The sequence below is a fragment of the Dreissena polymorpha genome, chromosome 6, assembly GCF_020536995.1.
Source record: "Dreissena polymorpha isolate Duluth1 chromosome 6, UMN_Dpol_1.0, whole genome shotgun sequence".
NCBI classification, from domain to species: domain Eukaryota; kingdom Metazoa; phylum Mollusca; class Bivalvia; order Myida; family Dreissenidae; genus Dreissena; species Dreissena polymorpha.
The window spans coordinates 22,204,056-22,276,144 of record NC_068360.1 but is presented as its reverse complement, the minus strand read 5'-3'; the positions used below and the strand labels follow the sequence as shown (position 1 = coordinate 22,276,144).

Genomic DNA, 72,089 nt, shown 5'->3' with positions numbered 1-72,089 from the left:
TTTTAATAATTTTGTGTTTTAACATGGATTTATGTTATAACAGTATTGGATAAAGACAATGATTTCTCTCCTTAAAGAGATTCTGAAGTTTCATTGTTTGTTATGTCAAATTCTACCACAGTTGGATTTGTGTTGTGTGAACTCAATAGAACATATCCCAGTACTTATCTTCAATGATGTCATATTTTATTGTTCAGAAGCTGTAAACAGCAGAGCTTTGTTTTTGTAATGTGGATAAAATATGTTAAAGATATTACTTACAGCTGCTTATTTTGAAATTTTCCGATTCATCGCTATATTGATTGTTCAATATATTGTATAGATATACCATTTTTCATTGTATACTAGTATAACAGAGTAACATTATACCATATCCTATAATCATTGTAATAGCTTCCCGATACTTACGACGCTAGTACGCTAAAATTATATGTGTAGTAACTATAGATCCACGCGTCACGCGTCACGTTTTGACATTCATCATTTTCATGTTTTGTCTGCATAATGTACATTTGAATGAGATCGACTAAGACGCGCGTCTTAGTGTGATATTCGGCATTCATTGGAACCAGTAACCCCAATCCCATTCCCTTGTATTTAGTGTTACCATTTTTAATCATTACATATTTATGATTGAGTTTCTGTTGTAAAAGTGGTTGATAAGAACAAGGATTGCTCTCCTAAAAGTGTTTCTGCCGTTTTATATTATGTTATATTTGCGAAATTTTGTTTTCGGGACATACATGTTATATCTAAATGGTCAGTAGAGTAAATAAGGTATGTGTGTGCTTTTTATAAGATATATGCTACATCTTTGACAGGTTTCGTATTGTTGAATAGTATTTCTTTTCTTTTTTGGGGGTGGGGTGTAAAAAAGTGTATGTTTGTATAAATGTACTACCAAAAATAATAATGAATAAAAACACAACAAAACTTAAACATTTTCAAATCAATAGTATTCAATAGATTGCTTTTGAACAAATGACACATGCTAATTCTCTACCATTCTCGTACGGGGGACACTCAAGTCCCGACTGGCAGTGTGCTTCCACAAAGTACATCATGTTATTACCCTCTCGATTTCCGGTACCGACTATACTGTCTGGTCGCCGATCAAGGCAGACATACTCCGATGAATGAGGAACTCCAATATAGCCGGTGACGACGTAGCCGCTGTATTCCTTGGTCCATCCCGCATAGCAGTCCGTTCTACCAGGTATCATGAGAAAGGTTGCCAACGGAAGGTGGCACACAGCACAGGGGGCTTGTATTCCATTTAAATTTTGACCCAGAAATGAGGCTAAATCACTTTCTTGGTGTGGAGAGAATCTATATTCTACACCTGTAATAGCTACATTGTTATCTTCTGTCGTTGTGGAATAGTCCCACTGCGGCGAACTTGATAAACACAGATAGTTACCTCCGGCAGTAGCGTTAAAATTATGATAGTAACTCCCAGCCATGTAACCTACGAAATGACACATCTATAATATAACTACAAGATAAGTATTGATGCAAAGCATCAAAGGGCGTCGGGAATTTCAGTGTAAAAGGCACTCAATGAAGTTACATGGAACGATTTTTTTTACTTTAAATATTAATATATTGGCCGATTAATAGAAAAAGATACTGGTATAACCATAATCTATGATTTTGTGTTATAACCCCCGTCAACTGGCAAACTATTTATGAAGCACAACAGTGCCAATCAAGATCTAGTATGGTTACTAGGTCACACACTATAAGGGCAACAAGCACCGTGCGAAGTCTCATCACCTTCATACTGAAACCTCACTCACTGGCGGTCAAAGTACGCGTTATATTCTATATAATAAGAAAAATTCCGTATGTTCCGTTTGCTCTGATCACACATGACTCCAATGCTATTTGACGCAGATCATGTTCTAGATCTAGTATCACGATCATACCGATTGTCTCTTAAATTGGCTCTTTTTCACTGTTTAGGGCTGTAATATCTTGCAATCTGTTGTTGAAACGCAATATTCACACCAATCAGATAAGACCCTTGTCACACACTTTATAATGGCAGTTGTATCTTCAAACCAATCAATTCATACCAAGAGCTTTTAGAGGCAGCACCTTTCTAAGTACAATGCAGGCATACGTGGTGTTTGTAATCGCGATGGAAATTGCAATGCGCATGTCAGCTAACGACCTTTCCAATGACAACAAACGATTGGTTCTTCACACCGACGTGGACACGGCGGCTGAATTGATACACCTGAAACAGCTTGTTCACGGTAAAAAAGTCCAAATTAAATCCTATCTAATGGCGAAGTCATTTGTGCAGTTAGCATCATTAGTTTAGAAAGGGAAATAAAGCGTTCATGTTATTTCTTTTCAGGTCTGATGAACCGTCCTCAGGCAGGCGGTGGTAAGCCACTGTTATATTATCTATATTCATATTATGTAAATGATTAAACAGCTTGATATCGTTCTTGCGGAGTCGACTGGAATGGACTTGTGACTTCGACATATTCAACTTATCCACACTCTTTAAGGCACTTAGAACGCAGTATATATTTTTTATAACTTCTCGATAATTTATCAACATATTTCGTTAAAATTTCTAATTTTAATAAATAAATAATGTTTGCTATCTGCTAGAAACTTCATTGTCATAAATTAATGATTCGATGTATGATCAATAAACGTGCAACTTTAAACAAAATTGTCCCAAAACGACATAATCTTTAAAAATACTTTCCGTGAATATTGTTAAATCGCTTATCTCCTTGGAAAACGCACGCACCAAGTATTAAATCCGGGTTGATCAATATCATATATGTCAACTGATAGCTTTGAGAATAGTTTATACATTAACTTTATGGCGAAACAATTGTATCAGGTGAATTCCGATGTAATGCTCGTCTATTACCTAATAATGGTCCATTCAGATTCCCGGAGGCTACAAGGGGTTAAAGGTTGTGTCTTTACGATCATGCTTAACTGGTCACAATTTTTTTTTTGTGTGATGGGGTAGTTTATGAATTATCATATTGTCTTATGACAAGAATAATATGTAAACAAAACATATAGTTCGCATACTTCAATTGACGTGTGCAGCACAAAGAAAACAACATCACACGTAGTCTTGAAGGGCCAGAGTGTGATGGGCGAATGATTTAAATGCAACTTTGTTTAACATATTCTCAAACAGCCGTGTGCGAAATTTTAAGTTGATATCTTCAGAACAATTTTGAGAAAAGTAATGCGTTAGAAGACCGTCTGTATGTATGTAAGGCCTCTTTCCGTTTGTTTGACTAGACTTGACATGAATGTGGTCTACACGACTTGAAACTCCTCAAAGTGTCTGAAAATTGTGGATTGGTGATTATTATGTTTATAATCTGTTTTATTATATGAAAGGATCGACCTACATCCGATGGGGACGAACTACGTGCGACGGAACCAATGCTACATTGGTTTATGCAGGTATATCTGATTAAACGAACTTTTTAATATTATGGCGCCAATTTGCAGTAAAAAAACGAAACGATTTTCTTATTAAATAATTAATAGTAAGCTTGAGTGAATAAAGTTAGCAAGAATTTTAACAGGTATGAAACAAAATTGTCTCATAAATGATACTCAAAATTCGTTTGTCTGTGTGTTCCATTGACACTATACATGATACGTTTTAAAGGAAATGCCCTGTTATCATAACTTGATCTAAATGAACTAACCGTTAAACATAGTAGAAGAAATACTTCATAAAAACCTTATAGCGAACCATTCTATAAACAAGCAGGCATCGAACAAACGACTTAGAACTCGAGAACAAAGTAGACAGCACATGGACCAAATCATGTTTGCTAGCTCATTTGGCAAAAAGGAAGACACATCCAGCTCATCTCTCACGTTTCCCTGAACTAATTTAGTTTATAACTGATAAAACAAAAACCGTTTGCAACGATTCAGTTCTATTTAACCGTTCAAAGCTGTACGATGTCCACGAACAAGTCAGCAAAAAACCACTAACAACAAAAGCTGTGAGAGAACACTGTGCTTTAATATATAGGTATTTAAGAAAGCAAATATTTTATAAAAAGGAATGTCTGTACATTTGTTGAAGGACGGAACTGAGTGTTTGGCAACTATTTCATCGGCATCGGTTAAATTCTTGTTTCAAGTGAATACCATAGTCAGTTTAGGGAAAATAAGGTTTTTGGTCCAAAACTTTATATTAACGATCTGTGTACTCTTGCGAAATAATTGCATAATAATGTTTGTCGATTTTTAATAACTTGATCCTGACGTTGATTACACATATTTACTCTAAAGTTAAGTTAATCTTGTTGTTGTTGGTCCGTTTTCGTAGAAATTGTTCTACTTATAATAAATGCGAAAAGATTCATATATATGTGCAACTAAGACAACGGCATACATGTATTTTAGCTTTAAAGTTGAGGAATGTTAAGACATATATTTCTGACAAAAGAAAAGAGAGAAAAAAATTACAAGTGAATAACGAAAGTTATGAATGTACGATTTCATTTGAGTTGCAATTCAACACACGCATATACAATTAACCTGCTACCTTCGGACATAGTGTGTTACAAATGAGCATGATGGTTGTATCTGTTTCTGTATGATAGGTTTATTTGTATTGTTTCCTTTTACAGTTTTTAAATAGTAATATAAATGTTTAAGGAGCACACGTTAAAATAATTCAAGGTCGCCGTGGTGTAATGGATATGGTGTCCGCCTTGCGACCGGGGGGTCACGGGTTCGATCCCCACCGTGGGAGCGTTCTTTAGATCTCCCCCAAAGACATCAAGTACTGGTTCTAGGCCCAGGAAACGGACTCGAGAGCGTTTATATTAGCCTAAGGCTTTCGACGCAATCGAGCTAAAATAAATAGGTTTAAACTAAACTAAAATAATTGAAATGACTAATTCGCATTTTTAAATCCATATTTCCTTGATAATTTAAATACATTTGCAGATATTTTCTAAGGAATCTAAAGTGCAGAGAAATTCTTGTGTCAATAAATAACAATTTGGTAAATGCTATTTTTTTAATTAAAACTAGCTTTTGATGCCTCGGTATATCTACATATGCAGTAAAGTATATATCAAATTTTCATAAAGCACTTTCTATTATAACTAAAATACATTTCGTATAAACAAAATAGTTTGACGTGAAATTAAACTTATTAACTTTGGTTAAAACTGGTGACATTTGAAGTTTATATTTTGCGATAGAATGGGGGTTTAAGTGTTACCACGCTACATTATCCGTCAATGAAGACAACTATTGGCAAGGACAAATTAAGTCAATACCATTTCGAGTTCTTAATTTGGTTGAATGTCCGCTCCGATGCAAAGTGCCAGTAAGCGGTAGATTTAGATATGTACATTTTTCGAAAATAGTCTAATTTTGCATCGTAAACGCGCGACAGTGGTACGGTACTTAGTATGCGTCGAAATTGTACAAGAAATGGTTCACAATAGGACACTTCTGTTACTGTTACTGTACGTACATGTCTGGACATTAAAATCAAAATCGTGATTCTTGTGTCATGACATCAATAGATAAGGCATTCAGTGTAGTTATTTTTAACATATATGACCAGTCAATTTATAAGTATTATTCGGATCTTTACAACTTTTGAAACAACTATCTTTCATGTTTATCGACTTGGGGTCCGTGAACTCTGTCCTAAGCATAACGTTTACAAATAGTTTTGTTCCATACGTTTAGTTGTGTCGTGCACGTTTCGTACGAGTTTTATGAGATCATAACACTATACTTTTAACATTGGTACGTTAAATCGATTAAAATTGCTGTAGAAACATTATTATTCTTTCGAACAGAACTTTAATGTCAGTGTCACGTTAAAAGTGACAGGCTAAAGATACGAATACACAAATTCTGTGAAGTAACAAATATTTGTTCTTCGTGATCTATTTATTTGCTCACATAATTTTTCATTTACTAACAAATAGTAATAGTAAACTAAGTTTGAATAAAATGTTATTATAATCAAATATTTATTTCCTTGTTATGTACGGCTTGTTTGATATTTGTTCAGACGCATTAATGTATGGCGTAAATTATTCCATAATCACTGAACATAATCATCTATGTGATGTTCCACATAATATGTTGGTAGGATACATGGGTGGAAGTGACTATCATGGTGTTAGCAGTAGTGCTGGAGGGAACTACTTGTGTTTATCAAGCTCGCCGCAGTGGGACTACTCCACAACAACAGAGGACAACAAAGTACTTATTACCGGTGTTGAATATAGGTTCAATCCACATCACGACAGTGATCTAGCTACATTTCTTGGTCAAAATCTAAATGGAATTCAAGCCCCCTGCGCTGTGTGTCTCCTTCCGTCGGCAACCTCGCTCATGATACCTGGTAGGACGGACTGCTATCCTGGCTGGAACAAGGAATATAGTGGCTACATTGTGACCGGATTACCTGGAGAGGCCCATGCGACAGAGTATGTCTGTCTTGATCGTCGACCAGAGGCTATTGTCGGTACCGGAAATCGAGAGGCCATTAACATGATGTACTTTGTCGAGGCACACTGTCAGTCGGGACTCGAATGCCCTCCATACGAAAATGGGCGAGAATTGGCATGCGTTGTTTGTTCAATCGCAATCTATTGAATCCTTTTACACATGGTCATTATAATTATAAGGTTGTTTGTTTTTTTATTAATGAGTACCACAATACTTCCAACAATAATCAAGCTAGTGTTTAAAAGGTATACCTGTATGTTACATTTATTGAAACTTGACATACTTGATTTAACATATTCATAAATGTATTGCAAACGTATTTGAAGATAAATATAATCACATTAAATATCATGAGCAATAAAAAAATGTTATCGATAAACACATATTTTAATGTAACCTTACTGTCGAGTATAACAGTAAATATAGAATGCACGTCATGCGACCCGGATAAGGTGCCAGCGAATATCAAAAACCGTGGCGGTTACGGAATGTTGTATAAAACAGTGATAATATGTGTATCCCGGAAAAGCAACCTTTTGGAAAAGCCCACTAATTTGCTGGTACAAATAAAGCTGACCCGTTTATAATCACACGCCGTATCAATCGTTTTGTTTTAATAAAGCTATCATTGGTTGATATAATGGGCCAGCGATGTTTGTTCCTAGGGATAAGTGGGTTTTTCTAACCCTCGTGCGAATTCCGGGATCAGTCTATTTGCATTTATTATCGTCCTCAAACTATGTAGGTGATGTCATTGGAATCATTATACCAGAGACAGATATTTTGACAGGTCATTTTCAGATTTGGTTCTGTTTAAGGTTTGTCTCCTTAAGCATACACTTGAGCTAGCGCAGAGTTAAATATTATATCTCTATTAACGTGCATGTTTAAAATAAAATTCGACACCAAAATAAAAAAAGCCAGCCAGATTGTATAGCTTGTTAGCGGTAAATGCTCAGGCGATGCGATGGTGTATCTATTATTTCGTAAGTCATATACACGGTCAAGAAAAAAGAAGTAAGAATGGTCCGCAATACATGCCTTTTTGACACAGATTTCTATTCTATTAATATAAATTACAATTCTAACTCATAAAAAGAAGCACCTTGTGGTGAACAATTGAAAGGGGTGGGGTGGGGGCTAACTGTGTGTAGCAGTATTCAACACGTCAATTAGCGGTACCGTAGACGCGAAGACAACCAAGTAACATTCAGAAAGCAAATCACACTTACCATATATTAAATATGCAGACTTTAAATTAAACACGATTCAGTACGCTTTAAAGCGATTTTATGTGTTATTCAAATAAAAACAAACGCAGTTTGAGAAGCATACTTTCATCACCATATTTTCTTTCTGTCAACCTTTACGCAACCAAAACATATTAAACAAGAGTGTGTAATAAAACAAATTAAATATTATTTTAATGGAACCTGTTATGGTTTTGCCTCAATTAAATTCATGACAATCAGACACTTTTACTCGTGTTCATTTCAGATTTACATATTGTAAGAATGCACGAAAGAATAGGGATTTCTCAACAGTGTACTGGTCTTTTGTACATAAATTGGTGTTCACATCCCATAAATAAATATTTCCGATTTATAAAATTCTTTATTCTTTAACGATCTGGAACCAATTCTCCTGAAGTTTAAGTATTCTTTTTTAACGTTTTATCTGATATGAAAAAGCATGTATATACCCGCTTATAAATGCAAAACAATGAAAATAATTGGTGTTCCATTATGCGTATGTATAGAAAAAAACGGAGTTAAACGTCATGCTTTATTGTTTCTTTTGCAAGATATTTGGCGAGATCACTATTAAGAGGTAGTATATATTCTTGATTACGCAATTGCTTCTTTTTGCTTCAGGCTACATGTAAGAAAATCGATATACAAGAAAACCATTGATGCGAATCATCAAAGGGACGCAATTTAACAGTTTCTATTGCGACACAATTATACAATATCAGGCGTGTCTAGAGCCTCTCAAAATATCACATTTCGCGTTCCTTATTTTACAAGCATTACTCAATAATTATCTGACTTAAAACCAAGCTAAATCTAGAAATAGTCAATAGCTGTTTTAGTCCCAATCTTACTACTGCAATCTGAAAACAAAACGATTTTTAAAAGTTAAATGTAAGCAGACAAACTAATAAAAACGCAACTTTATTAAAATCTCATAAAACAAAGCCTCTCGCACATGAACCAAACTTGTGTTTGTGTTAACAAATAATTAACCGAGCATGTCGCTTTGTAGAATAATATTACATCTTAATTATGATAAGCATTTTCTTCATAAATCACTGTTTTTTTTTTCTCGACAACAGTCTTTAAACAATATCAGCATTTGAGTTCCTACGTGATTTATTCAGTCGAGGTTCAATTACTCGTTAAAGTTAAAATCTTACAGACTGGCTTTGTTACGCATTTAAAATACCTTACAAAGGAGTGTGATTATGTAATTGCATGCCTCGCGGATATTTCTTGAGAACGAAAGCCGAAATTAAGGCAATGTCGTTGTCATACATTTACATAGAATCTGCGTATCGGTCTGAAAAACATCATGTTTATTTTTCTGATGCTTGATCACAATCAAAGATTAAAGTTGGACTTTCATATATTGGTAACGTATTTTCATCGTGCAATGGTCTTATGGAAACACGTTTTTACCACTTCAGGCCAGCTGAAATTTGAATGTTTTTGCGAAGGTTGTCGGAATTCCAATATAGCACAGGAAATATTAACTTTAAAGTGGGTATGCACGATTTTGATATGTGTTAATTTGTAATATATTGATAAAAATATATTACAATAACACAAAATAGGCAAGAAAAATTATACATTGATTACGAATTTCACAAATGCAGCAAATACAAATTAGCGCCCCGAGCCGATTGTGACGAAGATATTTCGTACATATTTTCCTACAATAACCGAAACATTCGTCTTTTTATTAGGATCGGATTTAGTGTTCGTATGTCGAATGAATAGATATTGTTGCAAGAAATTAAAAAGATGCGTAAAACTAAATATAGATTCGCATCGTACATGCATGATATACATACTGGCGAATTCGACTGTACATACATTTTCGATTTCAGAATCAAATATCTGGCTTATTTCGCATTTTTCGACAAATGTTCTTCTTAACTTTTGTTTTAAATTATTTTGAAATATATGTATAATAAGTTGTTTTTGCACATTTTATATAAATTCATAAATATATGACAAAATCGTGCATACCCACTTTAAGCTATAAGAAGAATGTATATTTACAATTACGAATGCAACATACGAAACTAATCATAAATATTAATTAAAATATTTCAATATGACGTTGCATATATCATTTTGTGAAATTATGTAATGTAATATGTACCAATAACAAGGAGGGGGACCAGAATGAGTTTGCAAATGTACTGTTTTGACTATGTTAATCAACGAGGGAAACTCCTTAATTTGTAATATGAAACCAGTGTTTCGTTCGAATGATTCGTTTGTAGGCAGTATTTTAATCACATGCAAACATAAGAAAAAAAACACCATATAAAATTGTAAGCTCACAAGATAGTTGAGATATAATGGCTGTAAAAACATGACATGTACATATTTGTTGGTACACATTTTTATATCCATTTTAGCCCGTCAAGACCGTTTAAACCGAACTGTTTAGAATAACTACTAAACATATTACTGCATATACTGCTAATTATTATTCCTGCTACTTTTCTTACGTAACTCTACATTACTTAATAATTAGTATTATTCTTTTAAGAAAAAAATATCCTGCAGTCTGTATATAAAACATACACTCAAACAATTACACTTTTTGTGGTTTGTCAGCTCAGGTGATACATTTGTATATCTGCCAAGTGTATGCGCCGTAAAGCATTGTAAGTATCACACTCACACAAAAAGTGTACTTCATCTTCTATACGATCACCGTGGCCAAATCTACAAGTCCTCTATTCTAAAGGTTATCCTACAAATCGCCCAGTTTCAACCCTTAATTGCAGTATTGACACAACATTGATCGTTCATTCTGTTTAGTTTAAGTTCATTGTATTCCTCTGTCTTGAATGTACTTTAAAAAGTCGATAAGTCCTAACTTTATGAACATGCTGGATATCCTAGCTCCATTTATTGGCATACTAAATATGAATCTGATCACTTGCTTGTGAAAGATTAACCACTGTATTTTTTATCGAAATTGTTTGAGAGACCGATCTTACTGAGTACCTATTTCAAATATTTTGCCCAGTTATTATTTTCCGTGTGACTATTATAGTCAGCACTAAACACTTTCTTGGTCATTTTGTGATCGTCCATTTGCACGAGCTTGTTCCAGTATCGTAGTATATAACATTATCATCATTTCAAAGACTGGAGATTAACACCTTTCACTTGCTCTTACCAGAAGTGAATAAGTTGCAAGGCTATTCACAGCAGATTTCATTACTCGCTTTTTTCAGGCATGTAAGCATCACAAAGTATTTCATCGACAATAACTATTGATCTCGGCACGTACAATTTTTTTTTTGGTCAACCGTAAACAGCAACTGTATTTAACTTTATCGTGTTAATTATCCTCTATTCTTCCTTGGCACGCGAAAGCATAACATGAGTTGCTAACGGAAATATTCCGTTGGGTGGAGTTATTGAAGTAAGAAACATTTATTTGCAAATCATGTTAACAGTATACATTATCACTTTTTGAGTTTTAATATTCCCATGTTTATGCTTCTAGGATACTTTCTTGCACTTTTAGCTAGGTACCTATGTGCAGGATCTGACATTTTGAAGCGCAAACAGTTCTAAAATGGATGCACGAGATGCTTTCTAGCGTGATAAGTATTAATATTCTTCGCAGACATGTCACTGATTAAGCGTTATTTTCAAAAATTAATTTTCATAATCTATATCTGACACAAGTGAAATATGGTTAATGGACCAAAACACAAAAAGCTTATACCGTAATTTCTCCATATTCGTGTCTTTTTAATTGCATTTATTCCGTTTTTGTGGTTTTATAACGTTCTTTGCCTTTAAAATAATATCAGTTTGTCATCCTATGAATTATTCCTAATTACGTTACACTAGCTTTCCCAATAATAATCTTGTGAAATTAAATAGCATTTATCTCGATGTAAACAAAAACACAATTAGTACATCTGCCAACGATATGGGCAGGTCAAAGTAAATGCATCGAATAGCTCCTTGCATTTTTAGAAGTTATTTAAATAAGAAATGTTATATTTGATGTACTATTTTTATGTTATTGTCTTCTCGCAACATACTCTGTTCAAGCCATTCAGACGAATGTTTCTGCGAGTAGCAATTTTAGTGCCGTTTCGCTTAGTTTACAACGGCAATGATGTATGAGTATTATTCATAAATTTCGTACAAGTGTCACGTTTGGGCATTATTTTTGAAAACTTCATATATCCTGGTCATAATTGAGTTTTTGTGCAGAAACCAATTACAAGATAATATAAATATAGTGATCGCTCAATCTTCTTGACATCCATATTACAATTTGATCGTCGAACACATGCATCTTGTATACTTTAAAAACCTCGTTTTCTCCTTTATGTAGTTCTTCTTCCACAGTCTGTACGATCTGACAAAACGGTTAATGTTTTTTTTTAAATAACATAAAAATAAATTGTTGAAATCTAATAAGACTCTGTTTGATTAGACCTATTAAAGCAGATCAAATTTATTTTGTTTCTAGCTCCTGGTCATGCTTTGTAGTCATTATTAAAGAAATATATGAAGAAAAACTACTTAAAATTAAAGCGTCGACAAAATGCAAAATGCAAAGAATTTTTCACGACAAATTTTAAGGGATTTGGTCAAAAATCGTTGCCGGATGAACGTACTGCTTTACCATCGACTTAACAAATATATGTAGTATATTTGTATGCATATTATGTCTTGACGTTTCCTGGGTGTTTATAATAGATACTCTTAGAAGAAAATTGTCCCGTTTGTGAGACTTGTACAGAGTGATGATATAGAATGTCACTTACTCTCAGACTGGCCTTGTTCCGCAATTGAAGAAACCTTAACATAAATGTGTTATTGTGTGATTTGATGCCTCGCATACATTTGTTTAGAACGGAGGCTGAGAAATAAGACAAGGCCGTTGTCGTACATCTAGATAGCAGCTGCGTATCGGTTTGCAAAACACAATGTTTCTATGTATGATGCTTGGTCAAAATCGACAAAAGATATTGTGGACGAAATTTCTACTGGACATGGTCTTATGTTAACACTGTTTACCATTTCGATCCAGTTGAAACTTGCATATATTTTGTGACGGTGGTCGGCATTAAACAATATAGCTCCCTGAAATATTACAGTTTAGGTAAAATATGCACCATAAACATGCATCTTTAAAAATCTGAAAGAAAACTCATCAATTACTATTTATGGATATATTTAATGTGTTGTTGTATATCTACGCTGTTGCAATTATGTAATTATAATACGCACAGTATACGACCTGTGGTGGAGCAATATTTGTTTGGAACAGTAGTGTTATAGCGGTGTTTACGAACGAGGGCGTTTTATTTTACTTAACATTTGACCAGTGTGTTAGAGCACAACGATTCATTCGTAAGCAGTTTATATTATCAATTTTAAGAACTAGAAAAAAATAACACCGGCAAGTTTGTAAACTCACTGGATATTATAAATAGAATGATTACTTTGTTGATGCCTTGACCGTTCTATTGACCTAAAAACAGGACCGTGACGGTGTAATTGTTGCTTGTTTGATAATTATTGTGACTATTGGCTTTGCGCATTAACTTAAATTTTATCATATATTACCTTAGACCCATTTAACGTAACACCTCCCTGGAAAGAAACTAACTTCTATAATTTTAGGCGTTTGATCATACAACAATATGCCCATTGTGAAATGTTAAATAAAAGATATTTCTCTAAAGTTTCGTTGTCTGTTTTTGTTATTCGTCACTTGCCTTGGAAAAAACACAAACTTCTTCAATGAATACAGTACTGAATTTCAAAACAGCAGAATTCGAAGTACAAAAGCAAATTCGTTATATTGTTGGATTGTGAATGGTTATAAATTTTGTTATTGACATAACACAAATGCATGACAATTAACATGACATTAGCATATTTGTAGGGACATTTGCTCACATACCGGGGTATTAATGTTAGTACTGAAAGATTGAACAACTTAACAATGATTATAAAGAAAATTGTGCAGCAGTATGCGTTTAAAATTACAATATTGCTGCTTATTTCACATAATTCTGTATATTATGGCTGTGTCTCTCTGTGACTTCTCGTTGATAACGCAACATAACTAAATTATTATAATTACCATAAGGAACAATTCTTTATGGACAGAGCCCTTTTAAAACCGGAATATTACCAATATGACTAATATGTTACCATTAAGCTTAGTAAAGATGTAGTTCAGCGTGTTTGCTATTTGATATTAAGAATGCCCCACCATAAACACAGAGTTATTGATATTTAATTGTTTTGCAAATACTTGAATAACATTGTGTCATAGTCATACTAAATTGTCGATCCTTACACCACTTAATAATGAAAAAGGGCTATATAATTAAGTAACGATCGTTCACAACTACTGAACACTATTCAACCGCTACTCTAAGTGCTGTACATCCCATGTCCGCCGCTATCGCAAGGTATGGGTCTTTTGTATCAATCCAGAGCTAAATACATGATACCAGCAATGAACGTATGCATTCATGAACTGTTTAGAAAGGTCATGGTACTGGCCAGTTGTATGAAACATAAGTCTAATGTTAACTAATGTAATTAAAAATAAGTAATCCGATATCAGGTATCAATAATGTATTTTGTTGACGGACCATCGCAGTTTTCCTTTCTTCTTTTTAGGATTAATTTTATTTCTAGCTTTTTGCCATGTTTTGTAGTCAATTGTAAAAAGTATACAAAAAGAAAACTACTTTATATCAAAAGTCAACAACATGTGCAAAAGTAAATAATTCGTTCACTACATTTTTAGAGGGTATTGGTCAGAAATTTTATCTGATAAACGTACTACTTTACTATCGACTTAACATTTATATGTATTTTATTTGTATACATATTATGTATTGACGTTTAATGAGTGTTTGCGATGGACAAACTAATAAAAAAATGTCCCGTTTGTGAGACTTAAACAATGTCACGATATAGAATGTCACTTAGTCTCAGACTGGCCTTGTTCCGCATTTGAAAACCATTTAAAGAAATGTGCTATTGTGTAATTTCATGACTCGCATATGTTTGTTTAGAACGGAAGCTGAGAATCAAGGCAATGCCGTTGTCATACATCTACGTTAGCCGCTGCAAATCGGTTTGCAACAAAAACAGTCTATGTATGATGCTTGATCACAATCGAAGATATTGTGGACGTAATTTCTACTTGACATGGTCTTATGTTAAAACTGTTTTAACCACTGCGAGCCATTTGAAATTTGAATATACTTTGTGAAGGTGGTCGGCGTTAAAACAAATGGCCGTGGCGGAGTTGATATGGTGTCCGCCTAGCGTCCGGGAGGTCATGGGTTCATTCCCCGCTGTGTGGGCGTACTTTAGATCTCCACCATATACAACAATTACTAATCTTAGACCCAAGAATCAGACACGAGAGCGTTTCAAATAAACCTTAGGCTCTTCTCAAATAAATAGGTTTAAAGGCTCTATAAAGGTGCCGATCTGTAATTACTTACCGATTTTAAAATATTTTTTTCATATTTTCTTTATAAATGTTATAAACAAACAATATATATATGCTATTGAACATTAACATACAAAAATGAGCAATACAACTTGTTTTGAGCTCAAAATACAGTGTCCTCCAGTCAATTGTGTTTACAAACAATCAGTTTATTTACATCGCTGTCTACTTTGGAAAGTGAAAGTGACTCAGGTCACCAAAAATATATCGTTGATTTACAACGGTTTCCGGTATCACTCACAAAGTAGGTCTATATAAAATGGTTAAAACGTTTTTGGTGATCTTATATGTTACTTTCTGCTGATAAAAACTTGTTTAAAATAGAATTAAAATTGAATTTTCTTTCGGCTATTTTTAGCATACGTCACCGCTTTGAGACTACACACCACGTTAGTTGCAAAGTTGTAAACTTTTTTTCCAATTATGAAAAGGGTATATATTCCATAATTCTTGACAACGTTGCACCTAAGCTGTGTTATTAGCATTTTTATGCAAGAGTAACTGAAAACGGATAAAAATTAGACCAGTTTATATGGATAATAATTTGATTTGTCACCTTTATAGGGCCTTTAAACTATAAAAAGACTAAAAATATTGCTCCCTGGAATACTTTTTTTAGATAAAATATGAACCATAAAAAATGTATCGTTAAAACTCTGAAATACAAACCATAATTTACTATCCATTGCTATATTTTAATGTGTAATAATATACTTACGTTTTTTGCAATTATGTAATGATAATACGCAAAAAATACGACCTGTGGTGGAGCAGTATTCGTTTGCAACAGAAGTGTTTTAGCGGTGTTTACGAACGAGGGCATTTTATTTTACTTATTATTTAACCAGTGTGTTAGAGCACAACGCTTCATTCGTCAGAAATTTATATAGCAATTGTAACAACTAGAACAAAATAATACCGCCAAGTTTATAAAATCACATGGCAGTTTAAATATATTGATAACTTTTGTTGACGCCTTGACTTTTCTATTGACCTCGAAAAACGTAACCGTGACGGCGTAATTGTTGTTTGTTTGACAATTATTTTTAATATTTGCTAAGCGCATAATAATAAAAATTATAATGTATTACCACTAAGCTCCATGTTCTAGTCTCTTAAAACTCGATAGATCCGAGTGGCAGAATTTAATTATTATGCTTATGTTTTATTGTATGTTGTGATGGTATAAATGCTGATGAGACTGTAATAAACTATAACGTAACACCGCACTGGACAGATAAAACTTCCATTATTATAGGCGTTTGATCAAACAACAATGTGCCCATTGAGAAGTTTTAAATACAACATGTTTTTCTAAAGTTTTGTTGTCTTGTTCTGTTTTCGTCATTGGTCACTTGCCTTGGAAAAAAAACTTCATACTTTTTGCAAAAATACAGTACTGATTAGTTGTTAGATTGTGATGGGTTTTGAATGACCTGACAATCAACATGACATTTGCATATTTGTTAGTACATATTTTGCTCAAACGCTGGGGTATTAATTTTTGCCTGCTTATTGCATATACTTCTGTAAATTATGGATGTGTTACTACTTTACTCATATATCTTAACAGACCTTAATAATTTTAGTATTTTCTTCAGGTCACATCTATATAAACAGCCCATCATAAACATGAATATTGACAATATGAATGATATGTTACCAGTTAGCTTAGTTAACATGTATTTTAACGTATTTACTATTTGGTATTAAGAATGCTCCACCATTAACACATAGTTATTATTTAATTGTTTGGAAATGCTTGAATAACATTGTGTCATAATCATACTAAATTGTCGCTTCTAACACCTCTTAATAATGAAAAAGATAAATTAAGAAACGATCGTTTACAGCTACTGAAAACTATTCAACCGCTACTATAAGTGCTTTACATCCCATGTCCGCCGCTATCGCAAGGTATGGGTCTTTTGTATCAATCCAGAGCTAAATACATGATACCAGCAATGAACGTATGCATTCATGGTACTGTTAAGAAAGGTCACGGTACAGGCCAGTTTTATGAAACATAATTCTAATATAAACTAATGTAATTGAAAATAAGTAATCGGATATCAGGTATCAATAATGTATTTTGTTGACGAACCATCGCAGTTTGCCTTTCTTCTTTTTTATGAATTGCGTACTGTCGTCAGAGTACCATGAATGGTGCTAATCAGACGTTACTAATCACACTAATTGACATTTTGCAAAGGTACACAACGTCCATTAAAATAATTACATACTATTAGGACGCATTTATTGGAGGAAAAAAACCATATCAGATTATATGCATTCATCCAAAGCGTTGTTTGAATACATTCGAGAAATGCTTTTCACACACGACCACTAATGGATATTTGAACTACATTACTTAGTATTCCTAATTTAGCCTACTACTGCAAGGATTTGCTTGGATTGAAATCAGACCACAGCCATGGGTCCATGATGTAACACAATTAAATCAAAATCAACAATGATATTTCAAAGACAGGACATTAAAACCCTTCGTTTTCTCCCTTCCGATGCAAATCAGCTGTTATGCTTTCACAGCAGATTTCATCATCGGCTTTTTTCATGCATGTTAGTATACCCAAATGTTCCACCGACAATAGTTATTGATCTTGAGAAGAAAAATTAATAATTTGTTTTAACATTTACGTCACATTTATTAAACTTCCTGCTATATTACCGTATTCTTCAATTTTCATTATATATATAATTTTCAATGGCAAGACAAGACATATTTATTCAGACTTGCACAGTGTCCATCGCCTAAACACTATAAATTTCACAATCAAATATGTCACAGAAATAAACATAGTAAAAATGTAAACATAAGCAGCATCGTATCCGGTTATGAAAATTCAAGGTAAAATACTTCTTTTAAATATGGAGGATATTTTTTGAAGTTAGGTAACAATATTAGAAATATTATTTCTAAAAATCATAGCATCTTTTACAAATTATGCAAATTTAATTAGTTCAAATTTATTCGTTGTATTCAACAATTGGTGGAATTTATAAACAGAAGGCTTAACATAGTAACATTTCTTAAGGTAATTTCTTCTAATATCAATGTACAAAGGGCATTTACAAACAAAATGAAACTCATCTTCGACATCTAATTCGTTACAGCAAATGCAATAACGTTCGTTTCGAGGTATATTTTGACCAGCATATCTATCTTCCAGTTTGAATTCTAAGTGGCAGACTCGAAGTTCGAAGCTTTGTGACGGAGTGTCTTAGTGATTTAGGTAGTAAATCTAAATAATTTTCGTGAACAAACATAGGCTTAAATACACGGTACATATCTAAAACAGAGCTATTTTCAACAGATCGAAACCACTCTTGTTTATAGGTATCAATAACAACATTTTTAAAATGTGGTATAAATATTTTAACATCAACAGAGCTTGGATTATTAAACACGTATGACAAACCGTAGATGTCTAACAATTTTTTTTATATTAGATACCCAATTGTAACGACCATTTTGGCAATCATTTAGAGCTTGACTTTAAATTGATTTTAAAATTATGTTATCGGTTTGAATAAGTTTAAACCAGTATTTATCCATCCTAACATATCTATGAATAATTAAAATCATTTACTACTTCTATTTTCTGACCTTCAAACGTCCATGTTTCAGATGGTAATAAATTACTTCGCTTGCGAAACACCATTATTTTCGTTTTGTCAGTGTTAACCTTTAATCCCCAGCATTAATGGCATGTGAAAACATAAAAATGTTATCATGAGTGGCAAAAAACGAAACATTCCGTTAGATAAAATTATTAAAGTCAAAAAATGTTATTTGTAAAACATGTTGCAAGTTTACATTATCACTATCAGTATGGTTTGTGCGCTTTTTTTCTAGTGTTTTTTTAAACGTTTTCTGTTATATTTACTCAGACAAAAAAAACAAGCATAATTTAATAAAACATTTAAGTATTCAAAATTTTATTTTGGCTTTTTAATTAAACACAGTTCTCATATTTATGTATAGAATGAGAAGTATTTAAATTCGTCTCAAAATTATCACTTGACGGACAGCATATTCGAACATTCAAGCCTCTATATAGTTTTGATAATTGATTAACGGTTGAAAAAAGCTATTAATAAAAGCTGCAAACACTGAAATTTATTGCATCTTTATTACGATTGCTCCAATATTGTTTTTCGGTTTTATTGCGGTTCTAGCCTGCAAATTTAAATTTGTATCTTCGGTATATTTTTCCTCTTTTACAAATCTTTCGTGCGATGTATTATCCCTCATTAAATTAAACATTAGCTTTCCCAAAATAATCTGCTAAAAATAAATACAGTTCTGCTCGATTAGATTCTTATTTATTGAACAAAAACACAATTAGTTATTAACCCATTTATGCCTAGTGGAATCTTCCATCCTTTCCAAAGTTAGGGATGTTCAATATACTTATTTCTATGTTTAGAATATTTCTTACATAAATTCCTTTAAGCAAGCAGCGCAGACCCTGATGAGACGCCGTATAATGCGGCGTTTGATCTGGGTCTTCGCTGTTTGCCAAGGCCTTTTTTCTAGACGCTACACTTTCGGCATGTACAAGTGCATGCTGTGTAAAACACCTGGATATTTTAGAAGTTATCTTCATTTAAATATTTAATTTCAGATGTAAAATTTGAATGTTATTTTTTCTTCGCACCATACATTTATTAATATGTACGGACAGGTATTTCTGCGCGTGACACTGTCATTTCGTTTTGCTTTGATCAAGACGTTGACGATGTATGCAATGACGGCAGATTTATTTTGACAAAAAACTGGAACACTTTGGCAATGATTATAGTCCGATTTTCTTTTATCTACCTGTTGGTTCTGTATATTCTTTTGTATTTTTAAATATTTATTGACTTAAGTTTATTATTATTTCATTGATCAACATATTAAATTAGATTACGAATCAAAATGATAATACAAATATTTAACTAGAGACATCTATAAATTATAGACTTTAGCTTCGGTTTGATGTTTAGCTTTCTTAAAATATATATTTTGTATTCTTTAAATTTATTTGTGTATATATGTCCTAGATTTTATAAATATTTTTATGATTGTCCACTTTTTATTGTCTGGGGTATAGTTTACTGATGGTCAATAAAGTTGAAACCTGAACAAGTATTTTATCGCAGTTATTAATAATTTAAATGCTTTAAATATTATTTGTTGTTCAAAATTCTTTTTATGAAAGCGTGTTCTCTGTCTCATTTTTATTGTTGTTGTCTTTTATATGTATACCAAAATTCCTGAACTTCCTGCGTGGACTTAATTCACTTTAGAATAATGTCCGATGTCTGCGACACATTATGTATTAAGCATCCTTGAAATCTTTCATGCTATAATATGACCCTTGCCAATCTTGCACGGGGATTTGATGATATAAATATGTAAAACTGAGTTACAGAATCCAAAATAAATATTCTGTTCAATTGAATAAATCAAATAAGAACAATAATTTTCTATTTTTCTGTTATTGTAATTTGACTAATATACAATGCCAGATTAATAAAAATAGCAGAATGAATTGTTACCTTCACGACACTTAAAATGAGACGAAATCTGATATACCTAACTATCAGCTTGACTGAGTTACACATTTAAATACCTCTAAAGGCAGAATGTAATTATATAAATGTCTAACATATATTCTTCTAAATTGCAAGCTAAGAGTTGACAGAAACACGATAATCAGAACGATATATATATATATATATATATATATATATATATATATATATATATATATATATATATATATATATATATATATATATATTGTTAGATCGACTGCGATGTATTTAATACTTCAAACTTATTTGTTGATAGAGCTGTTATTCTTTACAGTTAAGCACCGTATACTGTAACAAACATACGCATGCATGGCGTGACTTGTGCTTGCTCTTGAATAAGAGGGATTGAATGTGACTACGTAATAAGTTTGATTAAATTACGCAAATTGCTTCAAGTCCAAGACATTTGTTGTAAATTTCCGAATGTCCGGTGCCTGTGGCATTATCTTATAAAAGTGTTCAATAGAATACTTACGAACATATTGCAAGACAAAATATTTACAATATTTATGTACTGCTAATTTAAATGAATATAAAATATAAATAAACGTGCGTCCACTAACAGTGGCAACAGACATCTTAATAAACGCAGCAAAATAGTTGACAATTTTAATGGTACCCGTTGTTTTTACCGAAAAAATACATTTTTTTTACTGTTTGTCGTAATGTTAATCCCACCAGTTGCAACATAAAAAATGTAGTTTAGTGTTTCTTTATTCAATTATTATTTGGAAATTGTCATATTTCTACTTTGTATTAACCTGCTATTTATGGTTTTTTAATGTTGCTGACGATGCTTGCTAGTTATTAAAAATCTTAGTTTTATTTAAATTATTCGGGATATTTCGCATCAATAAAGAATTAAAAGTTTATTTAATGAGCTAATTATTCGAGTCAAGTTTTATTCCAACAGTTTAGTGTGCAGGTCAGTCTATATGGCAACCGGAAAACCTAGAAAAAACGATACTTCGCAAACATAAGTGCCTTTTCGTTTAAGATATTCATATTTTAGATACAGTTTGCGATGCAATTCTTCTTTGTGATCATCAATTGATGGTTGTTGTATAATATTTCCATTTCTTTCATTACAATTTGTTTGTTCAAATAGCCTTTACCATGGATTTTTGAGAATGTTTTCCCATATTAAAAAATATCTCAAAGAGGAAAAATTAAAATGGTACTTAAGTTTGAGACATGTCACTTTTGCAAAGTTTTTCCGTTTGCCGTTTTAAATGAAAAAAGAAAATACACATGAACTTATGACATTGTTAATCAGGTATAATTGTACTTGTTGACAAACTGGCTTAGTATGCATGTTCTGGAACGACTGTTCCATTTATTTCTGTTTTCGATTCATTCCCGAGCCGTGTCTGTTTTTGTATCGATGCTTTAATAATAGTATAATGTAACCTAGTATTGAACCGGAAACGTCTGGTCGGGCATCCCGCACATTTATTTTCTTGTAATTTCATGGCTTTCTTTAGTCCACACAGTGTAAGGATATTGTGTTTATATTGTTAATTTAGTCATATTGGTAATAATGTTCATTTTGCATAAGTTCAGAGTTTCTTCTTGAATATTTCATAGTAAAATTTACCATTTTCAAGATTCGTACTCAAACCTATTCGTACTTGTGTTAGGTTTATATGTTCTTTAAACAACTGGTACACGTTAAAATAGATATTGTATTGTAATATCACTAGTCATAAAAGTATTTTAATAAGTCTACGTCATTCTAAACCTGTTTTCTGTGTATTTTCAGTCTTTTACCAACTTTTTGGTCGTAACGTTTACTACGATTAAAACGGTTAACTGGCAAGGCGTTGTTCTTTGAATTTGTACGATTCCACCAATTCCTGAACTATGGCCCAGCACAGTAAAAGAACTGTATAAGAACTATACAACCGCCATAAAATATGACCACAAGAACTAGTTCACGTATCAAAAAGTTAACACAACCAGCGATGGAAATTTACGAAGAAAATGTTCAAAAGTTCAAAAACACTGTTAATCCACTTTTTGATGAAATTGAATCTATTACTCTAATTGATATACCGAAGGGTGATGTTAAACGTCTTAAAGCAGTGGAACGGGACTTTCTAACTAAGAAGAAAGTATTAGAGGCAAATGCTAGTGATTTTTCAAATTATTTGTCAAGAACATGTACAGTAGAAAGTAACATTGAGAACATTTCACTCAAGAAGAAAATTTCTTCTATAGAATTTAATGTACAAGAATTCTTGTGTAAACTTAATGAATCCATACAAGAAATTGAGGATAATAAAACAGAAGTGTCTTCAGTTGCATCTGGTAGTTCTCGGATATCAGCTCATTCATCCGTAATATCAGTCAAGCTGCAGGCTGAAGCAGAGGCGGCTAAGACGAAAGCGCTATTCGCTGAGAAGGAAGCTCAATTAAAGAGAGAGAAAGCTGAATTTGAAGAAAATGAGGCAATTAGAAGAGCTGTTGCTGAAAGGAGGAAAGCGGATTTGCAAACGGAGCTGCAGCTACTGAACACGAAGGAAGAAGAAGCAATTGCCATAGTAAAGGCAGAAACTTTCGAAGGAAGTGTGCATTCTATTGGTAATAAGTCGGTACTTTCGAAACTTTCCTGTCATTCTCCATCATCTCAGGAAAAGGTTGCAACATTTTTAGAAAATTCTTCTAAAGTGTCAGAACAGCAAAACATTTTAAAGGTGCAAAATGTACAGTCAGAAAAACAAACTTTAATCCATGATGATAGTTCATTTCTTATTCCGCCTGAGTTTGCACCACCACCACCTACAACAGAGCAACCATCACTCTTAGTCGAAAGCATAAATGACTTCAGTAAATACTTGCTTAAAAAGGAACTTCTACTGAACAGGTTATACCGGTATGACGAAAAGTGTGAAAACTATCTGATGTGGAAGACAAGTTTCAGAACTGTAATGAGTGAGCTTGACGTGACAGCATTTGAGGAATTAGACTTGATGATTAAGTGGCTAGGTCCAGAGTCCTCCAGACAGGCATCTAGTATTCGCGCGTCGTGTGCTGGCAGTGCTGAATCTGCAAGATCACGAATTTGGGATCGTCTAGATGAGAGATATGGAGCAGCAGAAAGAGTTGAAATTGCTTTAAGGCAAAGGCTGCAGGCTTTTCCTAGACTTAATCCTAAAGATTCAAAAGCACTTTATGAGTTGTATGATTGTGTGTCAGAAATTAACTTTCTGAAAGATAACCCCAAGTACAAAGACATGTTTTCTTTCTATGACACGTCGTATGGTGTTTCTCCCATCGTGGCCAAGCTTCCCATACATCTACAAGAGCGGTGGACGGTTAAAGCTTCAGAGTACAAAATCAGACACAGTGTGCCGTACCCACCATTTTCATTCTTTGTGGAATTTCTGAACTTGCAATGCAGGATGAAGAATGATCCTAGCTTTGTGTATGAAATGACAACTAGCATAGCCACACCTCAGGCCCAGAAGCGATCCCTGGGTGTCAGAGTGAACAAACTGAATGTGGACACAAACCAAAGTACTTACACACCAAGTAGGCAAGCAAAATTCAAGTGTCCATTGCACAACTCCAACTCTCACATGTTAGCGTCATGTAGGGACTTTAAAAGGAAAAGTTACATTGATCGAAAGAAGTTATTGAAAGACAACTTTCTGTGTTTCAAGTGTCTTGATGATTTCCATGGCTCATGTCATAAAGAATTGAAATGCAGTGAGTGTGGCAACAACCACCACACGGCCATGCACTTTACTCCAGCAGTGTCGTCAAAGTATGGCGGGAAGCCTCAGCAGCGGAATAGAGTACCTGCTCCCCAAGGTGTAACAAATTCTTCATCCGTGAACAGTTCATGCACTCAAGTTTGCGGTACCCCTGGCTTTGTCGGGAAGTCGTGTGCTAAAATAGTTTTGGTGGAAGTTTCTAGCAAACAGACAGGACTGAAAATGCAAACGTACGCATTGATCGATGATCAATCAAATAGATCGTTGGCTTCACCTACACTTTTCGATGAATTGAATGTCAAGGGTGATGTTGTTGAATACTCAGTTAATACGTGTAACGGCATTGAAGTGAAAAATGGCAGAAAAGCCACTGATCTAGTTGTAACAAGTGTTAATGAAAATAGTGTTTCATATGATATGCCATCAATGCTCGAGTGTGAAGTGCCTAACAACAGAGATGAGATTCCTACGCCAGAAGTCGCCCTGGCGTACTCCCACCTGAAGGATCTAGCGCCACACATCCCACCAGTCGATCCCTCATGTAGTGTCAACCTTCTGATTGGAAGAGACCTTATAGAAGCACACCATGTGATGGATCAGAAGATTGGGGCATCAAATATGCCATATGCTCATAAACTTCCATTGGGCTGGGTTATTGTGGGCGAGACTTGTCTCGGTAGTTCGCATATTACAAACAATGTAAATGTAAATAAAACCTACATTGTAGGTGATGGGAGAGCCTCTATCTTGCCACCATGTTCGAGTAAATATGTTGTGTCTGAAAAATGTGAAAATGACAATGTTGATCAAAATAACTGTTCAAGCATGTATATCATTGATAATGGTAGATATTCACTGTTTATGCCATGTAACAATGTTCATGAGTTAGATTGTATGACTTATGATTTTGTGTTCGCATCTTCTGTCCGTGATGAGAAAGCGTCATTGTCCATTGAAGACCGAGAGTTTCTGTCCATTATGGACAGTGAATTCACACTAGGTTCCGACAGTAAATGGTCCGCCCCACTTCCATTTAAGTCACCACGACCCAAGCTTCCCAACAATAAAGCCCAAGCTTTTCAAAGAGCCAAATCCCTCCAAAATAGTCTGAACAAGAACCCTGTTAAGAGACAGCATTTTGTAGACTTTATGGGTAACCTGCTTTCTAGTGGTCATGCAGAACTTGCTTCTAAGCTAGCAGATGATGCTGAGTGTTGGTACCTACCTATCTTTGGAGTCTACCATCCCAAAAAGGTTGATAAAATTCGTGTTGTCTTCGACTCAGCTTGTCAGTATAATGGTGTGTCGCTCAATTCTGTGTTGCTCCAGGGTCCAGACCTAGCAAATAGTCTGCTTGGTGTCTTACTAAGGTTTCGTAGGGAACAGGTAGCAGTTTCAGTTGATGTAGAGCAAATGTTTTACTGCTTCGGTGTCAAAGAGTGTGACAGAGATTACCTTCGGTTTCTATGGTATGAAGATGACCCCTCAAAATCTCTAGTTGAGTATCGCATGTGTAAACACGTGTTTGGGAATAGCCCATCTCCAGCCATAGCAAATTATGGTCTGCAGAAATCAGTTGAGAATTCTGACGAAGATGTCAAAGAGTTTGTTCGGAGAGACTTTTATGTGGATGATGGTCTTACTTCTTGTCCTACGGTTTCAGAAGCCAGGAGTTTGATTGAACGTACCCAAGCTTCACTAGCAGGGAAGGGAATTCGGCTTCATAAGATATCTTCAAACGTCCCAGACGTTATGAAAGGGTTGTCTCGGGAAGATTTGTCAACAGACTTGAGCCGTCTGGACTTTGATCTTGAGAGTTTACCTACTCAGCGTAGTTTAGGACTTCAGTGGGACTTGAATAAGGACTACTTCCTGTTCGATTGTCATATACAAGATAGATCCGTCACGAAGAGAGGCCTTCTTTCAAGCATTCATAGTGTGTTTGATCCTATCGGCTTTTTGTCGCCAATTTTGATCAATGGCAGGCTGATTTTAAGAGATGTAATCGCTAGCGGTATAGAATGGGATTTACCTCTGACCACAGAATTTGAGGCCAAGTGGTACAATTGGCTAGGCAGTTTAGCAGATTTGGAGTGTGTGAAAGTCAGTAGAAATCTGTTCAATGTGTCACTTTCAGAAATGTCCAATCCTGAACTTCATGTATTCTCAGATTCGTCAGAAAAGGCAATAGCAGCAGTAGTGTATGTGGTAGGGTGTTCCAGTGCTGGTGAGAAAAAGGCCAGTTTTGTGATGGGTAAAGCTAAGGTCGCCCCAGCTAAAGGTCATACTATTCCTCGTTTGGAACTTTGCGCTGCTGTTTTGGCCACAGAGCTGTACACTTTAGTTTCTGAGAATCTTGGTGTCAATATCGCCGATACTCTATACAGACAGCAGAGTAGTGCTAGGTTACATAGGAAACCAAACCCGTAGGTTCCATACTTACGTCAGTAATAGAGTTCAAAAGATCAGACGTGTAAGTTCTCCAAAGCAATGGAGATATGTAGCAACAGACAAAAACCCTGCAGACATCGGTACTAGAGGAGCCAGTCCCAAAGAATTGCAGGATGGCTTGTGGTTGTCAGGTCCAACTTTCCTTTGCACTCAGGAAACCCCAATGTCGAATGAGTTCTTTCCACTTCTAAACCCACAATTAGATGTTGAAGTTTGCACAGATGTTGTTACCATGAAAACGTCTGTTGGTAGCAATGCTCGCTTGGAAACAGACCGTTTTGAGCGCTTCTCATCTTGGAGTAGATTACTGCTTGCTCTAAGTGTTCTAGTGCATGTTGTTTCGTCTTTCAAGAAGTGTTGTAGTCAGAGAGGTTGGCATAGATGTTCCATCTCTAGTTCCCCAGAGAGTAAGTCTAGAGCTACTGAGGTTGTGCTCCGAGAAGTTCAGTATGATTGCTTCAAAGCAGAAGTTGATGCTCTTTCCTCACAGAGCCCTGTAGGTAGTAGTAGTACTCTGGTTACATTGGATCCATTTCTGGATGATGTAGGATTGCTGCGAGTTGGTGGACGCCTGCGTCAGGGTGACTTTCCAATAGAAGAGAAACACCCCATAATCTTAGCCGCAAAACACCATGTCACTAAGTTGCTCATACGTCACTACCATGAATCCGTTCAGCACCAAGGGCGCTTATTCACTGAAGGTGCAGTAAGGCAGGCAGGTTATTGGATTGTTGGAGGTAAACGTGCCATTTCCTCTCTCCTTTTCAATTGTGTGACTTGTAAGAAGCTTAGGGGTAGCTTTGAGAAACAAAAGATGTCCGACTTACCCTCAGACAGGTTACAGCAAAACGCACCTTTTTCATATGTAGGTGTAGACTGTTTTGGCCCTTGGCAAGTTGTATCGCGTAAGACTAGAAGCTCACAGGCGAGCGCTAAACGTTGGGCAGTGCTTTTCACTTGTCTCTCTGTACGTGCAGTTCACATAGAGGTAGTCGATGAAATGTCATCATCAGCATTCATAAATGCTCTTAGACGCTTGATCGCCATTCGAGGCCCAGTTAAGATGTATCGTTCAGATCGTGGTACAAACTTTGTAGGTGCTACGGACCACATTGGAGTAGATGTGATTAATGTAGAAGACGGAGACACTAAAGACTTCATTGCAAAAACAAATAGTGTTTGGGTGTTCAATTCCCCCCACAGTTCACATATGGGGGGTATATGGGAAAGAATGATAGGGGTTTCCAGACGCATATTAGAATCCATGCTGTCGAACACTCATACCCTTACCCATGATGTCCTAGCCACACTTATGGCAGAGGTTAGCGCAATAATCAATTCTCGCCCCATAGTACCTGTATCCACTGACCCAGAGTGTCCTGAAGTTTTGAGTCCATCTGCACTTCTCACTATGAAACTTGATCTTGACCAACAACCAGTTGATGAAATGTCCCTTAAGGACCTGTACAAAGACCAATGGAAAAGGGTCCAGTATCTTGCAAACCAATTTTGGTTAAGGTGGAGAAAAGAGTTTCTCCAATCCCTGCAAACAAGGCCTAAATGGCATCATGATCAAAGTCCCTTAAAGGTCAATGACATAGTCCTCCTGAGAGATTACGACGTACCCCGCAATTGTTGGCCCAAGGGACGGGTGAACAAAATCTTTCCAAGCACAGACGGAAAGATTCGCAAAGTTGAATTGTGTATCATAAATGCCGAAGGAAAACAGAGTTTCCTTGTAAGACCCATTGTTGAGATGGTATTGCTTGTGAGATATTAGAAACACAGTAAATGGTGACTTACTAGTGTTTTCATTGAATAACTGTTGAAATCTATATAGGCTGTTATAGATTGATATGGTGTCACAGTCATTGTGTGTACATAGATGTATGTTGAACATTTCCTTGATATTGTGCCATTAAGTTTTGAAATTGATAGCTCATTGTTTTGGGTAAATGAATGTGTGTAATTTTATTCACAATGTTTTAAGACTTAAAAGACATTATCTTTACTTGGCTAAAGATAATTTTGAATGGCATTGGTTAAATGCAGTATTAATGTAAGACTTATATATGATATTGAATACTTTAAAATGGTCATATGCATTTCATTTGAAAGGTTGTGCTATTATGTATTGAGTATACACTAGTTCAATGCGTTATGTACTTGTTAGTTTTAATACTAAATGTCTACTTTCATGTAAGATTACTCACTTCAGGGTGAAAGATTATTTTTCAGATGTAACAATGAAAGCATCTTTGGTTCATGCCTTTTCACATTTCAAAATATGTCTTCATTTTGTAACTGTTTTTAAAGATGAATGTAATTTTCTTCATTTTATGCATAATGATGTTCTATGCACAAGAAGTTCAATGTACATAATACAAAGATACATTAAGAATACATCTTTACAGCAATTAAAGCTAAGGCATCAGGATATTTTGAGAATTGTAATTGTGTAATTTAGTCTGGTGTAGTGTTGTTAGAAATAGTCATCACTTTGCTTATAAGAAGAAACAATTTTTGATTTGTCATTAAGCAATGGTTTAGTTTTTTTCATTTTTCAAAGAATTCGATACCGTATTTACCATTTTAAGTGAATACCATATTTGTTCTTGTAAACAAAAGGTAAATTGGGTCATATCAAAATTTTCTCTTTTGATGTTTCAACTCAATACCATATTTACTATTATCAGTTAGTACCGTATTTGCTATTGTCAATTGTTACCGTATTTATTCCAAAGGTTGTACCATAATTTTTATGTGAAATTCAGGATTTTATTTTTTCGTGTTTTATTTTTGATAGCGATTCCAAATTATTGTCATCGGACGGGGAGTGTTCTGGAACGACTGTTCCATTTATTTCTGTTTTCGATTCATTCCCGAGCCGTGTCTGTTTTTGTATCGATGCTTTAATAATAGTATAATGTAACCTAGTATTGAACCGGAAACGTCTGGTCGGGCATCCCGCACATTTATTTTCTTGTAATTTCATGGCTTTCTTTAGTCCACACAGTGTAAGGATATTGTGTTTATATTGTTAATTTAGTCATATTGGTAATAATGTTCATTTTGCATAAGTTCAGAGTTTCTTCTTGAATATTTCATAGTAAAATTTACCATTTTCAAGATTCGTACTCAAACCTATTCGTACTTGTGTTAGGTTTATATGTTCTTTAAACAACTGGTACACGTTAAAATAGATATTGTATTGTAATATCACTAGTCATAAAAGTATTTTAATAAGTCTACGTCATTCTAAACCTGTTTTCTGTGTATTTTCAGTCTTTTACCAACTTTTTGGTCGTAACGTTTACTACGATTAAAACGGTTAACTGGCAAGGCGTTGTTCTTTGAATTTGTACGATTCCACCAATTCCTGAACTATGGCCCAGCACAATGCATGTCTTTACTTTGGTGTATTTAGGCTGCCGATAGCCTTGGTGACACTTATTCGATGTCAATAATAAAATATGATGATAGAAGATATATATCCATAAACATCTTTATTTATATAAAGATGTCAACATGTATCCGTTGGTTTAAAGGTTTTATATGTTAATATAATATTACTCGAATACAAGTTCATGATCGAGTCTTTGTGTGAAAACATTAGAGATAAGACTTTCTCGTTGTTGCGTTCAAGGTTAAGCATCTCTCTTAATGCCCCTCTGTTGCATTTAAAGTCGCCTTTCTCTTCTTGAACGTTGCAAAACATCCAATCGCTAAAACACAATTTTATATGGCTGATATAAAAAATGCAATAAGTTTATAAAATTGCCTGGTACAAAACATGTCAGTTAGATTATAAAAATTACAGCAAGACATGACAAGTGGCTATAAACGATCGTTACTTAATTACATAGCCCTTTTTCATCATTAAGAGGTGTTAGGATCGACAATTTAACATGAATATGACAAAATGATATTCAACTATTTGCAAACAATTAAACATCAATAACTGTGTGTTAATGGTGGAGCATTTTAATAAAATTATATAATAATTAAGTTCTGTTGAGGTATAAGAGTAAAGAAGTAAAACACCATAATTTACAGAATTATGTGCAATAAGCAACCATAATGTTATTTAAAACGTATATTGATGCAGACTGATCTTTATAATCATCGTTTAGTTGTCAAATCTGTGAGTGCCAAAATTACTACCCCAGCGTATAAGCAAAATATGAACTCACAAATACGCAAATGTCATGTTGATTGTCAGGCCATGGGTTATGTCAATAACCTAATTCAAAACCCATCACAATCCAACAATATAACTAATCAGTACTGTATTCTTGCATTGCAAGACGTCTGTCAGTTTTTTACCAAGGCAAGTGACCAATGACGAAAACAGAACAAGACAACAAACCTTCAGAAGAACATGTTACTCCTCAATGGACACATTGTTGTATGATCAAACACCTAAAATAATGGAAGTTTTATCTGTCCAGAGCGGTGTTACGTTATATGGATCTAAGTGGTAATACATTATAAATTTTATTAAAATGCTTATAGCAAAAATTCAAAATAATTGTAAAAAAAACAAACAATTACGCCGTCACGGTCACGTTTTGATCGTTCGTTCTACTTAGGTTAAGTTCAATGTATTCCTCTGTCTTGAATGTACTCTTAAAAAGTCGGTAAGTCCTTTATTTAGGAACATGCTGGATATCCTGGATCCATGTTTTGGCATAATAAAGATGAATGTGATCTTTTGCTTGTGAAATATTTACCACTGTATTTTTTTTTGAAATTGTTTGAGAGACCAATCTTACTGAGAACCTATTTCAGATTTGTTGTCCAGTTATTATTTTCTGTGTGACTATTATAGTCAGCACTAAACACTCTCTTGGTCATTCTGTGATCGTCCATTTGCACAAGATTGTTCCAGTATCGTAGTTTATAAGATTCGTGTTGTCATATTAATACTAAATTGTCAATCTTGACCCCTCATAATTATGGGACAGTGCTAGGTGATAAAGTAATGATCGTTCACAGCTACTGAAAACTACTAAAATGCTACACATTTCTATACATCCTATGCGTGACGCTTTTGTCCGTTCAGGGTATTTTGTATCAATCCAGTGCTTAAGGCATACTACCGACAATGAACGTTTTGGTTCATTCACGTACTGTTTATAAGGGTCAACGAACAGGTCAGTTTAAGAAACAGCAAACTTTTAAAAACTTATATCACTGATTATCATATCAGATATATATAATGCATTTTGCCTTTCTGTGATATAATTACACATTAATGGTTCTAATGAAACCTCGATGATCAAATGTATTGGCATTCTGTACATTAATCAAAACATTGATTAAACTAATTACATATAATTCAAACGCATCCATTGGTATAAAAGACTAGTCGAGAATATGCATACATCCGGGTCTTTGTTTGAATACATTTGATAGCAGACTTTCACATATGGGCACTAATGGATATTTGAACAATGTTTCACATAAGTGTCAATTAGGCCATCTACTGCAAATATAATATTGGTTAGAAAAATCAATCATCTGCAATATATTTTAATTCTGAAACACATGTCCATGTGAAGTAAAAGTATTATTTCAAAGACTGAAGATTAACACCTTTCCATTGCTCTTACCAGATGTGAATGTGTTGCAAGGCTATTCACAGCAGATTTCATTACTCGCTTTTTTCAGGCGTGTTAGCATCACAAAGTATTTCATCGACAATGACTATTGATCTCGGGACGTACACAACTTTTATTGGTTTACCGTAAACTGCAGCTGTATTTAACTTTATCATGTTAAACAATGAAAGTCCTCCATTCTTCCTTGGCACGCCAAAGCATAACATCCGAGTTGCTTACGGAAATATTCCGTTGGGTGAAGTTATTGAAGTCAGAAACAGTTCTTTGCAAATCATGTTAACAATATAAATGATCCCTTTTTCAGTTTTAATATTCCCAAGTTAATGCTCCTAGGATACTTTTTTGCAATTTTAGCTATGTAGCTATGTATCTATGTACAGGATCTGACATTTTTTAGTGCAAACAGTTCTCAAATGGATGCACGAGATGTACTCTCTAGAGTGATAATTATTAATATTCTTCACAGAAATGTCATTGCTTGGACATTATTTTCTAAAATTATTCTTCATAATCTATATCTGTCACAAGTGAAATATGGTTAATGGACCAAAAACCAAAAAGCTTGATACCGAAATTTCCCAATATTCATGACTTTTTAATTACACATATTCCATTGTTGTGGTTTTATAACGTTCATTGCCTTTAAAATAATAACAGTCTGTCATCCTATGAATTATTCCAAATTAAGTTACAGTAGCTTTCCCAAAAATATTCTAATGAAATCAAATAGCATCTATTTCCATGTGAACAAAAACACAATAAGTAAATCTGCCAACGCTATGGGCAGGTATAAGTAAATGCACTGAATAACTCCTTGCATTTTTAGAAGTTATTAAAATAAGAAATGGCAGATGTACTATTTTAATGTAATTGTCTCCTCGCAACATACTCTATTCAAGCCATTCAGACGAATGTTTCCGCGAGTAGCAATTTAAGTTCCGTTTCTTTTTGTGCACAACGACGAGGATGTATGCAACAACAGTACATTTCTTTCGACAAAACCACGGACACGTTAGGCGACGTTCAGTGTCCAATTAATTTATCTAACTCCTGTTTCTGTAAAGTTTCTTAATGATAACCGACTTCAGTTCATTCGGCGGGGTCTGGAGCAGGAGTATAGTTTACTTGTCACTGGTCGTTATTTTATTTAACCTGTAAACACTCATAAATATCGTTTGCATTATACCATGTATTAGTTTAGTGGTTGTTAATTTTGATTTATATACTAAAATTGCTGAACTTTTGTCAAAGACTTATAAACTTTAGCATATTACCCGAAACTTGTACAAAGAGACAAAAACGGACAAACAGTAACTAACTATACTATCAGACTAGCTTAGTTACATAGTTCGAATATCGTTAGCTTAAAGTTGAAATATTGTCCCATCTTTACATCTACAAAGTCTTCAGGTCGCGATGTGCCATACACATTGTTTCTTTTATATGATTACACTTAATGAAGGATAAAATTTAAAGGCATTATCGTGGATTGTTAACGTAACTCGCATGAAAATTATTCGGACGTTTTGGGAATAAGTTGTTATTACAATGCTATGTATTGTAACATGAAACATGGTAAGTTATTTGTTATTAAATGAAATACATCTTAAGAACTGTGCCTGCAAATTATGTCATAATACAAAAAGTATTTTGTTTTCATGTTTCAGCCACATCAAGGTTTTATCTCAAAAGAATCACACTATACAACCTGTAATTGAATGGGTTTATCCATTTTACACGATTATTGTAGTGCTGTTCAAACAACTATTTTGTTTTCTTTATAATTATAAAACTAATTATGGATCATGTGTATATGTGTTAGAAGAAACTTTCGTAAGCATTTTATTCATTGAATGTTATACTTAAACAAGGCATGCCGCAAAAGTTAAAAACAAAAAAATATTTGTAATGAAATAATATTGTTAGCTGACTCGCACAATCAACCTTCACAGTAATTGCCACTTCTCTGGTAATTATTGTTAAGTATTGTGCGCGTTTATGTTAAAACTATAAATAATAAGCATCAATGGCTCTCGGTGAATATATACAATCTTATGATAATTTATGTACTTAAGTTATTTATAATGCAAAGAATGTCTATTAAGACAATATTAACAATGCAGTTTAGCTGTCATGTGTCGATTCACTGTGTTGTTATTGCGATGGGTCGCATGCGTTAAACTAAAACCCATAATTTTGCTAATAAGCCTGATATCCAGCACAGGCAGCTAGAATATAATTGTGTGTGCATGTTTGTACAAATTTTGAACAATAATAATAGCACTTCACATTTGTTAAATTAAATACCAACAATTCTTTCAAACACATCACAAGTTATTTGTTAATTTTGGTTAAATAGTGTTTGAGCACATTACAAGTCATTGGTTAATCTTTAGACCACGTGCAGTTTGAAAATATATTTTATTTGAACATAATGTAAGTAATACATATATATTCGAATGAATTAAAAACTCTACTTAGTATCTTCTTATTTTTATTATATCATGTTTACAGAAAAACGTTAATCAAAACAAAATGTGTGCAGAACTTTTTATGAAGTTGATTTTTGTTTATAATGTTGTGTAAATATGGTTTTCGAGCTCTTTTGATTCAGCACCCACCTCATAGAACTGTTTTTCAAACGTGCAGTTTATTTTAACAATATATTAATATATGTCGAATCGAATACGATTTGTTTAAATGCTCCAAACTTAATTGTTCATAGAGCATCGCATTGTGTTTTATTTTGTTATGTATTAAATAGCGGTCAGCACTATAAAATGAAACAAAAGTATGGTGTAGCGTGTGCTTCCCATTGGATGCATGGGTCAGAATCTCGTAGTTTCGAATCAGAAACTGACTACGTAGTTAGTTTTATTAAATTACGCATCGTGCAGTCATTGCAATACCTTTATTGTAATTGTCCGTATATCCGGTTTCTTTGGCAAATAAAACATTTCTTCAATTGCATACATAATAATATTGCAATGGAAAACAATTCTTAAATTGATGCTTTGTTAAATAATTTTTAAATTTTCTACATAAACTTACATGTTTCATTTCTCTTCAGTGGCATCAGCCATCATAATAAGCTCAGTGATATCATTTACTTTTTGAATATGAGTTGTTGCACAATTATTTATAAAATTTTGTAATGTTAAAACACAAGCAACACATTTTAAAATATATGTCAGTGTTTCTGTATTGAAGAATCATTTACACATTGTCAATGTCCTACTGAATTGTGCATCTTCACGCCTCTTTATAATGGGTTTTGTAATTGTGCTGACGTTTTGTTAGTTATTGAATACCATGGTTGTAGACAAAATACTAACTGTGTTGATTTCTTTTTCATTTCCATTAAGAATAACAGGTATATTTAATGAACGCATATTTTGATTCATGTTTATTAAAAAACCTCAGTGTACCGGTCAGTTTTATGAAACCACACGACTCAATTAAATGTTTATTGATGGCAATGATATTAAGGTATACTTTTATTTGTTGTACTTCTCATTATACCTCTCTTTTCATTTATGTATTGCGTAAGTCAAACCGAATAACATTAATACGACGTGTATTATCATTTTATTCTAACAGAAACTAATAAAAAAATAATAAAAAGATGTAACGACGTATCCGTGGATATATTACACTACTCGAGTATAAGTTAACGACTGGGTCTTTGAATGGATACGATTGAAATCGAATCTTCACGCAAAACACTTATAGATATTTTTGGTACAATCCTCGACATTGCATATCAAACCAACTTCAGCAAATTAAATAAATGGATTCAAATCAATCCAGAAACGGGTTCTAGTGGTGAAACATAACTATGCCGGAAGTTAAATTTTAATAACTGAAAATGAACACCCTTCATTAGCTCTCTTCAGATGCGAATTAGTTTTTAGGCTTATCAGGTAAGAGTTTAATAACGGCAGTTGTTTTAGGCATGTTATTATCACAGACCATTCCACAAGAACTATTGGTCTAAACAGCACTAATACCTTTAACGTTTAGCTTCAAATATATTAATATAGTTACATAATCCAAAAGAAAGTATTATGTTTAATTTTATTTATCAAATCAGAACATTATTAACATGGTATTATGCATTGCACTTCTTAACACTATACGGCGCCTTATTTACTTTTATACGATTATATTATGTGTATAAAATAGCGCCCTCTTGTCTGAGAATTATTCATAAATTTCGTACAAGTGTCACGTTTGGACATTATTTTTTAAACCTTCATATATCCATATCCTGGTCATAATTAAGTTTTGGTGCAGGAACCAATTACAAGATGAATTACATATAGTGATTGCTCAATCTTCTTGACATCCTTATTACAATTTCATCGTCGAACACATGCATCTTGCAAACTCTATAAAACCTCGTTTTCTCCTTTATTAAGTTCTTCTTCCACAGTCTGTAAGATCTGACAAAATTGTAAATATGTTTTTTAAATTAAATAAAAATAAATTGTTGAAGTCTTATAAGACTTTGTTTGATTAGACAAATTTAACGAAGATTAAAGGCATTTTAAAATTAAGTCATATTTAAGCAGCTAAAATTAATTTTGTTTCTAGCTCCTGGTCATGTTTTGTAGTCATTATTAAAGAAATATATAAAATAAATTTTGTATATTTACGTTGTAGCAATTATGTAATTATAATACGCACGGAATACGACTTGTGGTGGAGTAATATTTGTTTGGAACAGTAGTGTTATAGCGGTGTTTACGAACGAGGGCATTTTATTTTACTGAACATTTAACCAGTGCGTTAGAGCACAAGGATTCATTCGTTAGCAGTTTATATTATCAATTGTAAGAACTATAAAAAAATAACTCCGGCAAGTTTGTAAACTCACTGGATAGTTTAAATATAATGATTACTTTTTTGCTGCCTTGACCGTTCTATTGACCTAAAAACAGGACCGTGACGGCGTAATTGTTGTTTGGTTGATAATTATTGTAAATTTTTGCTTTGCGCATTAACTTTAACATTATCATATATTACCTGAGCCCCATTTAACGAAACACCTCCCTGTAAAGAAACAAACTTTCATAATTTTAAGCGTTTGATTATACAATAATATGTGAGGTTCATTGTCTGTTTTCGTTATTCGTCACTTGCCTTGGAAATAAACACAAACTTCTTAAATGAATACAGTACCAAATTTTTAAACAGGAGAATTCAAAATACAAAAGCAAATACGTTATATTGTTGAATTATGAAGGGTTTTAAATTTTGTCATTGACATAACACAATTGAATGACAATTAACATGACATTTTAATATTTTTTGCTCACATACCGGGGTATTAATTTTAGGACTGCAAGATTGGACAACTAAACGATGATTATAAAGAAAATTGTGCAGCAATATGCGTTTAAAATTACAATATTGCTGCTAATTCACATAAATCTGTATATTATGGCGGTGTCTCTCTGTCAAATATCTTTTATACCGCAACACAACTAAATTATAATATCTACCATATGGAACAATTTTTTATGGACAGAGCCCATTATAAACCGGAATATTGCCAATATGACTAAAATGTTACCAGTAACCTTATTAAACATATAGATTCAGCGTATTTGCTATTTAATATTAATAATACCCCACCATAAACACAGAGTTGTTGATATTTACTTGTTTTGCAAATACTTCAATAAAATTGTGCCATATTCATACTAAACTGTCGATCCTAACACCTTTTAATAATGAAAGAGAGTTATTAAGTAACGATCGTTCACAGCTACTAAAAACTATTCAACCGCTACCTTAAAGAGATATGATGGGTATTTTTCACTGTTGAATTGAGCTGAACAGAATTAACAGGTCAAAATAGTAAGTTAAAATGTGGTTACTGACCAATTATCTGCAACTCATCTTGCTACCAGTTGTTTATTAAAAATATATTTTATATTCGATATTTTACATGACTCACCCAGTCCTCTAAGCCGAAATGATCCGTAAAACAAAATTGTGTCTTTGTGTCGTATGAACGAATCTGCACTAAAACTAAATTTAGGTTCAAGTCGTACATGCATGATAAGTTGTCAAACGAAAAATCAGATTATATGCATACATCCAAAGCGTTGTTTGAATACATTCGCGAAATGCTTTTCACACACGGCCACTAATGGATATTTGAACTACATTACATAGTATTTAGCCTACAACTGCAAGGTTTTCTTGAATTAAAATCAGACCACAGCCATGGGTCCTTGCTGTAACACAATTTAATCGGCAGTAAAAATGATATTTCAAAGACAGAAAAGTAAAAACTTTCGTTTGCTTCCTTCCGATGCAAATCAGCTGTTATGCTTTCACAGCAGATTGCATTACCTGATTTTTCATGCATGTTAATATCCCCAAGTGTTCCACCGACATTAATTATTGATCTTGGGAAGAAAAATAAATAATTTGTTTTAAAATTTATGGCACATTTATTAAACTTCCTCCTATTTGCCGTGTTCTTCAATCTTCATTATATCTTCAATTTTCCACTACATGTGAAACCATAAAAATGTTAACAAGAGTGGCAAAAAAAAGAAACATTCCGTTAGATAGAATTATTGAAGTCAGAAAATGTTATTTGTAAAACATGTTGCAAGTTTACATTATCACTATCAGTGTTATGATATCTAAGTTGATGGTCCAAGTATACTTTATTGAACTGACTTACACAAAACGATCCCATGCGAGATTTATTCAATTGGACATATGGTTTGTGCACTTTTTTGTAGTTTTGTTTTTAACGTTTTCTGTTATATTTACTCAGACAAACATGGTAATTATTTTTGAAAAGAAAAGCAAGAATAATTAAATAAAACATTAAAGTATTCAAAATGTTATTTTGCCTTTTAATTGACCACAGTTCTCATATGTATGTAGAGAAACAGAAGAATTTAAATTCTTCTCACAATTATCACTTGACGTACAGCATTTTTCTTCTTTTACAAATCTTTCGTGCGATGTATTATTCCTCATTAAATCAAACGCATACTGTATCTTAAAGAGGCAAAGTAAATGGGAACTTAAGTTCGAGACATTTCGGTTTTGCAAAGTTTTCCGTTTGCCGTTTTTAATGAAAACAGAAAATACATATGAACTTATTACATTGATAATCAGGTATAATTGTACTTATTGACGAACTGTCATAGTATGCATGTCTTCACTTTGGTGTATTTAGATAGCCTTGAATGACACTGATACGATGTCAATAATGAACCATGATGACAGCAAATATATATCCATTAACATTCTTATTTGTATAAAGATGTAAACATGTATCCGTTGGTAAATAGGTATTTTAGGTTAAAATATTATTACTCGAGTATAAGTTCACGACCGGGCCTTTGTGTGAATACATTACAGATAAGACTTTCACACAAAACACTAATGGATAATTAGATATTTGTGCTAAAATCCTCGACATTGCATAGCAAACAAACTTCAGCAAAGAAAATATAAGATTAAAATCAATCCACAGCAAGCTCTAATGCTTAAACATAATTATACCGGAAGTTAATTTCATATTATAAAAACTGAAAATGAACACCCTTCATTAGCTCCGTCCAGATGCGATTTAGTTGTTTGGCTATTAACAGCAGATTTTATTACCGGCTGTTGTTTCCGGCATTTTAGTATCCCCGACCATTCCACGGACAAGAACTGCTTATTTCTGAAAGAACAAATTAATTTTACTTTAATATTAACTTTAATTTATTCAGAATCCTTACCATTGTTCAGGCTATAATATGACAATTGCCATAAATTCAGGATATGTGGTGACATTAATATGTAAACTTAAGTTACAGAATCAATAACGAAATATTCTGTTCAATTGTAGTTAAAAAATCATACCATTTATAGGCTATTGTTCTGTAATTGTGAATGTATTTATACATGATGTCAGGTTTAGGGTTACCAGTCCTAAGATGATGCAACTAGTATTGTTTGATGCATTTCTATAAACTAGATTGGCGCAGATTATATTAATTAAAAAAAGAGATGATTATGTAATGTACTCATGGAAGTCATGGAAGCATTGTATTCACTTTTTAATTCATAATATCACAGAAAAATGTGGTAATTATTTAATAGGCACGCATTTGATTATCGTTTGTGTGAGTATTCGCTTCAACTGCTCACTTATAGGGCGGTTTTGTTCGAGAATGCCGCCAATTTACTTTAATATGTTATGGGTATCGAAAAGCGAGCTCTTGTATGAGGTTTTAATATTAAGAAATTTCTCAGGAATGTCACGTTTTGGAAACTATTTTCAAAAGATTCGTATATCCATATCCGGATGATAATTGAGTTTTGCGGCAGAAACCAATAAACAAACAATTTCATGTCGTAATTTTTTGAAACTTGTTTTCACAATCGCATCGTCAAACTCATGAATCTTGCATTTAATATAAAACTCGTTTTGTTGTTCTTATTTTCGCAGTCTGTTACACATGTAAAGCTGCACATATATTTATTTTTTCAAAATGAAAATAACATTCCAAAAATACTTTGTTGAAATCTAATTAGACTCCGCCTGATGAGACGTATTTATTCAAATGAAACGCATTTGAAAATCGAGTAATATTTCAGCAATTAAGTAAATATTCGTTATAGCCCACTGTCATGTCTTGTTGTAATATTTATAATCTACTTGTCATGTTTATTAACAATTTTATAAACTTATTGCATTCTTATTGCATTTTATAAATTTATTGCCTATGAGCCATATAATATTGTGTTTTAGCGATTGCATATTTCGCAACGTTCAAGAAGGCGACTTTGAATGCAACAGAGGGGCACTAAGACAGATGCTTAAACTTGCATGCAACTACGGACACATTCACATCTGGGTCCAATTAATGAAATATTGCCTATAGAGAATAAGATAAAGTCAATTTTTTTATAAACAGTATGAATTGAAAGTAAATGTTACATACACATGTATGATTTATTGAAATATGTTCAGGAGAGATCTTATAACTGTATCATTGGTTTGACATACAGATTCAATATATATTTACAACAAAATACTTTTTTTATTTAAATATTTCCTTGAGACTCGTGTTGTACACTCATCTTCTTCGTAGAATTGCAATTAAAGCCGTATTACATAAAATGGTATATTTTGTTTTGGCTTTCGAAAGTCTATGTTTTGTAATTGTGCTGACGTTTTGTTAGTTTATGAATACCATGGTTGTAGACAAAATACAAACTGTGTTGATTTATTTTTCCTTTCCATTAAGAATTACAGGTATATTTAATGAACGTATATTTTGATTCATGTTTATTACCGGTCAGTTTTATGAAACCACACGACTCAATTAGATGTTAGCTGATGGCACTGATATGAAGGTATAATTGTACTTGTTGACAAACTGTCTTATTTTACCACTCTTTTCATTTATGTATTGCGTAAGTTACATTGAATAACACTAATACAACGTTTATTTTCATTTTATTCTTACAAAGCCAAAGCACACATTAACATATTTATTAATTAAAAGATGTAACGATGTATCCGTGGGTATATTACACTACTCGAGTATAAGTTAACGACCGGGTGTTTGAATGATTACAATTGAAATCAAATCTTTACGCAAAACACTAATAGATATTTGTGGTACAATCCTCGACATCGCATATCAAACCAACTTCGGCAAATTAAATGAAATGATTCAAATCAATCCACAAACGGGTTCTAGTGGTGAAACATAATTATGCCGGAATTTAAATTTCAACAACTAAACATAAACACCCTTCATACACAGGAATTAGTTTTCAGGCTTATCAGATCAGATTTCATTAACGGCAGTTGTTTCAGGCATGTAATTGTCATAGATCATTCCACAAGAATTACTGGTCTATGTAAAACAACACTAATACCTTAAACGTTTAACTTCAAATATATTAATATTGTTACATAATCTAAAAGAAAGCATTATGTTTTATTATATTAATACAATCAGAACATTGTTTTCATTATGTATGGCACTCAAACACACTTGCAGGTTGAAGTCTGTCAATCCAACATGGATGCTACTAGTAATTAGAATTGCATTGATGTTAACCAGATGGACTCATATTATTTTTTAAATAGAAGAATGGTTGGTGCATTTATGAAAGTTTGAAATAAATTTACTTTTTATTAATGCAGTTATAACTAATATTAATTTGCTTATCGTTTCTGTAAATATGTTATTTAAAAGCTTACTTATAAGGCAGTTTTTGTACGAGAATGTCCTGTTTACTTGTATACGATTCTATTATGGAAATAAAATGAGCCGCGTTCTGAGGAAGCTTGGCTTAATGCATGTGCGTAAAGTGTCATCCCAGATTAGCCTGTGCAGTTCGCACGGGCTAATAAGGGACGACACTTTCCGCTTTTATGGTATTTTTAGTTTCAATCAAGTCCCTCCTTACCGAAAATCAAGTTTCGGCGGAAAGTGTCGTCCCTGATTAGCCTGTGCGGACAACACTTTACGCACATGCATTAAGCACAGTTTTCTCAGAACAATGCTAAAAGAGCACTCTTGTCTGAGAATTATTCATACATTTCGAAGAAGTGTCACGTTTTTGCATTATTTTTGAAACCTTCATATATCCATATCCTGGTCATTATTGAGTTTTGGTGCAGAAACCAATAACAAGATGAAATAAAAATAGTGATTGCTCAATCTTCTAGACATCCTTACAATTTCATCGTCGAACACATGCATCTTGTATACTATAAAAAAACCTCGTTTTCTCCTTTATGCAGTTCTTCTTCCACAGTCTGTAAGATCTGACAAAACGGTTTATAAAATTTAAAAATATCACATTATATAAATTGTTGAAATCTAATAAGACTCTGTTTGGTTAGACCTATTTAACGAAGATTTTATGCATTTTCAAATTAAGTAATATTTAAGCAGACACAATTTATTTTGTTTCTAGCTCCTGATCATGTTTTGTAGTTATTATTAAAGAAATATATACAGAAAAAAACTACTTTAAATTAAAGTGTCAACAATATGCAAAAGTAAAGATGTTTTCACGACATTTCTGAAGGCATTTGGTAAAAAAAATCCTTGCCGGGTGAACGTACTGATTTACTATCGACTTAACAAATATATGTAGTATATTCGTATGCATATTATGTCTTGACGTTTCCTTGGTGTTAAGGATAGATACTCTAAGAAAAAAAATTGTCCCGTTTGTGAGACGTATGCAAAGTGATGATATAGATTATAGAATGCCATTTAGTCTCAGACTGGCCTTGTTCCGCAATTGAAGAACCCTTAACATAAATGTGTTATAGTGTGATTTGATGCCTCGCATACATTTGTTTAGAACGTAGGCTGAGAAATAAGGCAAGGCCGTTGTTGTACATCTACAAAGCAGCTGCGTATCGGTTTGAAAAACACAATGTTTCCATGTATGATGATTGGTCAAAATCGACAAAAGATATTGTGGACGAAATTTCTACTGGACATGGTCTTATGTTAGCACTGTTAACCACTTCGAGCCAGTAAGTATAAACATATTTATTTCAAACAATGTTCATTTGTTAACATAGAATTACAACAATGTTTATAATACGTACATGTTCGAATAGGATAGGAAAGAAAGACAATGTCTTATAGAGTTCTTCGAGCCAATTGAATCTTGAATATATTTAAATTTGTGACGGTGGTCGGCATAAAACATTGCTCCCTGAAATATTACATTTAAGGTAAAATATGCACCATAAAGATGCATCTTTTAAACACTGAAAGAAAACCCATCAATTACTATTCATAAAAACAGTTTAATGTGTTGTTGTATATTTACGTTGTAGCAATTATGTAATTATAATACGCACAGAAAACGACCTTTGGTGGAGCAATATTTGTTCCCAACAGTTGTGTTAAAGCGGTGTTTACGAACGAGGGATTTTATTTTACTGAACATTTAACCAGTGTGTTAGAGCAAGGATTCATTCGTAAGCAGTTTATATTATCAATTGTAAGAACTATAAAAAATAACTCCGGCAAGTTTGTGAACTCTTTAATAGTTTAAATATAATGATTACTTTGTTGATGCCTTGACCGTTCTATTGACCTAAAAACAGGACCGTGACGGCGTAATTGTTGTTTGTTTGATAATGATTGTGAATATTTGCTTTGCGCATTAACTTAAACTTTATCATATATTACCTTAGCCCCATTTAACGTAACACCTCCCTGGAAAGAAACAAACTTCCATAATGTTAGGCGTTTGATCATACAACAATATGTCCATTGAGAAGTTTTAAATAAAACATGTTTCTCTAAAGTTTCGATGTCTGTTTTCGTTATTCGTCCCTTTCCTTGGAAAAAAACACACAAACTTCTTAAATGAATACAGTACTGAATTTCAAAATCGCAGAATTCAAAATACAAGAGCAAATTCGTTATATTGTTGGATTTTAAACGATTTTAAATTTTGCTATTGACATAAGACAAATGGATGACAATTAACATAACACTTGTATATTTGTAGGTACAAATTTTGCTCACATAATCACATACCGAGCTATTAATTTTAGGACTGCAAGATTGGAAAACTAAACGATGATTATAAAGAAAATTGTGCATCAGTATGCGTTTACAATTACAATATTGATGCTTATTTCACATAATTCTGTATATTATGGCTGTGTCTCTCTGTGACGTCTCTTCTATCCGCAACAGAACTAAATTATTATAATTACCATAAGGAACAATTCTTTGTAGACAGAGCAAATTGTAAACCGGAATATTTCCAATATGACTCAAATGTTACCAGTAAGCTTAGTAAACATGTATATTCAGCGTATTTGCTATTTGATATTAAGAATGCCCCACCATAAAAACAGAGTTATTGATAATTAATTATTTTGCAAATACTTGAATTACATTGTGTAATATTAATACTAAATTGTAGATCCCAACCACTCTTAATAATGAAAAAGGGATATGCAAGTAAGTAACGACCGTTCACAACTACTGAAAACTATTCAACCGCTACTCGAAGTACTTTACATCCTATGTCCGTCGCTATCGTCAGTATGGATCTTTTGTATCAATCCAGTGCTAAATACATGATACTAGCAGTGAACGTATTCATTCATGCACTGATTAGAAAGGTCATGGTATAGGTCAGTTATATGAAACATAAGTTTAATGTTAATTGAAAATTAGTGATCGGATATCAGGTATCAATAATGTATTTTGCTGACGGACCATCGCAGTTTGCCTTCCTTCTTTTTTATGAATTTCGTACTGCCGTCCGAGTACCATGAATGATGCTTATCAGACCTCACTGATCACACCAATTTACATTTTGCAAAGGTACAAACGTCAATTAAAATATTGCATACAATTGAGACACATTTATTGGAGTAAAATAAAACATATCAGATGATATGCATTCATCTAAAGCGTTGTTTGAATAATTCTATAAATGCTTTTCACACACGGCCACTAATGGGTATTTGAACTACATTACATAGTATTGCTTATTTAGCCTACTACTGGAAGGATTTTCTTGGATTGGAATCAGACCACAGCCATGGGTCCATGCTGTAACACAATAAAATTAGAAGTAAAAAGAAAGAAGAAAGCGAAACAGAAACAGAATGATAATAAGTGTGGCAAAATGAATCTGAAACAGAGGATGACATAGATGTAGCCGTTGAGATGAAAAGACTTAATAAAAAGCTAGAGAAACTGGGTGAGTCGATTAACGTATTAAATAAAAAGTTAGAAAACTCAATCATGAAAGGCGACGGGTCGGTCAGAACAGAAATAAGAGAATTGTTTACAGAAATGAAAGACGACCTCCTTAAATCCGTCACACATAAGATAGATGTAATCGAAAGTCATCTATTTGAAAACGATCAAACTGTCGAAAAACTTAAAACTGAAATAAAGACCCTGAAGGAAGAATTGAACAGCCAGAAAGATATAAACAACACAATTACACTTGAAATGAAACAAATAGATTTAAACAGAAAGAAATATGAAAATGAAAGCGAACAATATTCCAGAGCCAACAATATTAAAATTCAAGGCATACAAGATACAAACCCGCGAGAATCGGCCAGAGAATCTACTGATAAGGTTATACGAATGCTAACAGATAACGACATCTGCAATATCACCATGGCAGACATAGACATTGCACATAGACTACCAAACAAGAACAATACTAACAGAGAAATTATAGTAAGACTAGTAAGCCGACAGACCAAAGGACTTATTCTAGCAAACAGGAAAAAGCTACGAGGAACAAACATTTTCATAAATGAAGACATGACCAGGTTGAATCTGCATGTTCTTATGTGTGTGAAGAAGAAAATGGCCGATGAAGTAAGCGATGCATGGTTTAACAACGGTAAAATCATGTTCAAGAACCACATGAACAAATTCCAGCTGGTCAAGTTCGAAGACTACGAACATTGGATAAACCTACCATGGCCCAAAACAACAACAAAATAAAGTGAAACTTCGTCCAAGAATGATATTTTTGTGAACAGTATAGTTTATATCGCAGTATTAACTCTGTAGTGTAACCACGAGTTCCTCGAGGAAACGCCACTACAGTATTACATCCAACGATCGTTTACAACACATTGTATTGAAGTAAACACTTCTAACCATATAAATAGTAAACGGTTAAGGTGACATAATATATCGGAACGTTTAATATGCGATTCAAAAATATTAATTAATACACAGTGAAAGCTAGAGAATGTATAATATTGTTTTTGTAAGGCATGTGTTTGTAATCGTATAGTAATATTCAGCAACGTTTCCCAAACTCTAATTGGTTTTCTTATCATTTATTGCGAACAACTATTTTAAAGTTTTATATATTCACGAATTACTGCTTTTACTGCTTAAAGCAATTAACATGGAACACTATACACGAGTATTTCATGTCAACGTTCGTTGAACATTTGAATATGTTGTGCTTTTTTACAGGTAATGATAGCAAATGTATAAAAAGCATGTATGTAAGTTATGAAATGCCTATAAGTTAATTATTAATAGCAGTATTACTATTGTGCAAATTTGTCAACTATTTATAACCTATGCGATAATACAAACGTTATAAATACGATATACATAGTATACATATGGCTCACTCTGTTTATTAAAACAAAGATTAAATATGATTTTGCCTGAACTAATCTGTGTAACACACAATTCAATGATCCTGTAGAATACCACATAGACATTGTTAAACAAAACGTATCTTTTATTTTCTCAATGCTACGCCTTTTTAACCTTTCCTTATAAAAAGTTATAAGGAAAAATGAAAAAGGTCAACGCAGATAAATATTTTTAATAGCTAACGCAGATCCTTGTATTTTGTTTCGACAAGGAAATGCGCGTACCCTAGTTATGGACTATACAGCTTAAGATATGTCTGCATGCCATCAATGGCGCCTATACTAACGTAGTTATTCTAATTAAGTTATCTACATAATCTTTGTATCTCATGCTGAATACCATCGCTATAGTTTCTGTTACTGGTAAAATATGTACCAGAAATGACAACGAAAAGAAATGTGATGTTAATATTTTGGTCATTGATTGTGATATTATAATCAGTGCATTAGTAATATGTAATATAAAAATTTAAAACTAATAACCTAAAACTAATAACCTAACACTAAAAACTAACACATTAAAATATATATACATACTCTTTGATATGTAAGAGTATTGATTGTGTTATTATAATCAGTGCATTAGTAATATGTAATATAAAAAAAAAAACTAATAACCTAACACTAAAAACTAACACATTAAAATATATATACATACTCTTTGATTTGTAGAATTATCTTTATGGAAGTTATATTTTTAATTAAGCCATGTATATGCAACATAGACCATTTCTTGTATACATAATAAAAACATGAATCTCTACAAATAACCGTTACAATAATGTTTGTTCAATCACGATAACAAAAACGTTTGTTTTTTTTCAATAATACTATTTTGTTCCTTAAATAATGTATATATATGACATGTACCTTTATTATTGCTCTTTGTCGTATTATGTTAAAACGTACATGTGCTCATGTTTGTTACCATCGTCATAACCTTTACTACTAGTATCATACGTTATACAAAATGATAATGATAATAATGTTAAATTAATATTTTTGCTTTTTTCTGCCCTTCTTTTATCATAAAAAGTTATAAAAAACATCAGCAATTTATATTTGAACAGACACATGAAAATATTTAATCTTAGCAATACTGTATATAATAACTGTTGATCTTTTTATTTTTGTGTTTCATTTAAGATATCTTTACACCGTATATGAATACCTAGATTAATGCCCTATTTCATATCCAGTAAACATGTACTTGTATCTCACTTTAAAAATAACCAGTATAGTTTATGCTTCTAGTTTAATCATTAAAATAACCTGTGAAAATTGTACTAATTAACTATAATTAGAAATATCAAACATTATATTTTTACCCATATATTTACAATAATTTGTGCAGAACCATTGAAAAACAAACTTTTGCATAAACGTCGTACATTAGACAATGTTGATACATGTTTGAATATCTAAACACAAGCAATTATGCATATGTCAATAACATGTATTGTATGCTGCTTTATTTATATGTTAAACATTAATTCATTTCGGACCAATGTATATAAATATACTATATTATGTTAATATGTTCGGTAAAAAACAAATCAGCAAATCATCTCAAATAATTCATTATATTATAAGCTGTTAAAATGTCCAATCCATCTTTCTGTACATCTTTCTGTTCTTATGTCTCTACAAGGGACAAGTCTTTTATTGTGTCTTCTTCTTACTTTTGTGACTATCTCTTTTTACTTCTTCAAGTCTATGGAATATTCATCTTTTTGTATTCCTAATTTTTGTTTTCTATTTTTGTTTGTATGTATGGACATCTTATATCCTATAAGAGAAACCAACTGGACATATTTTAAAATAGAAACTTACTGGACAAGCACATACAAATTACTATTCACATCACCCTCCACATACTTAAATGATTAAATTATGTACTTTAAATGTTAAAGGATTAAACAATAAAGACAAACGAATAAAAATCTTCAAATGGTTAGACGAAAAAAAAAATAGTTTATGCCTTTTACAAGAATGTCATTTGACACCTACTTTAGCACAAACCTTAAAAGATGAATGGGACGGAGAAATCTATCTCAGTGGAGAACATACTAATAAACAAGGCATTGCCTTTCTGATAAAAAATAATATAGAGGTCACAGTCGATAACTTTAAGGAAATAATAATTGGCAGACAAGCAAGTATAGATATCAAAATACACGAAACACAAATAACATTAATAAACGTCTACGGCCCTAACATAGACGATTCAACATTTTACGAAACATTACAATCCTTTATAATTAATAACCAAAATAAAAATATTATAATCGGTGGTGATTTCAATACTGTCCTGAACCCATTAATAGATAAAAAGAATGGAAACCTTTATACTCATACTAAAAATAGAAACATTTTAAATAACATAATTGAAAACTACAATATGATAGATATCTGGCGTACAGTATACCCAAACGAAAGCAAATTCACCTGGCAATCAAACACAAAACCAACAATATTTTGTAGATTAGACTATTTTTTAATATCTGAATCTCTTTGCAACATTATTGACACATGTAACATAAAACCAGGATTTATGACTGACCACTCCCTAGTTGAACAAAAGTGCACAATATACAACCTGAAAGAGGCCCAGGATACTTTAAAATTAACAACAGCATCTTATTAGATACACAATATCAAACACAAATAAAACAGGAAATATTAAATACAGTTCAAAATAATAAAGATGCAAACCCAAACACCTTATGGGAAGTAATAAAAGGAAATATACGTTACACAACAATTAGATACACATCATTTAAACAAAAAGAAACACGCAAACTTGAATCTGAAACAATCAAAACCATTGAAACACTTGAAAAACATTTGCATCAAACAAACACAAATGATACCACCGACATTGAAAATGAAATAACATTAAAAAAACAAATATTAGATGGAATCTATCATACACATCTCAATGGAATAATACTAAGAGCGCGTGCACAGCATGTTGAACACAATGAAAAAAATACAAAATATTGCGCAAACATTGAAAAACGTAAAAGTGAACAAAAAACTGTACACAAATTAGTAGTCAATGGCAAAGATATAACAAACAGAACTCAAATACTAGAAGAACAACGTTTATTTTTCGAAACCCTCTATAAACGAAAAAATGTTGAAAATAACACCCTTTTTAAAAATACACATCACGCTTTAAACCAGGAGGAAAAAGAACTGTGCGACGGATTGCTTAATGAATGTGAATGTGGATTAGCCCTAAAAGAAATGCAAAATAACAAAAGCCCAGGATCTGATGGCATCACAATCGAATTTTATAAAATATTCTGGAATGATATAAAAACACATCTAATTATTTCACTTAACTATTCATTTAACAACGAAAACTTAACTACGCTACAAAAACAAGGTATTATATCACTCATTCCAAAACCTGGAAAAAACTTAGAATCCTTATCAAACTGGCGCCCGATTAGTTTACTAAACAATGATTATAAAATTGCAACTAAAAGTATAGCAAACAGAATAAAAAAAATATTACCATCAATCATTTCAAAATCTCAATCTGGTTTCATAAAAGGACGTTACATTGGTGAAAACGTTCGTCTTATCCAAGAATGCATAAACTATTTCAACAATTCAAATAATCCTGGTCTAATATTCTTTGCAGACTTTGAAAAGGCATTCGATTCGCTTGATAATTCATTTATGTTCTCTTGCTTAGAAAATATGAACTTTGGTGAAAGTCTCATTCAATGGGTCAAACTATTCTATACCGATATTAACAGTATAATCATTAACAATGGCTTCTTTTCAAACAGTTTTAACATCGAACGAGGGGTTCGACAAGGATGTCCACTCTCATCATCGCTATTTATTATTTGCATCGAGTATCTATCACATCACATCCAATCAAATAAACACATAAAAGGCATATCACTAGAACCTGACGAAAAAATCAAACAATCCCTATTTGCTGACGATGCAACTTATTTTTTAAATAACAATTACGATTCTTTCCATAACCTTATAGAGTCGCTAACCCTTTACGGAATGACATCGGGTCTTAAACTAAACAAAAGTAAATGTACTGTGCTACGAGTAGGTAAATTAAAACACAGTAATGTTCAATATACAAAAGAAATGAAATTTAATTGGACATCCGATGAAGCCTCAACGTTAGGAATTACATTCACAAATAATGAAAAGGATACAGTTCTTAAAAACATACTACCTAAATTACAGAATTTTAAAAACTGCTTAAAATCATGGCATCATCGTAAACTTACACTAATCGGAAAAAACACAGTATTGAAAACGTTTGCACTTCCTAAATTAATATATGTATTAACAGTTCTCCCAAATCCACCAAATGATGTTATTAACGATATAAAATCAGCAATATTTAATTTCATATGGGACGGTAAGCCTGATAAAATAAAAAGAACTCAGTTAATTCAATCTGTAGAAAATGGAGGTATCCAATTAACGAACATTGACTCATTCTTGAATGCAGTCAAATGCAGCTGGGTTAAACGATACCTAGATAATACCAATACGAGTAAATGGAAATTATTCTACCAGAAAATCCTAAAAAAAATATGGTGACTCCTTACTCTTTGAATGTAACATCAGCAATACTATCTTACAAGAAATTGCAAACGAAAACATATTTCTTTCTGATGTTCTATCAGCATGGAGTGATGTCACTCATAACTTAGAAACCCAAACCAGCAGTAAAACAATTTTATGGAACAATAAAAACATAACTTCAAACAATAAGACGTTTTTCTATAAAGACTGGTTTGAACGAAGCATTAAATATGTCGACCAATTATATGACTACAGAATTAAGGAGTTCTACTCTTTTGATAATATATGCTACATATACGGAATACCTTCAGATAATTTTCTGAAGTACTACACACTAATCAAAAGCATACCCATACATATTAAATCTGAAATCAATACAAATAATACACCATGTACTCAAACAACATTTGTAGAAAACATACTTGGAAGAAAAAACAAAACAAATAAAATATTCAACACACTACAAATTAAAAACCCTACAGAAAACTCCAAAATCCAAAATAAATGGCAAGTCCTTTTTGGAGAAAATGAGCTTAATTGGAAACACATATTTACCATGCCATATAAAGCAACTATTGAAAGCACACTGAGAAATTTTCAATATAAATACATCCATAGAATTATAGCTACAAATAAATATCTCTTTAAATGCAAATTATCTAACTCAAATCTGTGTGACTTCTGCAGTGAAAACATTGAAACTATAGAACATCTTTTTTGGGAGTGCAAACACATCCAGCCTATTTGGAATCAATAAATATCCTTTCTTGAACAACATCAACTAAACGTTAAACTATCATTCTTAAATGTAAGTTTCGGAATTAACTCATTGAAATCAATAGACTGTAATAATATTGTGAATTTTATGGTTATATTGATGAAATATTTTATCTTAAACATGAAGTACAAAAAACAAGTTCCAAATTTTAATTGTTTTGTCCATAGTCTTAAACTAAAAATACAGATTGAGAAAGAAATAGCCCTCAGTAATGACACATTACAAATCTTTGAACAAAAATGGAATCGGATAAAATTCTCATAATGTTTTGTCCACTTATATACATTTCACTCTAATGTAAGTTTATCTCTCTAAAATAGTTTTGTTTATTTATTTTTTATTTTTTTTTCCAATCTGACAAGATCATTGTGAATATACAACAAAACACACAAGTCCAGTATGCTTTCGTCCGACTTTATACAACTCATCATTTTTCATAACTATTCCTCTGTTGTTCTTTTCTTTTCTCTCTAAAAAAATAAATATATATAAGCATATCTTGTATAACATGTCTGAACTTTATTGCTTTGTACAATCACTATGTTGTATGATCATATACATGTTTACATTGTATGTATGATATTGAATAAAAAAAAAAAAAAAAAAAATAGAAGTAAAAATGATATTTCAAAGACAGAAAATTAAAATCCTTCGTTTGCTCCCTCCCGATGCAATTCAGCTGTTATGCTTTCACAGCAGATTTCATTACCGGCTCTTTTGATGCATGTTAGTATCCCCAAGTGTTCCACCGACAATAGTTATTGATCTTGGGAAGAAAAATAAATAAATTGCTTTTGAATTTACGGCACATTTATTAAACTTCCTTGTTTTTATTACCGAATTCTTCAATCTTCATTATATCTTCAGTTTTCCATGGCATGTGAAACCATTAAATGTTAACATGAGTGGCAGAAAACGAAACATTCCGTTAAATACAATTATTGAAGTCAGAAAATGTTATTTGTAAACCATGTTGCAAGTTAAAGTTATCACTATCAGTGTTATAATTTCCAAGTTGATAGTCCAAGTATACTTTATTGAACTGACTTACATAAAACGGTCCCATGCGAGATTTATTATTGGACATACGGTTTGTGCGTTTTTGCAAGTGTTTTTTCTAACGTTTTATGTAATATTTCCTCTGAAAAACATGGTTATTATTTTTGAAAAGAAAAACAAGCATAATTTAATGAAACATAAAAGTATTCAACGTTGTATTTTGGCTTTTTAAATGAGCACAGTTCTCATATTTATGCATAGAATGAAAAGTATTTAAATTCTTCTCACAATTATCACTTGACGGACAGCATATTCGAAATTTCAGGCCTCTATACAGTTGTGATAATTGAATAATGGTTAAAAAAACTATTAACAAAAGCTGCAAACAGTGATATTAATTGCAACTTTATAACAATTGCCCCAAACTTGTTTTTCGGTTGCATTGCGTTCCAAGCCTGCAAATTTATATTTGTATTTTCGGTATATTTTTCTTCTTTTACAAATCTTTCGTGCGATGTAGTATTCCCCATTAAATTAAACATTAACATTTCCCAAAATAATCTGCTGACATTTAATACAGTTCTGCTCGGTTAGATTCTTATGAGCCGCGATCTGAGAAAACTGGGCTTAATGCCTGTGCGTAAAGTGTCGTCCCAGATTAGCCTGTGAAGTCCGCACAGGCTACTCTGGGACAACACTTTCCGCTTTATGACATTTTTCGTTTAAATGAAGTATCTTCTTAGCGAAAATCCAATTTAGGCAGAACGTGTCGTCCCTGATTAGCCTGTTCGGACTGCTAATCTGGGACGACACTTTACGCACATGCATTATGCCCAGTTTCCCAGAACGGGACTCTTATTAATGGAACAAAAACACAATTAGGGTTATTAAGCAACGCTTTAGGCATTTAAAAGTGCATGCTGTGAAAAACACCTCGTTTTTCTAGAAGTTATAATCATTTAAATATTTAATTTCAGATGTATTATTTGAATGTTATTTTCTCATCGCACCATGTACTCTTATAAATATCTACGGACGGGTATTTCTGCGCCTGACACAGTCATTTCCGTTTCGCTTTATTCAAGACCTTGACGATGTATGCAATGACGGGAAATGTATTTCGACTAAAAAACGTGAACACTTTCGCAATGTTTTTAGTCCAATTATTTTTAATCTACATGTTGGTTCTGTAAATTATTATTTTTTAAATATTTATTGGCTTTAGTTTATTATTATTTCATTGGTCAAACATATTATGTTATATTAGATGTTACAAAACAAAAACATAATACAAATATTTAACTAGAGACCTTTATAAATTATAGACTGTCGCTTTGGTATTATGTTTAGCTTTGTTAAAATATATATTTTGTATTTTTTAAATTCATTTGAGAATCTTTGTAGTGGATTTTATAAATATTGTTAGTGATTGTCTACTTTTTATTGTCTGGTGTATAGTCTACTCGTCACTGATCGTCAAAATTGTTGAAACCTGAACAAATATTGTATCGCCGTTATTAATAGTTTAATTGCTTTAATTATTATTTGTTTTTTTAAATTCTTTATATGAAAGCGTGTTCTCTGCCTCATTTTAGTTGTTGTTGTCTTTCATATGTATACCACAATTCCTGAACTTCCTGCGTGAACTTGATGCACCTTAGAATATTGTCCGATGTCTACGACACGTTATGTATGAAGCATCCTTGCAATTTGTCATGCTATTATATGACCCTTGCCAATCCTGCAGGGGGATTTGATATAAATATGTAAACTTGAGTTACAGAATCCAAAAGAAATATTCTGTTCAATTGAATTAATCAAATAAGAACATTATTTTTCTATTTTTCTGTAACTTTACTAATACACAATGCCAGATTAATACAAAATAGCAGAATGAATTGTTACCTTCACGACAATTAGAATGAGACGAAAACTAATAAACCTAATTATCAGATTGACTGCGTTACACATTCAAATACCTTTAAGGGCAGTATGTTATTATATAATTGTCTAACATCTATTCTTCTAAATTGCAAGCTGAGAGTTGACAGAAACACGATACATATATTATATTGTGAAATCGACTGCGACTTGTTTCATACTTCAAACTTATTTGTTGATAGAGCAGTTTTTTTTTCAGTTAAGCACCGTATACTTAAACAAACATACGCAGTTATGGTTGAACTTGTGCTTGCTCTTGAATGAACGAGATTGAATGTGACTACGTAATAAGTGTGATTAAATTACGCAAATTGCTTTAAGTCCAAGACATTTCTCGTAATTATCAAAATGTCCGGTTCCTGCGTCATTATCTTGTAGAAGTGTTCCATAGAAGACTTACAAACATATTGAAGGGGAAAATATTTACAAGATTTATGTATTGCTTATTTAATAAATATTAAATATAAATAAATGTGCGTCCACTTACACGTGTCATTGCTAGCACTGGCACCAGACATCTTAATAAACGCAATAAAATAGTTCACACATTTTTATGTGACCTTTCTTTTTAATGAAAAATACAATATTGTTACTGTTTGTCGTAATGTTATTTCCACCAGTTGCAACAAAACAAATGTAGTTTATAGTTTCTATATTCAATTATTTTTTGCACATTGTCATATTTCTACTTTTCATTAACTGCTTATTATGGGTTTTGTAATGTTGCTGACCATATTCGCTAGTTATTGAAAACCATAGTTGTATTCACAATAGATAATGTGTTGATTTATACTGCCCTTTGGAGATATGTCTCATCAATAAAGAATTACATGTATATTTAATGAGCTAATTGTTCGAGTCAAGTTTTATTCCAAAAGTTCAGTATGCAGGTCAGTATAAATGGCAATCGGAAAACTAAGCAAAACCTTTATTTCGAAAACATATGTACCTTTAGTTTAAGAAATTCATATTATGATTATTTGTGCTCATCTATTGATGGTTGTTATATAGTATTTCCATTTCTTTCATTACAATTGTTTTGTTCAAAATAGCCTTTACCATGGATATTTGGGGATTTTTTTGCATATTAAAACATGGCATTTTATATATCAAAGAAATTTGAACGCAAATCAGCACATATACTTTTCAATTCTTAAAACCGATAACTAAGCCTTTTAAAACGTGTAAAAGCTATTTGAAAATTCGATTCAAAAATTTAGAATAATCCCATTGGAAAAAAGGAAAAATCCTATTGGAAAACGAAAATCCCACGGGATAATGCAAAACTCCCATGGCAGACAAACGTTGCTAATAAATTTGATAGAAAAAAAAACGCATTTTGTAAGCAACCATAATCATTAAGAAAAAACTTTTAACGCATACTGTATCTTAAAGAGGCGTAGTAAAAGGGTACATAAGTGTGAGACATTTCGGTTTTGCAAAGTTTTCCGTTTGCCGTTTTTGATGAAAACAGAAAATACATATGAACTTATTACATTGATGATCAGGTATAATTGTATCCATTGACGAACTGTCATCATATGCATGTCTTCACTTTGATGTATTTAGGCAGTAGATAGCCTTGAATGACACTTATACGATGTCAATAATGAAACATGATGACAGCAGATATATATCCATTAACATATTTATTTGTATAAAGATGTAAACATGTATCCGTTGGTAAATAGGTTTTATATGTTAAAATAATATTGCTCGAGTATAAGTTCACGACCGGGCCTTTATGTGAATACATTAGAGATAAGACTTTCACACAAAAACACTAAACGATAATTGGATATTTGTGCTAAAATCCTCGACATTGCATATAAAACAAACCTCAGCAAAGAAAATATAAGATTAAAATCAATCCACAGCAGGCACTAATGCTGAAACATAATTATACTGGAAGTTAATTTCATATTATAAAAACTGAAAATGAACACCCTTCATTAGCTCCTTCCAGATGCGATTTAGTTGTTTGGATATTAACAGAAGATTTCATTATCGGCTGATGTTTCCGGCATTTTAGTATCCCCGACCATTCCACGGAAAAGAACTGCTTATCTCTGAAAGAAAAAAATTAATTTTATTTTAATATTAACTTTAATTTATTCAGCATCCGTACCATTGTTCAGGCTATAATATGACCATTTCCATAACGTCATGATATGTGGTGACATTAATATGTAAACTTGAGTTACAGAATCCAAAAGGAAATATTCTGATCAATTAAAGTTATAAAATGATAACATTTATAGTATATTTTTCTGTAATTGTGATAGTACTAAAAAATATTGTCAGGTTTAGGGTTACCAGTCCTAAGATGATGCAACTAGTGCTGTTTATTGCATTTCTATAAACCAGATTGACGCAGGCCATATTAATTAAAAAACAGATGAATATGTAATGTATTCATGGAAGTCATGGAAGTATTGTATTCACTTTTTAATTCATAATGTCACAGAAAAATGTGGTAATTATTTAATAGGCACACATTTGATTATCGTTTGTGTGAGTATTCAGTTTTGTTCGAAAATGCCGCAAATTTACTTTAATATGTTATGGGTATCGAAAAGCGAGCTTTTGGATGAGGATTTAATATTCATAAATTCCTCAGAAATGCACGTTTTGGAAACTATTTTCAAAATAATCCTATATCCATATCCGGATGATAATTGAGTTTTGCTGCAGAAACCAATGCACAAAGAATTTAATGTCGTAATTTTTAAAAAACTTGTTTTCACAATCGCATCGTCAAACTCATGAATCTTGCATTTACTATAAAACTCGTTTTGTTGGTCTTATTTTCGCAGTCTGTAGCATATGTTTAGTTGCAAATATTTTTTTCAAAATGAAAATAACATTCCAAAAATACTTTGTTGAAATCTAATTAGACTCCGCCTGATTAGACGTATTTATTAAAACGAAACGCATTTGAAAATCGAGTAATACTTCTGTCAGCGGTTAAGTTAATATTGATTATAGCCCCCCTGTCATGTTTTGTTGTAATTTGTATAATCTAATTGTCACGTCTGTTGTCAATTTTATAAACTTATTGCATTCTTTATACCAGTCATATAAAATCGTTTTTTTTGCGATTCCATATTTCGCAATGTTCAAGAAGGCGACTTTGAATGCAACAGAGGGACATTAAGAGAGATGCTTAACCTTGCATGCAACAACGAATGCCTCAAGGGCGTTGTTTAATGTTTACATTGACATCTGGTTCCAATTATTGAAATGTTGCCTAAAGAGAATAGGATTAAGTGATATTTCGTAAACAGTATGATTTTAAAGTAATTGTTACATATATGTAAGATTTACTGTAATCGTTTCTTGATAGATCGTGTAATCGTTTCAGGATAGATCGTTTAACTGTATCATTGGTTTGACATACAGATTCTATATTTATTTCCAACGAAACACTTCTTGTATTTGAATATTTCCTTGAGACTCGTGCAGTACACTCATCTTCTTCTTAGAATAGCAATAAAAGCCGTATTACATAAAACGGTATATTTACGCAATTAGTTGTTCGACTATTCACAGAAGATTTCATTAACGGCAGTTGTTTCAGGCATGTTATTATCACCGACTATCCCACGAGAACTATTGATCTATGAAAATCAACACTTATAGCTTAAACTTTTAACTTCAAATATATTAATATTGTGTTTTTTCGTACTATTAAAATGCAATTGTCAATACTCATGTGGCACCTGAATACATTGATACGTTAACATGAGTTACATAATCCAAACGAAAGTATCATGTTTTATTATATAAATCAAATCAGAACATTGTTTTCATTATGTATTGCACTCAAACACACTAACAGGTTTATGTTTATCAACCTAACATTGATGCTACTAGTAATTAGAATTGCATTGATGTAAACCAGATGGACTCATATTATTTAATAATAGAAGAATGGTTGGTGCACTTATGAATATTTGAATACATTTACTTTTTAATAATGCAGTTATAACTTAAAAAAAAATTGTAATTTGCTTATCGTTTCTGTAAATATGTTATTTAAAAGCTTACTTATAAGGCAGTTTTTTGTACCGGTGAGTTGTTTGAAAACACTTGACTAAATTAAATGTTAACTAATTACATTGATATTCATCGTTATTTGTATTTGTTGACAAACTGTCTTATTATTGTCTCATTTCATTAAAGTAGTGCGCTAGTCACCTTGAACAAAATTAAAATATTTTGTTAAGTTATAACTGCATTAATAAAAAGTAAATTTATTTCAAACTTTCATAAGTGCACAAACCATTCTTCTATTTTCAAAATTATATGAGTCCATCTGGTTTATATCAATGTAATTTTAATTACTAGTAGCATCAGAGTTGAATTGATAAACGTAAACCAGCTAGTGTGTTTGAGTACAATACATAATAAAACAATGTTCTGATTTGATTAATATAATAAAACATAGTACTGTATTTTGGATTTTGTAACTCATGTTAACATATCTATGTATCCACCTGCCACAGGAGTATTGGCAATTGCCTTTTAATAGTACAGAAAAAAACACAATATTAATGTATTTGAAGTTACTAGTTAAAGCTATTAGCGTTGTTTTTCATAGATCAATAGTTATAACGGAATAGTCTGTGATAATAAGATGCCTGAAACAACTTCCGTTAATGAAATATGCTTTGAATAGCCGAAAAACTAACTAGCATTTGGGCGGAGCTAATAAAGGGTGTTAAATTTCTGTTTTTAAAATATGAATTTAACTTCCGGCATAATTATGTTTCACCATTAGAACCCATTGCTGTGGATTGATTTGAATTATTTATTTAATGTGCTGAATTTGGTTTTCTATGCGATGTCGAGGATTGTACCACAAATATATATAAGTATCTTGCATGAAGATTCGATTTTGAAATGTATTCATACAAAGACCCGGTCGTAAACTTATACCCTATAAGAATAATGTACCAACGCGTATATCGAAAATACAATTCCAAACAAAATAGTTACAATAAAAACAGCTGATCCTCCATGTTTACATAATAATATTCACAAGGAAATCCGCCGCCGCAAACGAGCATACAAAAAGGCAAAGGCTACAAATTTAGACCGACATTGGCACATATTTCGCCAACAACGTAATATTGTTAATAATCTTGTCAGATCAGCGAAAAAAGTTCACTTTGATAATCTCGCTAAACTATTACGTGAAAATCAAAACTCATCATCCGACTTCTGGATAATAATTTTAAAAAATCACAAATAAAAACACCTCACACAACGAATTTCCTCCCTTAATTCATAATGGTACCATATATCAGTCACCCCTTGATAAAGTGAATATTCTTAATTCCTTCTTCCAATCTCAATCTACTTTAACTACACCCAGTACGCATTTGGACAACTTACATTTCCAAGAGAAAGATTGCCCCGTCTTTGAAGATCTCATTATTTCCCTTCAAGATGTCTTGGATTCCATAAAAATTATGAAAACGGGAAAGGCATCAGGTCCAGACCAAATAAATAGTAAAGTCCTAAAACAAATTGCATCTGCAGGTCCACTACAAAATCTATTCAATTTTTCTATCAGTAATGGTTGGGTCCCACGTAGCTGGAATGAAGCAATTGTTTGTGCACTTCACAAAACGTCTGATCCTCAGGATGTTGGACATTATAAACCGATCTTCCTTTTAAGTGTTTTAAGTAAATGTCTCGAGAGAATTCTTCACAAATATATTTTTAACCATTTAAGGTCTATTGAATTTATAACCCCATTTCAATCAGGCTTCATTCCAAAAGATTCCACTGTCAACCAACTAGTCTCTGTATGTCACACCTTTTGTAAAGCCCTTGACGAAGGTAAAGAGGTTCGAGCCGTTTTTTGCGACATTTCTAAGGCCTTTGACAGAGTATGGCCTGAGGGACTTATTCACAAGCTCCGACTAAGTGGTATCTCGGGCAATCTTCTATCTTGGTTAAAAGACTACCTACATAAGAGGACCCAGTGTGTTGTAATCTCTGGCTGCCAATCTGACCCATTAACCATTAAAGCTGGTGTCCCTCAAGGGTCTATATTATGGCACCTCCTCTTTTTTATTTATGTCAATGACTTTGTACGAGAAATTCACTGTCCAATTCGCCTATTTGCAGACGACACCACGCTATATATCATCGTCGACAACCCTGTTGATGCGGCTTATTATCTTAACTCTGATCTTGCAAAAATTAATTCCTGGACTGATAAGTGGTTGGATACCTTCAATCCATCCAAAACCGAATCCTTAGTTATATCTAGAAAAATCAACCGCCCAATTTATCCGCATCTTTTTCTCAACGACTGCATAATCACTGAGGTTTCGTCTCACAAGCATCTAGGCTTAACTTTTTCTGATACATGTTCCTGGCATTACCATATTGAGTCAATCAAGAAAAAGCATGGCTTAGAATCAATCTAATGCGAACGTTTAAGTTTACGCTCGATAGAAAGTCCTTTCTTTCGATATACACACTATTTATTAGACCAATTCTTGAATACACTGATATAGTCTGGGATAACATAAATACACAAGAAGAAATAGAACTTGAAAAGATTCAACAGGAAGCAGCAAGGATAGTCAGCGGGGGAACACGTTTGGCATCTTTGCAAAACCTATATAATGAAACTGCTCTCGAACCATTAACAAATAGGAGAACAAAACATAAACTTACCCTCTTCTATAAAATGTATAATTCACTATCACCCCCATATTTGTGCACACTGATCCCCTCTAGCGTGAGTGAAAGATCGGCGTATCCTCTTCGTAATTCTAACAATATTCGCAGCATTCAATGCAAATCACAACTTTTTACACGATCTTTCCTACCATCAACTATCAACTTATGGAACAATCTACCGGAATCGGTAAGAACAGCTCCTTCTCTCTCTGCTTTTGGAGCAAATCTTAATAAAGATAAAAAATAATTCCCCAGCATTACTACGATGGAGAGCGGACGTGTAATGTTCTACACGCGCGCTTACGAATGCATTGTAGCAGTCTAAATGAACATTTGTACGCGAAAAACATTGTTCAACGTCCATATTGTCAATGTGGTGCGATTGAAGATACGCATCACTTTTTCTTCATTTGCCCCATTTATACAGAAAAAAAGAGTTATCCTTTTTGACAATCTGTTCAGTTTCCAACCCATAACTTTGCAACTACTTCTTTTCGGTGTAAAAGACGGATCATACGAAGTAAACTCATTAATATTCAAACATGTTCAGTCTTTCATCCAAGATAGTCATAGATTCTAACCAAACTCTATCTCAGGAACAAACCATATTCTGCTACCGATGCCCCGTCCCGCAACTGTTTCTTTTCTTACCGCAATTTCTCTTATTCTGAAACACTTCTCTTCCACTTCTTTCCCTTTTCTTCTCAATTTATTAGCTTTTATGCTATCTATATTACTCTGTAATAATATTTGTATTATAACTTATAACATTTCTCCATTTCTAAACGGTATACAATTGCATATCATTGTAATATATTGTTCGTAATGTTGCCATGTCTTAAAATAGTTGTTATACGTTTGGTTGTTTACACCATTACAGAAGCGCTTCTAACTGACAGAAGGGAGACATAGTATAAGCCTCAGGCTTCCTTCTCAATTCTGTCCAATTGTATTTTACAGTCTTTTTGTTAAGCAATACTGCAATTCTACCTACATAGTATGTTGTTCGAAAATAATATTAATGTTTGTATTGTATTGCTTATATGTGTACATTCAATGAACTAAAAAAATAGTGTTTAAACCAACGCGTATATCGAAACATCTTTTGGATAAATATATATGTTCAGTGTCTGTTAGAAAAATAAATAAAAGCGTTCTTCTCTGAGAATTATTCATACATTTCGTAGAAGTGTCACGTTTGGGCATTATTTTTGAAAACTTCATATATTCATATATCCATATCCTGTTCATAATTGAGTTTTGGTGCAGAAACCAATTACAAGATGAAATAAATATAGTGATTGCTCAATCTTCTTGACATCCTTCTTACAATTTCATCGTCAAACACATGCATCTTGTATACTATAAAATCCTCGTTTTCTTCTTTATTTAGTTCTTTTTCCACAGTCTGTAAGATCTGACAAAACGGTTAATTTTTTTTTTAATGACAAAAAAATAAATCGTTGAAATCTTATAAGACTCTGTTTGATTAGACTTATGTAACGAATATTTAACGCATTTAAAATCAAATAATATTAAGCAGATAAAATTCATTTTGTTTCTAGCTCCTGGCCATGTTTTGATTCAAGCGTCAACAATATGCACAAGTAAAGAATGTTTCACGACATTTTGAGGGGATTTGGTTAAAAATCGTTTCCGGATGAACGTTTCCTGGGTGTTTAGGATAGATACTCTAAGAAGAAAATTGTCCCGTTTGTGAGCCGTATGCAGAGTGATTATACAGAATGTCACTTACTCTCAGACTGGCGTTGTTCCGCAATTAAATAACCCTTAACATAAATGCGTTATTGTGTGATTTGATGCCTCGCATACATTTGTTAAGAACGGAGGCTGAGAAATAAGGCAAGGCCGTTGTCGTACATCTACATAGCAGCTGCGTATCGGTTTGCAAAACACAATGTTTATATGTATGATGCTTTGTCAAAATCGATACAAGATATTGTGGACGAAATTTCTACTGGACATGGTCTTATGTTAACACTGTTAACCTCTTCGAGCCAGTTGAATATATTTTGTGACGATGGTCGGAATTAACAAATATTGCTCCCTGAAGTATTACAATTTAGGTACAAGATAAGTATTGATGCAAATCATCAAAGGGCGTCGTGAATTTCAGTGTAAAAGGCACTCAATGAAGTTACATGGAACGATTTTTTTTCTACTGTAAATATTAATATATTGGCCGATTATTTTAAACAAAATAAAAAAAAAGATATTGGTATAACCATTATCTATGATTTTGTGTTATAACCCCCAAATAACCATTATATATGAGGTTATGTTATAACCCCCAAATAACCATTATCTATGATTTTGTGTTGTTACCCCCAAATATTTCATAGTTCATTGTATTTACATAGGTTTCCTTTTTTTACTGGCATCCGTGTACAGTTTTCATTAATGGAACAGAACTGTGTAGGTTTTTAAAATTCTGCTTCATCTTGTAAGCGTAATTTCATATTTTTCTCAACTTCAAGGGGAGATAATTCTGAACTTATTCTTACGTTGCTCATTTACGATAGCGGTTGAGTACTCATTGATATGAAAACACTGTAAAAGAGTTAATGTGTTTACCCTCTCACACATATATTTCATGTGCATAATAAAAACAAAAAATGGTTACAATAAAACAGCATATTTATTTAAACTAAAATGTCTACATCAAAACAAATAAATAATTTGATTCTACTGGGGCTCTAACCTTGGGCCTCTCACATGTGAAGCGAGCGTGTAACCACTACACTACGGAACCGCTTGAAAAATCACCTTCTAACTAAGATATTAATAAGTGACTGTAGTGTAACGGTTATCAATAAAGCAATAAACCGTTTTATCGCTGTCTTCTTGTAAAATCGAAGAAAATACGCGTTAACCAAAACTCGAACAGCAAAAGTCTGCGTTTTTGTTACAAAAACCACAAAATAAATATATTTTGATTATGTTTCATTTTTATACAAAACCAGAAATGGTCACCGGTTCGCGTATTTGCCCAGTCCCTGTGATATTTTATTATTGCCCAGTCCCTGTGATCAGTTATTAATTAAAAGAATTAGCTTTGCATTATTGGCAATAAATGTTGTAGTAAATGTAATAGGCACAAATGCAGTACTTATTTACACTAATTTACACAAAAAATCACCACTATGCAAGATATTCTGACAACAAAAATATATACATTGATCCGTAAAATAACTTCTCCTCCCATAAGCGAAAAAATAACGTATACATACGAGTCGCCGCACTTCAGTGCGACGCCAAAAATATGCACCATAAAGATGCATCTTTAAAACTCTGAAAGAAAACCCATCAAGTACTATTCATAAATATAATTCAATGTGTTGTTGTATGTTTACGTTGTAGCAATTATGTAATTATAATACGCACAGAATACGACCTGTGGTGGAGCAATATTTGTTTGGAACAGTAGTGTTCTAGCGGTGTTTACGAACGAGGGCGTTTTATTTTACTGAACATTTAACCAGTGTTTGAGCACAACCATTCATTCGTAAGCAGTTTATTTATCAATTGTAACCGCTCGAAAAAATAACACCGGCAAGTTTGTAAACTCGCTGGATAGTTGAAATATAATTATTACTTTTGTTGACGCCTTGACCGTTCTATCGACCTAAAAACATGATCGTTACGTCGTAAGTGTTGTTTGTTTGATAACTATTGTGAAGTTTTGCTTTGCGCATTAACGTTAACGTTATCTTACATTACCTCATAGCCCCATTTAACGTTACATCTCCCTGGAAAGAAACAAACTTCTATAATTTTAGGCGTTTCATCATACAACAATGTGCCCATTGAGAATTTTAAAATAAAACTTGTTTCTCTAAAGTTTCGTTGTTGATTTTTTTCGTCATTCGTCACTTGCCTTAAAAAAACACAAACTTCTTAAATGAATACAGTACTAAATTTTAAAACAGCAGAATTCGAAGTACAAAAGCAAATTCGTTATATTGTTGGATAATGAAGGGTTATAAATTGTGTTATTAACATAACACAAATGTATGACAATTTACATAACATTTGTATATTTGTAGGTACATATTTTGCTCACATACCGGGATATTAAATTTAGGACTGCAAGATTGGAAAACTAAACGATGATTATAAAGAAAATTGTGCAGCAGTATGCGTTTACAAATTTGAATAGTGCTGCTTATTTCACATAATTATGTATATTATGGCTGCGTCTCTATGTTACTTCTCTTTTAAACCGCTACATAACTAAATTATTATAAATACCATAAGAAACCATTCTTTATGGGCAGAGCCCATTATAAACCGGAATATTGCCAATATGTCTAATATGTTTCCAGTAAGCTTAGTAAACATGTAGATTCAGCGTATTTGCTATTTGATATTAAGAATGCCACACCGTAAACACAGTGTTATTGATATTTAATTGTTTTGCAAATACTTCAATAACGTTGTGTCATATTTATACTATATTGTCGATACTGACAACTCTTAATAATGAAAAAGAGTAATTAAGTAACGACCGTTCACAGCTACTAAAACCTATTCAACCGCTACTTCAAGTGCTTTACGTTCCGTGTCCGCCGCTATCGTCAATTAGTGGTATTTTGTTTCAAGCCAGAGCTTAATACATGATACCAGCAGTGAAGCAGAAAGGTCATGGTACAGGCCAGTTTTATGAATAATAAGTCTTATGTTAACTAATGTTATTGAAAATCGGATATCATGTATCAATAATGTATTTTGTTAACCGACCATCGCAGTTTGCCTTTCTTCGTTTTTATGAATTGCGTACTGTCGTCCGAGTACAATGAATGGTGCTAATCAGACGTCAATGATCAACACTAATTGACATTTTGCAAAAGAACAACAAATCCATTTACATAATTCCATACAATTAAGACGCATAAATTGGATTTAAAAAAATCAGATTATATGCATACATACCAAGCGTTGTTTGAATACATTCGAGAAATGCTTTTCACACAAGGCCACACATGGATAATTGAACTACATTACAAAGTATTCCTTATTAAGCCTATTAATGCAAGGATATTAATGGATTGAAATCAGACCACAGCCATGGGTCCATTCTGTAACACAATTAAATCAGAAGTAAAAATGATATTTTAAAGACAGAAAATTAAAACCCTTCGTTTGCTCCCTTCCGATGCAAATTAACTGTTATGCTTTCACAGCAGATTTCAATACCGGCTTGTTTCATGCATGTTAGTATCCCCAAGTGTTCCACCGACAACAGTTGTTGATCTTGGGAAGAAAAATAAATGATTTGTTTTAAAATTTACGGTTCATTTATTAAACTTCCTGCTATTTTACCGTGTTCTTCAATCTTCGTTATATCTTCAGTTTTCCATGGCATGTGAAACCATAAAGATGTTAACATGAGTGGCAGAAAAACGAAACATTCCGTTGGATAGAATTATTGACGTCAGAAAATGTTATTTGTGAAACATGCTGCAAGTTTACATTATCACTTTCAGTGTTATAATTTCCAAGTTGATGGTCCAAGTAAAATTTATCGAACTGACTTACTCAAAACGGTCCTATGCGAGTTTTATTCAATCGGACATATGGTTTTTGCGCTTTTTGCTTGTGTGTTTTTTTTAAATGTTTTCTGGTATATTCACTCAGAAAAACACGGTTATTATTTTTGAAAAGAAAAACAAGCATAATTCAATAAAACATTATAGTATTCAACATTTTGTTCTGTTTTTTTTTTAAATTGAGTTCTCATGTTTATGTATAAAATGAGAAGTATTTAAATTCTTCTCAAAACCATCACTTGACGGACAGCATATTCGAGCATTCAAGCCTGTATATAGTTGTGATAATTGATTAATGGTTGAAAAAACTTTTAACAAAAGCTGCAAACAGTGATATTAATTGCATCTTTATTACAATTGCTCCAATATTGTTTTTCAGTTTTATTGCGTTCCTAGCCTGCAAATTTATATTTGTATCTTCGGTGTTTTTTTCCTCTTTTACAAATCTTTCGTACGATGTGTTATTCCTCATTAAATTAAACATAAGCTTTCCCAAAATAATCTGCTTAAATTAAAAACAGTTTTTCTCTATATTATTCTTAAGCAACGCTTTGGGCATGTTAAGGTGCATGCTGTGATAAACACCTTGTTTTTCTAGAAGTTTTCTTCATGTAAATATGTAATTTGTATATTTGACTGTTATTTTCTCTTCGCACCATACTCTTATTAATATATACGGACGGGTATTTCTGCGCGTGACTGTCATTTCGTTTCGCTTTGATCAAGACGTTGACAATGTATGCAATGACGAGAGATTTATTTCAACAATTAAAACATGAACACTTTGGCAATGTTTATAGTCCAATTTTCTTGTATCTGCCTGTTGGTTCTGTAAATTGTTTTTTTTATATTTATTGGCTTTATTATTATAATAGTTTCTTTGGTCAAACTTATTACTTTAGACGTTACAAAATAAAATTATAGTACAAATATTTAACTAAAGACATCTTTAAATTATAGACTGTAGCTTCGGTTTTATGTTCAGCTTTCTTTAAATATAGATTTTGTATTCTTCAAATTTATTTGAGTATATATGTCATAGAATTTATAAATATTGTTCATGATTTTTCACGTTTTATTGTCTGGGGTATAGTTTACCTCTCACTGATGGTCAATAAAGTTGAAACCTGAACAAGTATTTTATTGCAGTTATTAATAATTTAAATGCTTTAATTATTATTTGTTTTTCAAAATTCTTTATATGAAAGCCTGTTCTCTGTCTCATTTTAGTTGTTGTTGTCTTTCATATGTATACACAATTCTTCAAATTCCTGCGTGAACTCGATTCACTTTAGAATATTGTCCGATGTCTGTGACACATTATGTATTAAGTATCCTTGCAATTGTCCATGCTATAATATTACCCTTTGCCAATCCTGCAGGGGGATTTGATGTTATAAATATGTAAAATTGAGTTACAGAATCCAAAATAAATATTCTGTTAAATTGAATCAATCAAAAAAGAACAATAATTTTCTATTTTTCTATAATTGTAATTTTACTCATACGCAATATAAGGTATAGGGTTACAAATCCTTAGGTGATCCTACTACTATTTTATAATTGTGAGATCGACTGCGATTTATTTCATACTTCAAACTTATTTGTTGATAGACAGACTTATACAACAATACATCGTCTTTAACTCAAATATACACATTATTTTCTGTCACGTGAATACGAGTAATAACAACATTTTGTAACATATGAGTCAAATACAAATAAACACAATATACGTCAAGAACACGTAAGTTCTATCGAAGGGTGATGACATCTATCAAACAATATTATTTAGTAATGTATTTCTTATGACTAAAGCTTCTTTGATATATTTACATACTTTTGAAATTACTAATCTATCACTGGAAACTAATAACTCGTGGAATTTATACACAGATGGGTTAATATAAAATTTACCACTAATATATATTTTTTAATCTATTTAACAGTAGCATATACATATAAAATGGTATTCGTCTTCTAAATCAACGGAATTACAGCACAAACAATAACGCTCATTTCGTGGAATGTTGTTATCTGCCAGTTTGGATTCTCAGTGGATGTGCAGAGACTCTCAATCTTATAAAAAAATTAACGCAGGCGTCTAGGAAGTAGGTCTAAATATTTTTCGTATTCCAAAAAGGATTTATACATTTTATACATATCTAATACAGGACTGTTATTCATTTTACCATACCATTCTTGTTTAAAATTGTCAACAAGTCTGCATTTGAACTCTCTAACAAAACTATTTACTTGCACAACGTTTGGATTTTCAAATACATAACCAAATCAATAAGTATTTAACATCTTAACATCTGGTACCCAATTTTTATAACCTTTATTACAATCGTGTAAAGCTTGTTTGTAAACAATTGCATTAATAATATTTTCAATGTTAAGAATTTTAAACCAAAACTTTATAATTCTAACATACCTGTTTACGAACCATGGGTATCTACCTAATTTCCCATAAACAGCAGCATTACATGTGTTTATTTTAACTTGAAGCAATCGTTTGCAAAATGTTAAATGTATACGTTCAATATCATCTGACTTTGTGAAACCCCACACTTCTGAAGCATAATTTAATATAGAACCCACAAAGGAGTCAAACAACTGACAGAATATTTTTGGTTTTAAATCAAAGTCATAACATTTATCAATAATGTATTCAATGCTTTAAGGGCTTTACCAACAAAATGTTCTTAGTTTACTTTAAAACTTCCAGTATAATTCAACACCGTGCCTAAGTAGTTAAAGTTATCAACAACTTCAATATCATTGCCATTGTATGACCATTTTTCATTTTCTTTTAATCCTCCACTTTTCCGAAATACCATTATTTAAGTTTTTGAAGTGTTAACATTTTGACCCCAATCATTACAGTATACAAATAATTTATCTAAATGTGATTGGACTTCAGCAGGTGACTTGCCTAAAATGGCCATGTCATCGGAAAATAATAATAAAATCAAAACAATATCGTCTATACTCAAACCAGAGTTAATGTTATCTTGTATGTAAGGTTCAAGTTCTTCAACAAATAAAGAAAACAAAATCGGCGACATTACCTTCCCTTGCCTCAGTCCAACCGCATAACTAAAATAATATGAATAAGATTAACATGATTTAAGACGTGACTTAACATTCGCATACATATCCTTCACTATTCTAAGCAATTTACCTTGTATACCAGACTTAAACATGTTCAACCATAATTCATTGCGGTATATACTATCAAAACATTTTAACATTTTAACCAATCGACGTATATAACATAAAGACTTTTATTTTCATTTATATAATTTTGTACATTCGACATCAATCTATAAATAGCATCAATAGTTAAATAACCTTTTCTAAATCCGAACAGCGCATCCGAAATAATAGTGTTTTCATTGCAAAAAGTTTCAATGCGCTTGTTTAAAATCGTGGTAAATAATGTTGAGAAGCAACTTACTAAAGTAATCGCTCTATAATTATTAACATCATTGGCAGCACCTTTTTTATGTAAATGGATTAAAACCCCTTTAGAGCAGATATTCTTTACAGTTAAGAATCGTAAACTTAAACAAACATACGCAGGCAGGTATGATGCAACTTTTGCTCGCTCTTGAAAGAACTAGATTGAACGTGACTACGTAATAAGTGTGATTAAAT

General features: G+C 32.6%; 4 protein-coding genes across 4 annotated transcripts; 3 read left to right on the top strand and 1 right to left on the bottom strand.

The window, feature by feature from the left end:
* Positions 1-959: 959 nt before the first annotated feature.
* LOC127835503 (uncharacterized) lies at positions 960-1,463 on the bottom strand. The gene has a single exon (XM_052361945.1). The coding sequence runs from the start codon at positions 1,461-1,463 to the stop codon at positions 960-962; it is 504 nt and encodes a 167-aa protein (XP_052217905.1).
* A 467-nt stretch (positions 1,464-1,930) lies between these two features.
* Positions 1,931-6,852, top strand: LOC127834821 (uncharacterized). Its single transcript, XM_052360883.1, has 4 exons — positions 1,931-2,261; positions 2,366-2,395; positions 3,391-3,456; positions 6,140-6,852. Exons 1-4 carry the CDS (start codon positions 2,114-2,116, stop codon positions 6,646-6,648), a joined length of 753 nt encoding a protein of 250 aa, XP_052216843.1. The 5' UTR covers positions 1,931-2,113; the 3' UTR covers positions 6,649-6,852.
* A 15,983-nt stretch (positions 6,853-22,835) lies between these two features.
* LOC127835502 (uncharacterized) lies at positions 22,836-27,020 on the top strand. The gene has a single exon (XM_052361944.1). It carries the CDS (start codon positions 22,836-22,838, stop codon positions 27,018-27,020), a length of 4,185 nt encoding a protein of 1,394 aa, XP_052217904.1.
* Positions 27,021-27,273: 253 nt separating this feature from the next.
* On the top strand, positions 27,274-28,821 carry LOC127835501 (uncharacterized). Its single transcript, XM_052361943.1, has one exon. The coding sequence runs from the start codon at positions 27,274-27,276 to the stop codon at positions 28,819-28,821; it is 1,548 nt and encodes a 515-aa protein (XP_052217903.1).
* Positions 28,822-72,089: the final 43,268 nt, after the last annotated feature.

Bases quoted from the DNA above. Each gene is read 5' to 3' on its own strand.
- LOC127835503 (XM_052361945.1), bottom strand. From the start codon at position 1,463: ATGGCTGGGAGTTACTATCATAATTTTAACGCTACTGCCGGAGGTAAC.
- LOC127834821 (XM_052360883.1), top strand. From the start codon at position 2,114: ATGCAGGCATACGTGGTGTTTGTAATCGCGATGGAAATTGCAATGCGC. The intron at 2,262-2,365 runs GTAAAAAAGTCC...ATTTCTTTTCAG, and splicing joins CCTGAAACAGCTTGTTCACG to GTCTGATGAACCGTCCTCAG. The intron at 2,396-3,390 runs GTAAGCCACTGT...ATTATATGAAAG, and splicing joins CCGTCCTCAGGCAGGCGGTG to GATCGACCTACATCCGATGG.
- LOC127835502 (XM_052361944.1), top strand. From the start codon at position 22,836: ATGGAAATTTACGAAGAAAATGTTCAAAAGTTCAAAAACACTGTTAAT.
- LOC127835501 (XM_052361943.1), top strand. From the start codon at position 27,274: ATGAAAACGTCTGTTGGTAGCAATGCTCGCTTGGAAACAGACCGTTTT.